At 45.9% G+C, this 72089-nt stretch overlaps 1 protein-coding gene and 1 long non-coding RNA gene across 2 annotated transcripts; one reads left to right on the top strand and one right to left on the bottom strand.

Annotated features, from left to right (window-relative positions):
- Positions 1-46434: 46434 nt before the first annotated feature.
- LOC123116127 (uncharacterized) lies at positions 46435-47829 on the bottom strand. The gene is made up of 5 exons (XR_006456950.1): positions 47596-47829; positions 47224-47479; positions 46870-46946; positions 46615-46778; positions 46435-46526 (listed from the first exon to the last, which is right to left on the bottom strand). It is a non-coding gene; the product is annotated as an uncharacterized lncRNA (long non-coding RNA).
- Positions 47830-52182: 4353 nt separating this feature from the next.
- Positions 52183-56897, top strand: LOC123111848 (potassium transporter 23). Its single transcript, XM_044532725.1, has 9 exons — positions 52183-52620; positions 52976-53204; positions 53312-53560; positions 53681-53731; positions 53973-54233; positions 54661-54713; positions 54835-54949; positions 55076-55330; positions 55587-56897. Exons 1-9 carry the CDS (start codon positions 52294-52296, stop codon positions 56639-56641), a joined length of 2595 nt encoding a protein of 864 aa, XP_044388660.1. The 5' UTR covers positions 52183-52293; the 3' UTR covers positions 56642-56897.
- The last annotated feature ends 15192 nt before the right edge of the window (positions 56898-72089 follow it).

The raw sequence follows: 72089 nt of genomic DNA, 5'->3' as shown, positions 1-72089 counted from the left end.
ATCTTTTTAGATCAATATAGTCGGGATTCACCAAGGAGCAAAACCAAGTGGTAGGCTGCTCCTGTCGTGTTGGCGTAGCAACTCAAGCAGGGTCAGTCCGCACACGAAATGGCGACACACTTAACAGGACCCCTTTGGCAGACATGTGGCTCATCCACCGTCTTGTTCCACGTGCGATGCACCAAATTACAGTTCGGAGCAGCGGTTGGAATTGGAGGCACCCCGGTCGTAGCGCCGCAGTAGTAGAAAATGAGCGATGAGGGGTCAAATCACAAAGCCCCACCTTTCCCGCATTAAGCTGGACGGACGAAGCAACCATCATTTCACTCTAGCGCGCAAGAGCATAAAGAAAAGAGAAAACAATGATGCGTGCGGCAGCTACCTAGGGCACCCTAGGGTAGGGGTCTCCACTACAGATCCTTTTTTTGAAAGCGCCTCCACTACAAATCGGCTTCTCCCTCGTCCTCTTGAAGAAAACCGATGATGAGTGCGGCGGTAGGGTTTGTAGGAGTACTACGGCGTGCGGGGCCACGTCGTAGTAAACGGGTTCGAGTCGACGCCTTAAATATGTGTGGGCCGCTTGGTTTTACGGGAACGAGGCAGCATTTTGGGTTCGGGGACCAGTGGAGATATAGCACGTACAAAAAATTGTGGACGTAGGTTCGACCGAAAGGCAATGATGCATGGGCCCTGCATTTTGATATACCCGGGGCCGCGTGAAATTTGCTACTCTACTCAAAACTAGTAAGGTACACATGTATTGAACGCATGAGATTTCGAAACCAAATTATGAATAAATACACACTATAGCATGTAAAGCTTTGAGTCATATATGCATGATGTAGATGTTCGTTTAGTTCTTATAGTTCATCTCATTCAAAATCAATTAGTTTTATAAAAATGTTAAGATTCATGGGGTTGTGCATTGTAAATCATAAAGTAAAAAACAAATAATGGCAATTCATTTAGAAAAAAATAATCAATTATGATACAGAAGATTCTAGAACAAAGGAGAAGTGCTTGTGTTTTGAGGTTTGTGCATTATGCTTAAGTTCAACCATGGAGTCTTCTAAATTGTACATGTGGCAGATCTGGTGGAATGTTGATGATATCCAACGGCCAGTAGTGCTCGGATTTGCCCATCTCTGCACTGTCGGGTTAGCTTCATCCAGCGACCATCTTTCAAAGTTATTGGCACACTATATAGTTCTTGTGCCATAGTTGCATGTTTTGGAAAAAAGCTACTAGTGGGTTGTACTATCTATTTAGGAATAGAAGATGCATACGTGGAAGTTGTAGGGAAAGAGATGACATGGAGCATCTCAATTCCTATGAGTAGGGATTGGAAAAGAGATGTCATTTGGTTCACATCATAGGAACTTTTCTATTGAATCTAGAGATGACATGTATCTCAATTCCTATGAGGAGGGATTAGTAAAGAGATGTAATTTGGTTCATATCATAGGAACTTTTCTATTGAATATACGCTAATGTTTATTTTCCTTTGAAATTAAGGGAGTATAGGAATCCATTCATATGAACCAAGTGGCTCTAAAGCTATAGAAATGATATCATGTTTATTTCCTTTGAAATGTAGAGTATATGAATCTATTCCTATGAACCAATTGGCTCTAAAGGAAAAAAATCCTATAAAAATCATATCATATAGAGTTCCTATGATATTCCTCGACACTAAAGGATGGTTGAAATTGCTGCGGGTGATACGATGGTCTTTCTTTGTAGACTCCTCACCCATCTTTATAGTTACCTATCGAAGATGAATGAAATGATATATACAGGGTATTCTACATGTGCAATTTGGTACACGAAAACTCGGTAAAAGTTTGCGAGGTTCTAATTTTCAATAAAGCTATATGCACTGCATTTCGGAACGGAGGGAGCATACGGCAGTTGCTAACACTCACGTGGAAGATTTGTGTGTAGGAGGAGTGGCTGTTCTGTTAAATGACATGGCAAAACTGACACTGTCGGATGCCGATCTAACGGTTCTTACGGCGTTCGTCAGGAAAAGGCTTGTGGCGAACGTTTGTCGGATAATGATTTACGGACACATGCATTGCATTGATACGTGCCCCCCTCTCTCTCACGCACACGCACCCTCACGAGTCACGACTCTCCCGAGTCCTCTCGCAGACTCGCACGTCGCACCCATCCTCTATCTGCAGGTAGACGTCACGCACATATGTGCTCTTCACACCCTACCCTCAGAACTTCTAAAAAACAAAAGACGGCGCGCACATTTTATTTTAGCTCACACGTCACACACTTATACTATTACTCTTGCGGCGAACGTTCTTTGGGCATAGTATATATTGTACTCTCACGAAGAGAAGCGGTGCACGCACGCACTAGTTCTCTCACACCCACTCGCGGGTACACGTAGGAGCGCATTTTTTTGAAGCCGGTACAACAAAATCACTCCACTATATATAAAAGCAGGAGCCTTAGCGCTTGCTTTACTAGGGTTCCTCTCGTTCACTCTCTCATGCTCTCCAGATCTAAGCAAGACATAGGTGGCCACACTCTCTCTCTCAGCTCACGGCTGGTCACAAATCCGGCCGGACAACCTCGACCGGGGCAGGGGGTGTAGGTGCATCGTTCACGCTGTCGTCGGCGGCGAGGGAGGAGACCAACGGCTGCCCGCGCGTCCCGATCGGCGGCCGTGCCGTTCTCTCCGAGAGAGCGCCGGCTCGGGAGGGCCTCCGACCCCTTCTTCCTCCCTGCGGTATTGTGGCCAAGATGCGGCCTCCCGACGCCGTCTTTGCCACATGCCGACGACCCTCAGGTATATATTCCTTCGAAACCTGCCTTGCTCTACTGCCCCAGCTCTTCCCCCTTCGTGTGGATCCTTTTCTACTTCCGTCCGCTGTTACAAAGCCACCTAGACTTCTACTATTATTAGAAGTAAAGCTAGTTCATACAGTGAACTCAAAGCGTTGGTTCAAACAGGGAAGAAAGTGGGAAAGCTGTAGCATGAATCTAGGACTTGGTTCTAAGAGGAAACGGGGGAAAGTAGTAATATGTGTCACTGTTTAAATAACCGTATTTCGTATTTGCGCAAACAGGGATGTCTGTCTCCATATCGTTTCGGGATGTCTGTCTCCGTATCGTTTCTATCCGCGCAATCAAAAGCACACACCTCAGTTTTAGTACAACTGCGCAAAATGAGATGGCTATCCCTCGTTGCCGTCGTCTAACCTCCCGTCTTCAAGGTATCCCTACATTGGTAGTAACTAAGGTAGAATGACCAACGCAATCTAAAAGAAGCTGATTCGTACGTTTTACTTCCTGATTGCAGTGCAGGGACGAGCGAAAACAACTGCATCCTAGTCCGGAATGCACTTTCTACCAGTTCATCCATGGACCGAGGACTAGCTGGCACGGCTGCACGGCGGTTTTTTGGACAGGTGCGCGGACAAGAGGCATTGTGGTCTGCTTATTTCTGCAAATAGCGGTGCTTAAATTTAGTGGAATGCACAAGCATTTCAGCTGGTCAGTACACTGCATGGTTCAGTTCAGCATTCCAGCTGAGACCACAATTATAATTGGTTATTCTGGAATGAGAGAACCTAACCCTGGATGGTGGCAACAAGAAAAAACCAGAGTGAACTCCAGGAAATTTAAGCCTGCCGGGAGGCCCTTTGCTCAGAGAAGCCTTGCTTGTTTTTTCCTGATTTGTAAACCTTCTCACAACTTTGTCTTTTGCTGTGAACTAGTATATGTTTGTTATGTTCTATGAATCATTGAGATGTATAAAATTGCTTAACTTATGCTTTTCAAGATTTTTATGAAGACGAGTTTAATTGTGAGTGTTCCACATGAGCGCTGGACTAGCGTGTGAACGTTTGGAATTTATTACATTGTGGCCTCAATTAACTGCATGAACCACTGTAACAAGATACATAGTAGTTGCTTATATGTCAGACAGCAGATTGTTGATTGTTAGCTGGTCGATAGCCTAGTGTTGAAGCGAGCTGAGCCAATGTGCCGTGTTTTGCACAACTGCTTACAAGTGGGGTAGCACCAACAGTGTTTACAAGTACTTATGTATACGTCGGCGCACGGTTCTCGAACGAGTGCTCTATTTCATCAAAACACACACTGCTCGTATGATAAACCGTGACAACTTATGTCTTACCATGCCATATTCATGAAAAAACTAGTGAGGACGCATCTGTTTCGGCAACAATTACGATGGTTCTCACATGATTCACGGGCACACAAAAGTAGCAGCAGTTCCCATAGACGGATTCAAACAGAGCACTAGCCCCAGAGGGGTCGATAACAGGCAAGGTTCGGATAATTAGACACAATCCAAACTACTATTAAACACTAGCTGGGGCAACTATTTCATGCCTCGATCTAATTTGGGCTGGACACAAGACGGACCTTGCCATGAACATCATCGAGGACGTCCCGCAGCAGCTCAATCCTGTGAACCTTCATGAAGACAACCTTGTGGCCTTGCCACTGATAAACTTGTTTGTGGAGGCATGCCACGTCATCTTCCTGCGTAAGCTTGACAAGAACAGTATGCCTCACAAACGAAGGAGTAGCTTTGAACTTCTTGTGCTTCAGTACACCCTGGACAACACGCCTGACAACAGTGAGGCTGGAATACAACTCTTCATTGGTATAACCGCAAATGGCTTCCAGGATCCAACAGCCTAAGAACTCTGTTTTCCCAGTGCGTATATTCAGGTCGTCCGCCTCATAGCGAGTGACATGCACAACCACACAATCCTTGTCTGCATCAGGGCTCTAATTGAAACAGAAACAAATTCTGAATTACTTTTCAGTATAAGAACCACAAGTTATTTAAACCACTATGTATAGCATGGCATCGAAGCTAATAAAATTTTGCATTATTAATCACCACATACTTCCTTTTCTAAAAAAATCACCACATACTTAGATGAAAAACCACAATCGAGATCGGCAAAGAAGGAAATCACCTTGGGCAGCTCAGCGGGGGGGGGGGGACACATCCTCGAAGGGGGAAAACTGCTCCTGCAGTGCCACGGGGGCTGTAACCTCAAACGGGGCGTTGACCATCTCAGTAGTGGCCGTGAGCGTATCTGGGGTCGGCTCGGTGGTTGCCTCCATCTTCTTGGAGCTCTCTGTCTCGTGGGGATCAGCCTCCCGCGTCTGCTCCAATATCGGCAGATCTTTGCCTGGTTCTCCTTGGTCCATCATGAAACTGACGAATACTAGGAGACCACTGAAAGGAAAACACAATCGCAATGACAATGAAACAAAAAAGAGAGTGAGGATCGGTTACTGCTTTGCAAAAGTTCTTTTTTTCTCTGAACGAAAATATACCAACATCACGGATCCGCTTACCTTCCCTTCGTTGGGAGAGAAGAACAGTGGCAGATGCGAGTGTTGCCTTTCTTGAAGACGGTGAGGGAGAAGGGGATTCAGCGAGGAGTGAAATGATGGTTGCTTCGTCCGTCAAACTTAGACTGCGGGGAGGTGGGGTTTTGTGATACGACGGCTCGTTACTGCCGCGCTACGACCGGGGTGACTCTCCGCCTGCATACTGCCTGCTAATTTGGTGGATGGCATTTGGGCCCGCGCGCTGCATGGCCCGCATGTCGGTGAACAAAAGTATAACGGCATTCAGTAGAGGGAGACGTTTCAATGACCTAGGAGGAGCCAGAAGCGGTAGAGTGTCTCCACTGTACTAGTAGTAATTGTTTTTCTGGGTAGCTGTAGAGTGTCTCCACTGTACTAGTAGTAATTGTTTCTCTGGGCCCAAGACAAAACAGCCAATCCACACTAGTAAATAGTAAAATCAATTCAAAAGGCGCTACCCACACCCAGCACACCGCCCCCCTCCCCCACAAAAAAAACCTGGGTGCTCTTCTTCCTCCTCGCTCCCACCCACCTCACGTCAGCTCGCTCCACTCGTACCCCAAATTCCTCACCTCACTCCTACAGAAAACCCCAGCTCCCCTTCTTCCTCACTCCTACAGAAAACCCCCAGCTCCCCTTCTTCTTCGCTCGCACTACAACTAGGCTCGTCATTCGTTACTCTGCTCAAATCCGTGAGCGCGACGCGACGCCCTCGAGGAAAATGGAGTCGGCTGACCCCAGCGCCAAGAAGATGAGGCTCCCGCCAGCGGCGACGCCTGTTGTAGATCCCGCACCCGGCAGCGCGGGGAGAAGCGGCGACCCCGCCCCCACCGGATCCCAGGAACCCGTAGAATCTCGGGTGGACCGCATCAGCGATCTCCCGGACGCCGTCCTTGGGGAGATCATCTCGCTTCTCCCCACCAAGGATTGCTGCCGCACCCAAGTCCTCTCAATTCGGTGGCGCCCTCTATGGCGCGCCGTGCCCCTTAATCTCGACTGTCGTCAGCTATCTCTCTTCAATGATTTTGAAATCCCCAGAGCCATCATCTCCTCCCACCAGGGCTCCGTTCAAAGCCTCTGCATCCCGTCATGCTACCTGAGCAAGCATACCATGCCCTGCACGGTGGACGCCTGGCTGAAATCCCCTGAATTCACAGAACTACAGCTGCTTGAGTTCTACTATTCCCCTGGAAATCACATACCACATACAGAACGCCATGAACTTGTGCCCTCAGCACCGATGTCCATCTCGCGGTTTTCCTCCTCTCTCCACACCGCCACCTTTGCGCTGTGCTACCTTCCAGACAATCTGGTACTAAACCTTCGACTCCCATTTCTCAAGAAACTTTCACTTGTGCGGGTTCGTATATCGGAGGCCTCATTGCACAGCATCATCCACTCCAGTTGCCCTGCGCTGGAGTGCTTGGTGCTTGTTTTCACAGTTAGAATCGGTTGTCTCCAAATAAAGTCGCCTAACCTTGTAAGAATTGGAATTTCTTTTGACGGAAGGCAGCTCATCATCCAAGATGCCCCTTCACTTCAAAGGTTGATCCTTGATTCTAGTTATTCACCGTTGCAAATAACCGTCCTCTCTGCGCCTAAACTGGAGACCTTGGGTGTAATACATGATCTCTGTGCTCATTTCAATATGGTGTTTGGCTCCACAGTTCTTCAGGTACTTTATATTATCATCTACACTTGTAACCATATGCTGCATTTTAAATTTCTGCGCATAATTTATATATCATCTTGGAGTACACATTTTGTACTAATATTATGTTCTATGCTCAATGAAGAGTTTCTCCATGGATGGCCTATCAATGGTGCTGGATTCTGTCAAGATCTTATATATCCAAATGAATAGTTTTGATCTGAACAAGATTATTGGCTTGCTGCAATGCTTTCCATGTCTGGAGAAGTTGTATATAAAGGTGATAATTTCACGCACATTGGAAGCCCGCATATAGTGTACTAGAATTAACCGTTCAGCTGTTGCTCTTTCGACACTCTTCTTTTAGACCTTAACTGTTTTCAATTTTCATGTCTATTTAGGCAACAGGACGGGGTAAGAAAGTTATAACCAATCGGTGGATTCGTAAGCATCGGGATTTTCTCACTTCTCATGAGATTCGATTGAAGACAATAACGCTAGAACGATATGTAGCCAACCGTGCAAACACAAGATTTGTCACATTCTTCCTGCTGAATGCGAGGTTACTATTGTCCATCAGGCTTAAGTTTATCAGCAGCATGGTTTTGACGGATGGGTATGTCGAAGAGCAAAAAAAGGAGTTTCAGGTGGGCAAAAGAGCTTCTGAACGTGTCGGGCTTCTATTTACAACATATTGTGGTCATAATCCAGTAAATTTTACGATCCAGGATGTTCATTCTATGGACCTGACCGATCCATTTGACTGTGACTGCCGAAAACAGTGCTGGAGTTAGATGTTGTTGCCCTTTTCAATCTGGGTTTTTTTGTAAACCTGATGAACAATCAACCCTCGTGCTTTTGTACAGTTTGTAAGCTGGAGTTAGATGTTCCTGCCCTTTTCAACTCGGCTGTGACTGTCATATTTTCTTTGAAACAAGGCAAATGGCTTGCCATTCGTTTAATTTAGAGTGAAATATTGTAACAAATCACAACCAAGGGAAATAACATCACTCACGCCGGCTGCTTGAGCTCACTGTGCATTACAGAAGCCAAGTGACTAGCCCCCACCACCCCCACCAGTCAACCCTCGTACTCCCCTCCGCCTGCGACTGGACCGGCGCATCTTCAATGGCTCCTGTTCGTTTCGTCCGAGGCCTCGCCGTCGTCCTCCGCCTTGCGGCCTTGGTTCGCTCGCCGTGCGCGGTGCGCCTCCCTCTTGCGTTGTCAACATCGTCAACAACCGAGAGGAACAAGGAGATGACTGTACGTGGAGAGGATGACAGTAGGGACCCACCAGCGTCATGGCAGTACGCAAGCAAGTGCCTCTATAGTACAAGCCCAAAAATATGGTTCCTCCTAATGGTTGGACATCTGGGGCTCACGCCATCGTCAACGTAGTCAATAAACGAGAGAATTACACTACGAGCGGCTGACACCAGGGACCCAGCAAGTCGCGCAGTTTTTTTGAGGAACAAGCAGTTTTTTTGAGACAATGAGGAACAAGCAGTTGTTATTTATACTAGTTTTAGCGACGGATCAGGGTAACAACGGGGTTGTGCGGGGGCTCTGGCCCGTCTAGCCAGGGTTTTATTTATGTTTACCACATCATGAGCCCAGTTGTGTTTTTTTCTTGCTGAAAATGGCTAGCCCAGTTCTATTTTTTTAAAGAAATACCCAAACAAGGCCTACTTGCTTTATCGGCCCTGCTGGGCTGCAAATGTTTCAAGACGAGGAGAGTTTCATTCGGTTTGCCCAGAAATGGCCTGTACATTTTTAAAATACATCAAACCGGGAATTAGTTTCATTTTTTTCATTACAAGATCTTAAATTCCATTGATTTTTATGCGTGGACAATTATTTTGATTTTATATTTATATAAATTATTTTTCAAAATAGTTTGAATGTGAATCGATATTTCTGGATTAAAAACAGTTGACCGCACCGAAATATGCAAAATTTCGTATACTTTTTAACCGTGGCCACAATATGGGGTGTAATGCTAACAAAAAGAAGATGGGCTCCAAAAAAATCTTAAGAATTAGCAAATGGGCTGTACATTATTAGAAATAATGGCAGATGGGTTGTATGCTGTTTTCCACAGATTTGAGGCTGACTTGTGCGCCTACTACAGGTTGACGCGTATGCTTTCATAAAAAAAAGGTTGACGCACACGCAACGCCCTGTCAACTTAGTCAACACACGAGAGCAGTGACTGTTGGATATCCATCCAACGGCTGTCGTGCTTCTTCAATCTCTGCTCTTCATGCTCCAGCCGCTCAAACAAGCGCCGGCGGGACTGCCTGCTCCCTCCTCCCGCGGCCGGCTATGCTGCCGCGCAGGCCTCACGGCCCCACCGTACTCCCATCGCTGGCCTAGCCATCCCTCTACTCACCCACACATGCTGTTATTCTCCGGCGACGGCAGACGAACCAGTAAACCCTCGTACTCCTCCGCGTGGAAAACAACTGCCGAGTATTCCCTGGCTCCGTGTCGTTCCCTTCCTAGGCCTCGCCGTCGTCCACCGCCCTGGTGCTCTCGGCGCGACCTGGTCAACATGGTCAATGAACGACATCCATCGGAAGTGGACTGTACGTGGAGAGGCTGACAGTTGGGTCCACGGCCGCACGCAAGGAAATGCCTCCTTATTACGCGCAAAATAATGATTCCTCCACCTGACAGCTAGGACCCACAGGAAGGGCCTCTGTATTTCGCGAAAAAAACGTTCCCCCCGCTGACAGGTCGGACCCACCAGCTATATCTTCGCACGCAAGGAAGTGCCTCCTTATTACGCCCAAAAAATGATTACCCCCTGCTAGCTGGGACCCACCATATTGTTGGGCTGACTTGTGGGCCTACTAAGTTGACGGGGACGGAGGGCTTTGTCAACTTAGTCAATACTCCAGTGACCGTATGATGTCCATCCAACGGCCATACGGCTTCTTCAACCTCTGGTCTTCTTGCTCCAGCCGCCCAAAGCAGCGCCGGTCGTGCCGCCTGCTCCTGCCTCCCGTGGCCGGCTGTGCTACCGCCTGCTCCTGCCTCCCGTGGCCCGGCTCCGCGTCGTCCCCTTCCTAGGCCTCGCCGTCGTCCACCGCCGTGGTGCTCTCGGCGCGGCGTGGTCAATGTGGTCAACGACCGACTTCCATCGGAAGAGTACTGTACGTGGAGAGGCTGACAGCTGGGTCCACGGCAGCCGCAAGGAAGTGCCTCCTTATTACGCGGAAAATAATTATTCCTCCACCTGACAGCGGGGACCCACCGGACGGGCCACCAGTATTTTGCGAAATAAATCGTTTCCCCCTGACTGCTGGGACCCACCGGACGGGCCACCGTATTTCGCGAAAAAAACGTTCCCCCCGCTGTCAGCTCGGACCCACCGGAAGTGCCTCCTTATTACGCACAAAAAAATGAATACTCCCCCGGCTAGCTGGGACCCACCTTGGTGGGAGGCTGTCTTGTGGGCCTACTAAGTTGACGGGGCCGAAGGGCTTTGTCAACTTAGTCAATATGAACGATTCTAGCTCCAGTGACCGTACGATGTCCATCCAACGGCCGTAGTGCTTCTTCAACCTCTGGTCTTCTTGCTCCAGCCGCCCAAAGCAGCGCCGGTCGTGCCGCATGCTCCTGCCTCCCGTGGCCGGCTGTGCTGCCGCGGAGGCCTCACCGCCCCCTACTATTCCCACCGCTGGCCAGGCCCTGCGGCGACGGCAGCCTCACACCGCAGCCGAACCAGTGAACCCTCGTACTCCTCTCCGCGCGGGCTTCCACTGCCGCGTCTTCCCCGGCTCCGCGTCGTCCCCTTCCTAGGCCTCGTCGTCGTCCACCGCCGTGGTGCTCTCCGCGCGGCGTGGTCAACGTGGTCAAGGAACGACTTCCATCGGAAGAGTACTGTACGTGGAGAGGCTGACAGCTGGGTCCACGGCCACAGCCCAGTTTTTTTGTGATTTGCCAATTAAGTCGCTTTGTCAGGCCTGTTGGGCTGCAAATCTTTCAAGACGAGGAGAGCTTTTCATTCGGCTGGCCGAGAAAATGGCCCATCAGTAATGAGAAATGGGTTGTACATTTTTAAAACACATCAAACCGGCAATTAGTTTCAAATATTTTTTTTCATTTCAAGATTTTAAATTACATTAATTTTTATGCGTGGAGAATTTGTTGGATTTTATATTGATATACATTTATTTTTAAAATCAGTTTGAATGTGAGTCGAAATTTCGGGATTAAAAACAGTTCGGACCGCACCGAAATATGCAAAATTTCGTATAATTTTTTAACCGTGGCCACAATATGGGCTGTAATGCTAACAAAAAGAATATGGGCTCCAAAAAAACCTTAAGAATTAGCAAATGGGCTGTAAATTATTAGAAATAATGGCAGATGGGTTGTATGCTGTTTTCCACAGATTTGAGGCTTTCCTAAAAAAAGGTTGACGCACAAGCAGTGACGGTTGGATGTCCATCCAACGGCCGTCGTGCTTCTTCAATCTCTGCTCTTCCTGCTCCAGCCGCTCAAACAAGCGCCGGCGGGACTGCCTGCTCCCTCCTCCCCGCGGCCGGCTGTGCTGCCGCGCAGGCCTCACCGCCCCACCGTACTCCCATCGCTGGCCTAGCCATCCCTCTACTCACCCACACCTGCTGTTATTCTCCGGCGACGGCAGACGAACCAGTAAACCCTCGTTCAGTCGTACTCCCCTCCGCGTGGGAAACAACTGCTGAGTCTTCCCTGCCTCCGTGTCGTTCCCTTCCTAGGCCTCGCCGTCGTCCACCGCCCTGGTGCTCTCGGCGCGGCCTGGTCAACGTGGTCAACGACCGACATGCATCTGAAGTGGACTGTACGTGGAGAGGCCGACAGCTGGGTCCACGGCCGCACGCAAGGAAATGCCTCCTTATTACGCGCAAAATAATGATTCGTCCACCTGACATCAGGGACCCACCGAAAGGGCCTCAGTATTTCGCGAAAAAAACGTTACCGCCGCTGACAGCTCGGACCCACCAGCTATATCTTCGCACGCAAGGAAGTGCCTCCTTATTACGCACAAAAAAATGAATACTCCCCCTGTTAGCTGGGACCCAGTATAGTGGCAGGCTGACTTGTGGGCCTACTAAGTTGACGGGGACGGAGGGCTTTGTCAACTTAGTCAATATGCACGATTCTAGCTCCAGTGACCGTACGATGTCCATCCAACGGCCGTAGTGCTTCTTCAACCTCTGGTCTTCTTGCTCCAGCCGCCCAAACCAGCGCCGGTCGTGCCTCGTGCTCCTGCCTCCCGTGGCCGGCTGCGATGCGGCGGAGGCCTCACCGCCCCCTACTACTCCCACCGCTGGCCAGGCCATCCCTCTACTCACCCACACCCCCTGTTATTCTGCGGCGACGGCAGCCTCACACCGCAGCGAACCAGTGAACCCTCGTACTCCTCTACGCGTGGGCATCCACTGCCGCGTCTTCCCCGGCTCCGCGTCGTCCCCTTCCTAGGCCTCGCCGTCGTCCACCGCCCTGGTGCTCTCGGCGCGGCGTGGTCAACGTGGTCAAGGAACGGCTTCCATCGGACGTGGACTGTACGTGGAGAGGCTGACAGCTGGGTCCACGGCCGCAGCAAGGAAGTGCCTCCTTATTACGCGCAAAATAATTATTCCTCCACCTGACAGCGGGGACCCACCGGACGGGCCACCATATTTCGCGAAAAAAACGTTTCCCCCCTGACTGCTGGGACCCACCAGCTACACCTTCGCACGCAAGGAAGTGCGTCCGGGCAAAAAAAACGATTCACCCCCCTGACTGCTGGGACCCACCAGCTACATCTTCGCACGCAAGGAAGTGCGTCCAGGCAAAAAAAACGATTCGCCCCCCTGACTGCTGGGACCCACCAGCTACATCTTCGCACGCAAAGGAAGTGCGTCCGGGCAAAAAAAATGATTCGCCCCTCTGACTGCTGGGACCCACCAGCTACATTTTCGCACGCAAGGAACTACCTGTCAGTCGAGACCCACCTGGTCGAAGCGTACGTAGCGTTGTCATTCTGGTCGTGAACTTGTACATACATATATACTGGTCGATGTAGAGGCGCACACGTGTCGTAGTAGAGGCGCGTACGTGTCGTAGTAGAGGCACGCACGTAGCATGTACACGTACGTACAGCGGCCAGGGTGCAAGAAAGAAAATACGGCCACGTATGTGTACATACGGGCGGGGTCTCGAACGCCTAGTCGCGCATACGTACGGCGAGGGCTCGTGTTCATGGGGAGGCAACGGAATGCATCGTGTTCATGGGGAGGCAACAGAATGCGTCGTGTTCATGGGGAGGCAACGGAATGCGTCGTGTTCATGGGGAGGCAACGGAACGCGTCGTGTTCATCGGGAGGCAACGGAACGCGTGGGAGACAACCGGATTGGACGGAACATGCGATGGAAATGAGGCCTGGTGTACCGCAGAACGGAGGAAACGGACCTTCTACGGTCTAAACGGGGGTCCTGTTGATCGGGAGGGGTGTGGCGTACCACAAAACGAACGAAACGGACCTCCTACGGTCGAAACAGGGGTCCTGTTGATCGGGAGGGGTGTGGCGTACCGCAAAACAGACGAAACAGACCTCCTACGGTCGAAATGGGGGTCATGTTGATTGGGAAGGGTGTGGTGTACCGCAAAACGGACGAAACGAACCTCCTATGGTCGAAACGAGGGTCCTGTTCATCGGGAGGGGTGTGGCGTACCGCAAAACGGGACTCCATGGGATAATGTTCATCTCCACCGTCGACCTCCTCCAGCCTCCACGGGCTACCGTCGACCTCCTCCAGCCTCCACGGGCTCCTGTTCATCCAGCCTCCACCGCGCGCTACTCCACCGGCTACTGTTCAACCACCCCTCCACGGGCACCCCTCCACCATTTACTGTTCATCCAGCCCTCCACACCACGGGGTCCTGTTCAACCACCCCTCCACGGCCACCCCTCCACCGTCTACTGTTCATCTAGCCCTCCACACCACGGGTTCCTATTCATCCAGAGGCAACGCCACCGCTCACTGTTCATCCACCCCCCCCCCCCAACGCTCACTGTTCATCCAATCGATCGGCTTTAGTTAGCAGCAGTAGCGAAGGAATCGCTCCATCGGGTTCAGTTAACAGCCATCGATAGATCGCTCGGGTTCAGTAACGCGTAGCCTGCAGTGCAATCACTCGGGTTTAGTTAGAGCCCAATGCCTCGCTCGGGTTCAGTTAGAGCCAACGCCTCGCACACACGCGCATACGTACGAGAGAAACGCGCATCGCTCCGCCCCCGACCTCCCACCGTAACCGGCAACTCCCCGAAATTTTCCTCCCCCTTGCTTCTACCACGGTTTTTTCCGTCATGGACGGCCAAAAGAATGTCATGCAGCTGCGTCTCCGGCCCACCCAGGACGAAAAGCCCATTTTCTGTCATAACTTTTTGTCATAGAAGTAGAAGCCCACCACATCTATGATGATATCGGGTTTTGTCACAATTATCGTCATAGAAGTGTCATATGTATGACAGAAAAAAAAATCGTTCGGCCCAAAATGTCACGGATGTGTCTTTTTTGTAGTGTTCCATCCCACAATCAAATCCCTTTAATAACTAAAGAATTTCTAGACTCAACTTTGACCAGTTTGGCTTAGTAATCCTATAGGCAGTCAGGCTCTAATACCAAAACTGTCAGGACCCCGATCCTAAATCACACCAATCTAACATGTAACACATCATATCACTTTTCGGCCTCACACACGGTATTCCCACGGGTGCCACCTTACATGGCCCGGGACCATTTGCGCCTTTTGGCTCATGTATATGATAGTGTCGCTAGCATCCATATGACAAAGAACCCGGGCCGACATGACTAGTCGTAAACCCAAGGTGGCGCTAACTTATAGGGACAGGCATACATGACCCAGCAACGAACGTGTCGATAAATAGTGTATGAACCCAAGTCATAGCAAGCTACAGGGACTTAAAGGAACAATGCGTGACATTTCCCCGAACGGATAGACACAGGAATGAAGGACACATGCCGGCCAACCTAAGTGTTCTGGAGTAGTAGCAAGCTACCATGGCTTAGTGGAAGCACTAGGAGACATTTCCCGGTAAGAGAGGCTACCAAGAATAAACAACTAGGTTGTCGGATCCCACACATACCAAGCATTTAGATAATCATACACACAATATGCTCGATATGTGCAAATACAACATGGCATCACAACACGACTCTACCACTCAAGTATTTATTCAATAGGCTCCGAGGAGCGAGATATTACAAACATGGGTCTCAAGACCGAACATTCAGAGCATACAAGTCAAAAGCACATGCGGAAGCTTAACATGTCTGAGTACAGACATCTACAAATGAAAAAGGCTCAGAAGCCTGACTATCTACCAGATCGTGCCGAGGGCACAAGATCGTAGCTAAGGTAACAAGCTAAACGTCGAAGTCCATGCGGTACTACTATCGATACTGAAGTCTCTCTGCAAAAACATAAATTAAGCAAACGTGAGTACAAATGTACCCAGCAAGACTAACATCAGAACTAACTACATATGCATCAGTATCAACAAAGGGATTGTGGGGTTTAACTATAGCAAGCCAGCTTTGACTCAGTGGCTAACCTGAACTACGACTGCAAGCAACTCTTTGAGGTGGCGCACACGAGTCCACATATTCACCAACCAATACACCACTATGGATCCGCTCCCATCTCCCTACAAGAACGCCATCCATAGCACTCACGCTTATCTTGCGCATTTTAGAGTATCCACTTTCACTTGTCTATGAACTGTATAGGCAACCCAGAGGTCCTTTACCGCGGATGCGGCTATTCGAATAGATGATGTTAACCCTATAGGGGTGTACTTCTTCACACACGCTCTCACCACTTATCGTTGTTTACACGACATGTACTCGGCAACCTTCAAGCAGAAGCCCAGCGAGGGTGTCGGCCACGACCTGACTAACTACACAAGTCCCTAGTCCAGGTTTATTGCCTATTCAAGTTCCATTCGCAGGGAGTCCGGCTGAGGTTTCCACATACGGCCCCGAACGATGTGTACAGGGTTCCGCAACACTAAACGGGTGCCCGGCATACCCGGCCACGTGCCTACCGCATCACAGCCCACCCCTCAGGTCAGCACTGTGCATGGCCTCTAGCATACTACAAACACCAAAAACTACTTGCAACTCCCGGACAGTGGACTGGGCAGTTAATAAGTCGAGAGGGTCCATTGGTTTCGGGCCCAACACGTGGTAGTAGCTGTTCATGGATCACAAACACAGAACTCAGTTCCTGAGGACAGTTTCAATGAGACAACCCACCATGTACTCCTACATGGCCTCTCACCGCTACCTTTACCAAATTGTGTTCACACACTTAGCTCACACACAGTCGGACATGTTCATCACATTCCAATTCATCCCCGATGAATCAGACTTGACTCAACTTTAAGCAGTAGCAGGCATGACAAACAAGCATGAATGAGTAGGCACATCAGGGATCAAACAACTCCTACTCATGCTAGTGGGTTCCATCTATTTACTGTGGCAATGACACGTCATGCAAAGGAAAGGGGTTCAACTACCGCAGCATGTAACAGATAAATCGTTGTTGTCCTAATGCAATAAAAGAGAGCAGGAGCGAGAGAGTGGGATTGTATCGGAATGAACAAGGGGGTATTGCTTGCGTGGCACTTCTGAAGATGATATAGCTCTTCATCGGTGTCATCAAACTCATCATCGGAACACGTCTATCGAGAGGGAACAACCATCGGCAATAGAGAAGGAACACAATCAATGCAATGCACAATATGATGCATGATCATGACATGGCAAAATGAGTGTGTTGGGCTAATGCAACTATAACCAGATGGGTTTGTGTCATTTGGAACCAAAGGTTCAACCCCAAACTCATCTTATGAATTTAAAAAGTGCCTTATCATGTTTTGCACTAAACAGCAAGGTTAAGTTGCTTAAACATATATGAAACTAGTACACATGGATAGATTGGATTTTTCTGATCATTTTTCATACATAACTTATTTCATTCTGAGTTATGGTTGAATTTCTATGAATTTTAGAAGTTTTGGACATTTTCTAGAATTTCTGAATTATTTTAAATATAGAAACTATTTACTGCATCAGCATGACATCATCATTGCATCAGCAGGTCAATGGGGCTAGTCCAGGTCAAACCTGACCAGTGGGGCCCAGTGGTCAGTGACTCAGTTAACTAACTGAGTTAATTAGTGTTAGGTTAAGCACTAACCTAGGTTAATTAGGGCATGGGCCCACATGTCAGTGGCTCATCTAACTTAACTAAGTTAATTAGCGCTAATTAAGCTAGCACTAATTTAACAGGGGCCTGGCCCACAAGTCAGTGACCCTGGGGAGGTCAAACAGAGTCAAACCCTGGGTCAGCGGGGTCAAACCCGCCGGCGACTCGACGCCGGTGAAGCCAGACGCGGTGGTGGTTGAGGGAGTCCTGGATTAGGGGGTGTCCAGATGACCGAACTATAACCTTTGGCCGAACTCCTGGACTATGAAGATACAAGATTGAAGACTTCGTCCCGTGTCCGGATGGGACTTTCCTTGGCGTGGAAGGCAAGCTTGGCGATACGGATATGTAGATCTCTTCCCATTGTAACCGACTATGTGTAACCCTAGCCCTCTCCGGTGTCTATATAAACCAGAGGGTTTTAGTCCGTAGGACGAACAAAAATCATACCATAGGCTAGCTTCTAGGGTTTAGCCTCTCTGATCTCGTGGTAGATCTACTCTTGTACTACCCATATCATCAATATTAATCAAGCAGGAGTAGGGTTTTACCTCCATCGAGAGGGCCCGAACCTGGGTAAAAACATCGTGTCCCTTGTCTCCTATTACCATCCGTCTAGACGCACAATTCGGGACCCCCTACCCGAGATCCGCCGGTTTTGACACCGACATTGGTGCTTTCATTGAGAGTTCCTCTGTGTCATCGCCTTTAGGCCCGATGGCTCCTTCGATCATCAGCAACGATGCAGTCCAGGGTGAGACTTTTCACCACGGACAGATCTTCGTATTCGGTGGCTTTGCACTACGGGCCAATTCGCTTGGCCATCTGGAGCAGATCGAAAGCTACGCCCCTGGCCATCAGGCCAGGTTTGGAAGTTTGAACTACACGGCTGACATCCGCGGAGACTTGATCTTCGACGGGTTCGAGCCACAGCCGAGCGCGCCGCACTGTCACGATGGGCATGATCTAGCTCTGCCGCCGAACAGTGCCTAGGAGGCCGCCCTAGTGTCCGCTCCGGCCCTTAGCTCGGAGCCGACTGTGCCAATCAAGGACGGGTGGCTGGACACCGCCTCGGGGGCTGCAATCTCTACGGCGATCGAGACGAGCACCAGCCTTATCCTTTACGAAGCTCGTGACTCCAAGGTGTCGGACTCCTTTCCGGACTCCGAACCTTCTGTGCCCCTACCGATCGAACCCGATTGGGCGCCGATCATGGAGTTTGCCGCCACAGACATCTTTCAGCACTCGCCCTTCGGCGACATTCTGAATTCACTAAAGTCTCTCTCTTTATCAGGAGAGCCTTGGCCGGACTATGGTCAGTGACGATGGGATGCGGACGACGAAGAAATTCAAAGCCCACCCACCACCCACTTCGTAGCCACTGTCAATAATTTAATCAACATGCTCGACTTCGACTCCGAAGACATCGACGGTATGGACGATGATGCAGGAGACGAACAGGAATCAGCGCCTATAGGGCACTGGACAACCACCTCATCTCATGATGTATACATGGTGGACACACCTAAAAGAAACGACGACGAGGAACAAAGGGAGGCGACGAGGGATCGTTCCCTCGAAAAGCAATCAAAGCAGCAACGTAAGCGCCGCGCCAAACCCCACCTCGACAGAGACCCAGCCATAGAGCAGGGCGAACCGGCAGACGACGAACATGCCATCGAGCAACCATGCGAACAGGGAAACTTGGGTAACCAAACCGAACAACCCGTCCCCGACGAAGATAATAGTTCGGACGACCTCACGCCGAACAAGTTGCTGGAGCAGAAGAACCTCCACAAAAGGCTCGTCGCCACTGCGCGTAGCCTGAAAAAGCAGAAGCAGAAGCTGAAAACAGCGGAAGATGCACTCAGAATTAGATGGGGGCAAAGTACTCAACACCGCAGACAAGTACGGCAACAGTCGCCATACAAAGAGCTATCCAAAGCGAAAATTACTGCCGGAATTTGATGAGAAGGCCTTAGAGCCCCCGCAATCAAAAAATAAAGAAGACACCCGGTCAGATAAACAACCCCATGGCCAACATAGAGCGGCAAAGGGCGTCGCACACAAGCCGGCACGCGATCCGCACAAGGATTCGCATCAAAAAGACGGCCCAGCCAGATCTATCTACGGGCCAAGAAAGCAAGATCTAGTAAGCAATGCAACACAACAAGTATCCGAACATCACGGCACACCCAAATATAGGGGTGCCGCACACCCCCTATGTTTCACCGACGAGGTGCTGGACCATGAATTTCCAGCGGGATTCAAGCCCGTAAACATAGAGGCATACGACGGAACAACAGACCCTGGAGTCTGGATTGAGGATTATATCCTCCACATACACATGGCTAGAGGATATGACCTCCACGCCATAAAATATTTACCCCTCAAGCTCAAAGGGCGAGCCCGGCATTGGCTTAAAAGCCTTCCTGAAGACACTATAGGAAGTTGGGAAGAGCTCGAGGATGCTTTCCGGGCAAATTTTCAAGGGACCTATGTCCGACCTCCGGATGCAGATGATCTAAGTCATATAACTCAACAACCCGGAGAGTCAGCCTGGAAACTCTGGAACAGATTTCTTACTAAAAAGAACCAGATAGCCGACTGTCCGGACGCCGAAGCCTTAGCAGCTTTTAAACACAGCGTTCGAGACGAATGGCTCGCCAGACACCTCGGCCAAGAAAAGCCAAGAACAATGGCCGCATTAACAAGCCTCATGACCCACTTTTGCACAGGAGAGCATAGCTGGTTGGCAAGAAGCAGTACCAGCGACCCAAGTAATCCGAGTTTAGGAATGGAAACGAGAAACCGCGACGTAGCAAGGACCAGAGCCGGACCAAGGGAAACAGCCCAAAGAACACGGCAGTCAACACCGGATTCAAAAGCTCTCAGCAGAATCAGAAAAAGTTGCCCCTCAAGGATAACAGGGACAAGATATCTAACCTCAACAAAATCTTGGACAAAATATGCCAAATCCACAGTACTCTCGGGAAGCCTGCAAACCATACCCACAGAGATTGCTGGGTCTTCAAGCAATCCGGCAAACTCAACGCCGAACACAAGGGGCTCGACATACCAAGCGAGGACGACGACGAACCCCACAAGTAGAGCACCGGAGAACAAAAGAAGTTCCCACAAGAAGTCAAAACAGTAAACTCACTTCACGTGACAAAAGGGAAAAACGGAGTGGTGCCTATAGAGATACGCGCCATACGGCCTCTCCTAGAGGAGTCCCGCCACTGGTTGTTACAACCAATCACCTTCGACCATCAAGATTACTCTAGAAGTATCCGGAACGCAGGCTGGACTGCCTTGGTATTAGATCCGATAATTGACGGACTCCACTTACACAAGTCCTAATGGACGGCGGCAGTGATCTAAACCAGCTATACTAGGACACAATCCGCAAAATGGGGATAAACCCAACAAAAATTCGCCATGGCAACACTTCCTTTCAAGGGGTAACGCCAGGCCCAGATACCCATTGTACGGGTTCTCTCCTGCTAAAAGTTATGTTCGGCTTCCCCGACAACTTCCGCCGTGAAAAGCTAACCTTTCACATCGCCCTATTTACAAGTAGCTATCAAGCACTACTGGGACGCGAAGCTTTCACCCGCTTTAACGCAAATACCGCATTATGCATCCCTTACGCTTAAAATGCCTGGTCCGCGAGGCATCATCTCATTAAAGGGAAATATCGAGTGTTCCTCGAGTGCGGAAGACTATGCGGCTGCCTTGACAGCCACACACTAAACCAGCTTTACCAGTCAAAGCACCTAAACAGGTCGTTTAGACCCCGGACATGGCTAGACGAGTCCGGCGTAAACATACAAAGGCTTACTAGCCGCATACCCCCATACAAGGGGCTCCGTGCGTATACAACAAGAGACAATAAAGCTCAATTCTACCCATTTTCTGAATTATACTTTGTTTATTTAATATAACATAGATTTTGGCACGATTGTTTTCAACTAAGTTCCTCTCTTTTATAGATGAACACCGTGCTACACCCGTCCAGGATACGGCACAACGGAGACACAGGCGCAGACGTGCAGTAGGGACCCATTCCAAGGATACTTTTCAGATTAAGACCCTGCGTAAACCTTTTTTACTGTCTCTTGTTGATAACATCCCTCGGTTTCTTGTTATAACCGAGGAGGAGGCTCGCGTCTTCGCATGTGGCCACGTCAGAATTTTGCGTGTACCTGGACACCAGGGGCTTCTTACCAAGGGCGTTGTTCAGCCCGTTTTCATAAAGACCGAATACCTTAGGGAGTGTTCGGCGTCACGAGTTTGGCCTTATATGCATCAGCTCCAAATCATGTCTTTGGTCAAATGTTGGGTTTGCCCGGCTCCTGTGTTTTGCTGCCTTACGTTCCGCTCTATCGGCTAAGGCGGCACCAGGAGAACTACTGCGATTGTGCCCCGGTTCGGTCAGGCGAGCACCTCAGTAGAGAAAGCCAAAAACTGACTATCATGATATAGCGTGAGACTGGTCAACCACTCGATGACCCACCGGAATCTTTAGGATTCCTCCGCATTAACGAAGGGCCGTTTCCCGGCCAGGCACACATGCGCCCCGAATTCGGGTGAGCGCGGTGCCCCTAGGGGCTATATAGTAGCCCCACTGTCAAACTCCTATGGCTAAGTGAAAGTGATAATGCATTATAGTTAGGTTGCCTAGTTTGCCGCACTATCGCCTCCTTAATAGGACCAAGACGTTGGATCAAGTGTGAAATTGCGCCTTTTGCGAACACCCCCGCATTATATGCATGGGGGCTGAAGCCGAGGACTGCCATCTTTCAGGTTATATACACATATACATTAACGGCCGCACAGGAGGTATTCTAATTCTTGAAGGCACAAGTATAAAAAGCTCTTATATTCCATCAAAACATTGGTTTACAATAATACATGTTATTCGAACATAACATCCTTCGAGCACTGCGTCTCTATTAAACGAGTGCCCTGCAGAACTTCCTGAAAATAGTGCTCGGCAGGTACTCGGCTCTCATCCGAATCTTGGGATGCAACATCAATGGCCTTCATCTCCGCCCAGTATGTCTTGACACGGGCAAGAGCCATCTGTGCACCCTCTATGCACGCTGACCTCTTCATTGCATTAATATGCGGCACCGCACCAAGGAACTACTGCACCAAGCTAAAATAACTCTTCGGCTCGGGCCTTTTCGGCCACAGATGACTCACGACATACTTCATGGCGAGTCCGGATAACCTATTTAGCTCTGCCCAAGCGGCCAGACGATCGGTTAATGGAAGTGGGCGCTCTGGATTGTGGAACTGCGACCAAAAAAGCTTGTCCACTTCGTGGTCCTTTTGATCGCGGAAGTGTTCGGTCGCGTCTGCAGCACTCGCCGCCAAGTCCAGATAAGTGTTCGCCGCACTCCACTGCCGGTCCAATGGAGCATATTTAGGATCCCCGAACTTCATCCGCAGCATAAAGGGCTTTCCAGCCGTGATATCTCCGGCCTAACGTAGCTCCTCCTTCATAGCTCTCATCGCAGAACGAGCATCCTTGGCCTCGGTAGTGACCTTCTCTAGGTCCTTCTGTGCCACCTGATCTTCTTTTTCAAGAAGCTTGCAGCGGTCGGCAGCATTCTTCAACTTTACAGCCATCTCGGCCATTTCCTTCTTGCTTTGGCAGTGAGCAGCCTGTTCGGCTTTCAGCTCTTCAACCGCCTTTAAGGCAGCCGCGTCGCTTTTCCTGGCCTGCTCCTTGGCTCAGGCAAGTTCTGCCCGAAGGTTCTCCATGGCAGCGGCACCATCTGCATCAAGCACACATGTTGTAAGGTACGGGCATCAAGCTCCTCTTACCAGGTGTCTTCGGAGAAATTACATACCTTGTGTCTTGTCCAGCCGATTGTTGACAAGCGCGATGTGGGCATCTGCCACGTCAAGTTGCCGCTTTAGCTCGGAAAATTCATCAGTCCGGCTAGCCACCGGACACTTCGCCACCTACATAGGAAAGGCGACATATTATACCTGGGATTATGATACTCGGTGCGCCGTCATTTTTGACAACGCATAGAGTCTCAGGGGCTACTATCTATACAGGGCGCATCTTATATATGCGGATCTGTCAAACGGTACATCATTTCGCATACCTCAAAATTTGTCAGTAAACTCCTGGCGGCCTCGTACAACCCGCTCTCCGCTGATGAAATCCTTCCAATCACCATATCCATCAACGCATGGTGTTCTTCTGAGATAGGCGCTCGCCCGAGCAGATCCTTCAGCCCCTCCGACCATGCACCGGACGGTGTCGGACTCGTCTGATGGCCTTTTTCGAAGGCCGGACACGGAGGGCCTTGGGAGCCATACGGCTGCCTTCCGGCCCTGCCAGATTCGGAGAAACCCTCCGTGAAGACACCTCAGGGTCGCCCGCCTCGCGATGCGGTACGGCAGGGGGAGGAGTTCCGCTCTCCATCATCTCCAGACGAATATCTCCTGAAGATGAGCTCTGCTGAGAAGGGCTCAGATCCGAACTACAAGGTAAAATTTCGGTTATCTTCCTCAAAAATAGAACAGGGATGTCTCTCATTTTGAAACCCCCCTCTTTACTTACGGCTTAGTGGAGAGCTGATCCCCTCGGGGGCGCAACGTGACAGAGGCACCCCCCGGCGCCGGACCCTCTGACGAAGATTTCTTCCCCCGCTTTGAGGCCATGGCCTCCGGGTCTTCACAGGCGGTCCTTTTCTTCCCCTGGTTAGAGGAATTCTCAATTCCTCCTTTCCTGACAGCCTCCGTCGGGGAGGCGGTAGCTTCCTTGTTCCCCTCTTCGCCTTCTTCCAAAGGCGCAACCTCCAGCATCCTGGTTAACACGGGATCTGGCGTAGTCTCAGGGAGGGGGGCCGGACACCTGATTAGCTTTGCTTTCGCTATCCACTCCTGTTTAAGGGACAACTCTTTTAAAGGGCAATTTATGATAAATATACGGATGGCGTGTCCGGGTATAGGGCTACTTACTTGAGTATCCGGGCGATTGCAGCTCAGACCTGCGTCCTCGGACGAGTCCGGACACATTGCTTGTGATCCGAAGAACAATTTGTACATCTCCATGGGCGTCGCGCCGATAAAATGTTGGAGGGATCGCGGTCCTTCCGGATTAAACTCCCACAGGCAGAGGGGGCGACGTTTGCAGGGCAGGATGCGGCGAATCAACATAACCTGCGTCACTACGGCCAGATTGATATCTCTTTCTAGGAGATCTCGAACGCGGCCCTGCAGCAAGGGCACGTCCTTGGACGGCCCCCAGTTAAGCCCTTTATTGACCCATGACGCTAGCTGTGGTGGGGGACCCGAGCGAAAGGCAGGTGGCGCCACCCATTTGGTGCCCCTGGGAGCTGTGATATAAAACCACTCTCGTTGCCATAAGCTAAACTCCTCTTGAAAAAGGCCCTCGGGCCATGGAGCGTTGGCATTCTTGCTTATAATAGCACCTCCGCACTCTGCGTGCTGCCCCTCGATCATCTTCGGCTCTACTTTGAAGGTCTTAAGCCACAATCCGAAGTGAGGAGTAATACGGAGGAAGGCCTCGCACACGACAATGAACGATGAGATATGGAGGATGGACTCCGGAGCTAAGTCATGAAATTCCAGCCCGTAATAAAACATGAGCCCCCTCACGAAGGGGTCCATCGGGAAGCCTAGCCCCCGAAGGAAGTGAGACGTGAACACCACGCTCTCACCAGGCTTGGCAGTGGGAATAACCTGCCCTTGGGCAGGCAGCCTATGCGAGATTTTGTCGGTTAGATACCTGGTATCTCTTAGCTTTAGCACGTCTTCTTCCGTAACGGAGGAAGGCATCCACCGGCCTTGAAGGACGGAGCCGGACATCATTGGATGTCCGAAACGCCTGAATCTGGAGCTTTGGGTGTTGGAACTCAAGGTGAGGGGCGGGTTTGATTGAGATTGAAAGAAAGGAGTCGAGCCTTGGTCTCTTTATAAAGAGGTTGAATACCAAGAGCCCTCCCCGTGACCGTTTGGGACTCGCCTTCTATTAGGGAGACATACCAACAGGCACGATTGGGTTACCCACGCCTGTATTGGTGAGAATCCCGGAATAAGGGGACATGATCTCTACTTTGACAAGACGTGCCAAGGAAACCGCCTCGCTAAACGTGCTGAGGTGGTACAGTAAAACGAATAAAGGCTTGGTCGTGGCGTGATGTCACGCTGCGGAATACGTCAGCAGATTAGATTTGTACAAATATTATTCTCTCTACGGTGGTATGTGGAACTTGTTTTGCAGAGCCGGACACTATCCTTGTGTTCAAAATCTTTTATGAAGTATTCGGAGGAGGAACCCGCCTTGCAATGCTGAAGACAATCTGCACGCCGGACTCGTCGTCATTGAAGCCTGGTTCAGGGGCTACTGAGGGAGTCCTGGATTAGGGGGTGTCCGGATGACCGGACTATAACCTTTGGCCAAACTCCTGGACTATGAAGATACAAGATTGAAGACTTCGTCCCGTGTCCGGATGGGACTTTCCTTGGCGTGGAAGGCAAGCTTGGCGATACGGATATGTAGATCTCCTCCCATTGTAACCGACTCTGTGTAACCCTAGCCCTCTCCGATGTCTATATAAACCGGAGGGTTTTAGTCCGTAGGACGAACAACAATCATACCATAGGCTAGCTTCTAGGGTTTAGCCTCTCTGATCTCGTGGTAGATCTACTCTTGTACTACCCATATCATCAATATTAATCAAGCAGGAGTAGGGTTTTACCTCCATCGAGAGGGCCCGAACCTGGGTAAAAACATCGTGTCCCTTGTCTCCTGTTACCATCCACCTAGACGCACAGTTTGGGACCCCCTACCCGAGATCCGCCGGTTTTGACACCGACAGTGGTGCTCGGGATTGCTCCTCCATCGACCAAAACGACTGCGGTTTGGTCCTACGTGCTCCTGGGAGTGAGCCGCATCGGCTGGTGGTGGTAGTCGAGCTCGGGTTGGTCGGGAACTGCGCCGACGACGACCGTGACGGCTGCCGGAGCTCGGGTGAGCTCAGGGTCGAGACTACAGCGGCCTTGGTGATGCGAGGTTAGCACTTACGGCGTCTACACGGTGCGGCGAGGCCAACGGGCACAGGCATGGGACCAAAAGGTCACCGGAGCCTCGTCGGTGACGAGCTCGTACGGCGGTGTGGTACGGTCAGCAAGGGGGCAACGTCTACAGCGAGCAAATGAAGCAGAGGAGAGGGGGGTTCGGCGCAGGGGCTCACATGGAGTCGGTAGGGCGGCTCAGCAAGCTCGGGGAGGCACCGTGGACGATGAACAGGCACCGGCGATCTCGTCGGCCGAAGCTTGAAGAAGAGGTCGGGGAGGCCGCTGCAGGGCTTCCGATGGGACGTAGCTCGATGAGGAGGAAGAGGTGGTCGAGACGGAGCTTCTGAGCGCACCGGCAGGCGTCCGCAATGGGCCGGCCCAGTCGGTGCGTATCCTGTGTAACGTTCGGCGTTTAGACATAGGTCTCATCCTGTGCGTGTTTCTTTTCCATTTTCCTTTTTTTTCTTTTTTACTTTTGTCCATATTTCGAAATTTGTAAATATATGTTCCAAAAATCACTTTACATAAATTTTCAAAACGTGCAATGCATGTCGACATGATCTATCAAATACAAAATTTTGTCGCCCAATTTTTAAAACTGGTTATGTCATTTTTTTCAGAAAAAATCGTTTCATTTAAAATATGTTCATGTGTTTTTTAAATGTTCACGAAAATGTATACTTTTGTTCCCATAATTTCCCAAATAAAATTGTACCGTTCAGAAAGTTGCTCATGACACTGAAACGAAAAATGTTCACATGTTTAAAAATATGTTCGTAACATTAAAAAATGTTCATGAGTAAAATGTGCATAGCATAAAAAAATGTTCAGAAACATGTTTTGCACCTTTTATAAAAATATTCATGACACTTAAAGAAAAGTTCAACGTGTGTTCAAAAGTGTTCACTATGTATAAAAAAAATTCAATGTGCAATTTGAAAATATTCAACATGTATTTGTATAAATGTTCGAAGTGTATTTGAAAGATATTCAACATGTATCTGAAAAATGTATGAATGAACACAACACATAAATGTGGCACTTTCACATAGCTAAAGTCAAACAATGTGCCAATCTTGTCTCCGGAGAAGACCTTGAGAAAAAGCCCCTCATCAATGGCTCGTAAACCAATTTTTTTTGCTCTTACTCTAAGATGTTTCCCTCTACAAAGTCCATCCTTTTTCACATAAACTCTCACTACCTCACCTAGTCAGTTCCCCCAAGCCTTTCCAACATTTTTGACCTTTTATCCAATAGAGGATCCATATAAATCTAACCTATGCTTCCATAGTGTCAAAACCATTTTTGGACAACCTTGCATCTCCATCACAATCTTTCACAACAATGATGTTAATGTCATACTGCCACATACCATTGTTGAGAGCATGTTTTCAACCCCCTTCACTACCGAAGTGAACCACAGAAATATTTTTGCCTATGTCTTTGAACCACGCATCGTGGTGCAATCTCCATGCTCTTTGCATCACCATATCTAGCTTGTGAATGTTCGGAAGCCTTGGTGAGCAGACTTTACCCACCGCATACCTCCATGGGGTTTTGGGTCGATCCAATACTAGCTCCTCGAAGAACAAGCATGTCGATTCCTTTTCCGTAAGAACTAACCCTCTGAGCCGCATCGAGAGGTTCACAACTTCCTCTAAAGATTTGCCTTCAGCTAGATGCCAAGATGACCCCTTACTCATTTGATCTTGCCACCGACTTCTACGGCGTCTCCATCTTCTTCCAAGTTGCACTCTTGGACGGAGTTGTCACACCTCTTCCCACTCACGAGTCCATGAGGATCATGTGCGGAGAGGACGTTCCTTGTCGGGTTGTGCCAAGACCGCGTCGTCACAACCTCAACACAGTCGGAAGCAGGGGCGTAGATACGCCCCGGGCTGCCAGGGCCATGGCCCGGGGCGTAGCAACTCATTCCTTTGTTAAATTTAGCAAAAGTGATGTACTATAGCAACACTGATCATTGTACATACAAGGCTGCCATGGGTCTTGACAAATCCTGGCTATGGCAATGGCTGGAAGACACTCATGTAGGAGAAACCCAAACCCTAGCGCTGCCCACCGATGGCCTATCACTCGCTGCAGGGCTTCTCCCATGGTGGACCCTCCGATGCTTAAAAAGAAACATATTACTGCATTTACATATATGTAAGTGTGAAGATTTATTTTACATAAAAAATCCAGTCACCATAATCTCTGCTCCTAATGGAGCAGTTGGTAGTCTCTGTTCCACGGTTTTTTTTCGTCTCACCTCCCATCCTTTGTCTGGTTTATTTTCGTCTCTCCTCCCACCTCCCAGTCCCCCGTCGACAAAAAAAAACCAACCTAATCCACGTTAGGAGGGAGCTATGCCTCTGGATAGTCCCCTCGCTCGGATGAATAAAAACCTATGAAAAAATCCACGACTCGCACACACGAGCGAGCGAGCGAGGCCTCCAGAGATCCCTTCGCCGCCGCCCTCACACTCGCATACATCCCTTCGCCGCCGCCATCGCGCTCGCATAAGGATCGAGGCCTCCAGAGTGCCCTCGATCCCTGTGCTACCTCTATTCATGGCTGCCGATCTATTCACTACATCGACGGAAACCAGGTGCTGGCCGCCGGATCCCTTTGCCGGCATTGAGGGGTCATCGAGGAGCCGGCACCAAGGTCCTAAAGGAGGTGTCACCGCCATCGTTGTGTTGGGGAACGTAGCATGCAATTTCAAAAAATTCCTACGATCACGCAAGATCTATCTAGGAAATGCATAGCAACGAGAGGGAGAGAGTGTGTCCACGTACCCTCGTAGACCAAAAGCGTAAGTGTTATGTTCACGCAGTTGATGTAGTCGAACATCTTCACGATCCAAACGATCTAGCACCGAACGTACGGCACCTCCGAGTTCAGCACACATTCAGCTCGATGGCATCCCTCGTGCTCTTGATCCAGTTGAGGACGAGGGTGAGTTCTATCAGGACAACGGCGTGGCGACGGTGATGATGACGTTACTTGTGCAGGGCTTCGCCAAAGCACTACGGCGATATGATCGATGTGTGTAACTGTGGAAGGGGGCATCGCACACGGCTAAGGGAAAACTTGGTGTGTATTTGGGGTGCCCCCCTCCCACATATATAAAGGATGGAGAGGAGGAGGCCGGCCCTAGAGGGGGCGCGCCAAGGGGGGAGTTCTACTTGGACACCCGGTCCAAGTAGGATTTGCCCCCCTTCCAATTCCAACTAGGAGAAGGAGGGACGGGGGAAGAGGGGAGAAGGAAGGAGGGGGGTGCCGCCCCCTCCGAGTCCAATTCGGACTAGCCCATGGGGGGGCGGCCACCACTTGAGGCCCTTATCTCCTTTTCCCTAAAGCCCATTAAGGCCCATTACTCTCCCGGGGGGTTCCGGTAACCTCCCGGTACTCCGAAAAATACCCGAACTTCTTCGGAACCATTCCGATGTCCAAATATAGCCTTCCAATATATCAATATTTATGTCTGGACCATTTCGAGACTCCTCGTCACGTCCGTGATATCATCCGGGACTCCGAACAAACTTCGGTTATCAAAACACATAACTGATAATACAAATTGTCATCAAACGTTAAGCGTGTGGACCCTACGGGTTCGAGAACTATGTAGACATGACCGAAACACATCTCCGATCAATAATCGATAGCAGAACCTGGATGCTCATATTGGATCCTACATATTCTACGAAGATCTTTATCGGTCAAGCCACATAACAACATACGTTGTTCCCTTTGTCATCGGTATGTTACTTGCCCAAGATTCGATCGTCGGTATCATCATACCTAGTTCAATCTCGTTACCGGCAAGTCTCTTTACTCGTTCCGTAATACTTCATCCCGCAACTAACTCATTAACCACATTACTTGCAAGGCTTATAGTGGTGAGCATTACCGAGAGGGCCCAGAGATACCTCTCCGAAACACGGAGTGACAAACCCTAATCTTGATCTATGCCAACCCAACAAACACCTTCGTAGACACCTATAGAGCATCTTTATAATAACCCAGTTACGTTGTGACGTTTGATAGCACATAAGGTGTTCCTCCGATATTCGGAAGTTGCACAATCTCATAGTCTGAGGAACATGTATAAGTCATGTAGAAAGCAGTAGCAATGGAACTGTAATGATCATAATGCTAAGCTAATGGATGGGTCTTGTCCATCACATCGTTCTCCTAATGATGTGATCCCGTTCATCAAATGAGAACACATGTCTATGGTTAGGAAACATAACCATCTTTGATTAACGAGCTAGTCAAGTAGAGGCATACTAGGGACTCTATGTTTTGTCTATGTATTCACACATGTACTAAGTTTCCGGTTAATACAATTCTAGCATGAATAATAAACATTTATCATGATATAAGGAAATAAATAATAACTTTATTATTGCCTCTAGGGCATATTTCCTTCAGTCTCACACTTGCACTAGGGTCAATAATCTAGTTCACATCGCCATGTGATTTAATACCAATAGTTCACATTTGTATGTGATTAACACCCATAGTTCACATCGCCATGTGACCAACACCCAAAGGGTTTACTAGAATCAATAATCTAGTTCACATTGCTATGTGATTAATAGCCAAAGAGTACTAAGGTGTGATCATGTTTTTCTCATGAGAGAAGTTTAGTCAACGGATCTGTCACATTTAGAGTCGTATGTATTTTGCAAATATTCTATGTTTGCAATGCTCTACATGGAGCTACTCTAGCTAATAGCTCCCACTTTCAATATGTATCCAGATTGAGACTCAGAGTCATCTGGATCAGTGTAAAAGCTTGCATCGACGTAACTCTTTACGATGAACTCTTTATCACTTCCATAACTAAGAAATATTTCCTTAGTCCTCTTAGCTAACTAAGGATAACTTTGACCGCTATACAGTGATCCACTCCTGGATCACTATCGTGCCCCCTTGCCAAACTTATAGCAAGGCACACAACTGGCCTGGTACATAGCATGGCATACTTTATAGAACATATGACTGAGGCATAGGGAATGACTTTCATTCTCTTTCTATCTTCTGTCGTGGTCGGGCTTTGAGTCTTACTCAATTTTACACCTTGTAATATAGACAAGAACTCCTTCTTTGGCTGATCTATTTTGAACTCTTTCAAAAACTTGTCAAGGTATGTATTCATTGAAAAATCTTATCAAGCATCTTGATCTATCTATATAGATCTTGATGCCCAATATATAAGCAGCTTCACCGAGGTCTTTATTTGAAAATCTCCTTTCAAACTCTCCTTTATGCTTTCTAGAAAATTCTACATTATTTCCGATCAACAATATATCAATCACATATACTTATCAGAAAGGCTCTAATGCTCCCACTCATTTTCTTGTAAATACAGGCTTGTCCAAAAGTCTGTATAAAACCATATGATTTTATCAACTCATCAAAGCGTATATTCCAACTCCGAGATGCTTGCACCAGTCCATAGATGGATCACTGGAGCTTGCACACCTTGTTAGTATCTTTAGGATCGACAAAACCTTCTGGTTGCATCATATACAACTCTTCTTTAAGAAATATCCATTTAAGGAATGCAGTTTCGACATCCATTTGCTAGATTTCATAAAATATGGCAATTGCTAACATGATTCGGGCGGATTTAAGCATCGCTACAGTTGAGAAAATCTCATTGTAGTCAACACCTTGAACTTGTCGAAAACCTTTTGCAACAAGTCGAGCTTTGTATATAGTAACACTACTATCAGCATCCGTCTTCCTTTTGAAGATCCATTTATTTTCTATGGCTTGCCGATCATCGGGTAAGTCCACCAAAGTCCACATGTTGTTCTCATACATGGATCCCATCTCAGATTTTGTGGCCTCAAGCCATTTCGCGGAATTCGGTCTCATCATTGCTTCCTCATGGTTCGTAGGTTCATCATGGTCTAGTAACATGACTTCCAGAATAGGATTACCGTACCACTCTGGTGTGGACCATACTCTGGTTGACCTACGAGGTTCAGTAGTATCTTGATCTGAAGTTTCATGATCATCATCATTAGCTTCTTCACTAATTGGTGTAGGAATCACTGGAACTGATTTCTTTGATGAACTACTTTCCAATTCGGGAGAAGGTAAAATCACCTCATCAAGTTCTACTTTCCTCCCACTCACTTCTTTCGAGAGAAACTCCTTTTCTAGAAAGGATCCATTCTTAGCAACGAATATCTTGCCTTCGGATCTATGATAGAAGGTGTACCCAACAGTTTATTTTGGGTATCCTATGAAGACACATTTCTCCGATTTGGGTTTCAACTTATCAGGTTGAAGCTTTTTCACATAAGCATCACAACCCCAAACTTTGAGAAACAACAACTTTGGTTTCTTGCCAAACCACAGTTCATACGGTGTCATCTCAACGGACATTGATGGTGCCCTGTTTAAAGTGAATGCAGCTGTCTCTAATGCATAACCCCAAAACGATAGCGGTAAATCAGCAAGAGGCATCATAGATCACACCATATCCAATAAAGTACGGTTACGATGTTCGGACACACCATTACGCTGTGGTGTTCCAGGTGGCGTGAGCGGTGAAACTATTCCACATTGTTCTAAATGAAGGCCAAACTTGTAACTCAAATAATCTCCTCCACGATCAGGACGTAGAAACTTTATTTTCTTATTCCGATGATTCTCCACTTCACTCTGAAATTCTTTGAACTTTTGAAATGTTCCAGACTTGTGTTTCATTAAGTAGATATTCCCATATCTGCTCAAATCATCTGTGAAGGTGAGAAAATAGCGATACCTGCCATGAGCCTCAATACTCATTGGACCGCATACATCGGTATGTATTATTACCAATAAGTCAGTAGCTCGTTCCATTGTTCCAGAGAATGGAGTTTTAGTCATCTTTCCCATGAGGCATGGTTCGCAAGCACCAAGTGATTCGTAATCAAGTGATTCCAAAAGCCCATCAACATGGAGTTTCTTCATGCGCTTTACACCAATCTGACCTAAACGGCGGTGCCACAAGTATGTTGCACTATCATTATCAACTCTACATCTTTTGGCATCAATATTATGAATATGTGTATCACTACGATTGAGATTCAATAAACCATCCACATTGGGTGTATGACCATTGAAGGTTTTATTCATGTAAACAGAATAACATTTTTTCTCTGTCTTACAAGAATAACCGTATTGAAATAAACACAATCCAATCTTGTACATGCTCAACGCAAACACCAAATAACATTTATTTAGGTTCAACACTAATCCCGAAAGTATAGAGACTGTGCGACGATGATCATATCAATCTTAGAACCACTTCCAACATACATCGTCACTTCACCCTCAACTAGTCTCCATTTATTCTGCAACTCCTGTTTCGAGTTACTAATCTTAGCAACCGAACATGTATCAAATACCCAGGGGTTACTATAAACACTAGTAAAGTACACATCGATAATATGTATATCAAATATACCTTTGTTCACTTTGCCATCCTTCTTATCCGCCAAATATTTGGGGTAGTTCTATTTCCAGTGACCATTTACTTTGTAGTAGAAGCACTCAGTTTTAGGCTTAGGTACAGATTCGGGCTTCTTTACGGGAGTAACAACTTGCTTCTCATTCTTCTTGAAGTTCCCTTTCTTTCCCTTTGCCCTTTTCTTGAAACTAGTGGTCTTGTTTAATCATCAACACTTGATGCTTTTTCTTGATTTCTACCTTCATCGATTTCAGCATCACGAAGAGCTCGGGAATCACTTTCGTCATACCTTGCATACTACAGTTCATCACGAAGTTCCAGTAACTTGGTGATGGTGACTAGAGAACTTTGTCAATCACTATCTTATCTTGAAGATTAACTCCCACTTGATTCAAGCGATTGTAGTACCCAGACATTCTGAGCACGTGCTCACTAGTTGAGCAATTCTCTTCCATCTTTTAGGCGAAGTACTTGTTAGAGGTCTCATACCTCTCGACACGGGCATGAGTGTGAAATACCAATTTCAGCTCTTGGAACATCTCATATGCTCTGTGGCATTCAAAACGTTTTTGAAGTCCCGGTTCTAAGCCATAAAGCATGGTGCACTTAAACTATCAAGTAGTCATCATATTGAGCTAGCCAAACGTTCATAATGTCTGTATTTGCTCCTGCAATAGGTCTATCACCTAGCGGTGCATCAATGACATAATTCTTTTGTGCAGCAATGAGGATAAACCTCAGATCACGGACCCAGTCCGTATCATTGCTACTATCATCTTCCAACTTAGTTTTCTCTAGGAACATATAAAAACATAGGGAATCTACAACACGAGATATTGATCTACAACATAATTTGCAAAATACTATCAGGACTAAGTTCATGATAAATTAAAGTTCAATTAATCATATTACTTGAGAACTCCCACTTAGATAGACATCCCTCTAGTCATCTAAATGATCACATTATCCATATCAACTAAACCATCCGATCATCATGTGAGATGGAGTAGTTTTTAATTGTGAACATCTCTATGTTGATCATATCTACTATATGATTCATGCTCGACCTTTCGATCTCCAGTGTTCCGATGCCATATCTGCTTATGTTAGGCTCGTCAAGTTTAACTCGAGTATTCTACACATGCAAAACTGGCTTGCACCCATTGTATGTGAACGTAGAGCTTATCACACCCGATCATCACATGGTGTCTCGGCACGACGAACTGTAGCAACGGTGCATACTCAGGGAGAACACTTATACCTTGAAATTTAGTAAGGGATCATCTTATAATGCTACTGCCGTACTAAGCAAAATAAGATGCATAAAAGATAAACATCACATGCAATCAAAATATGTGACATGATATGGCCATCATCATCTTGTGCTCATGATCTCCATCACTGAAGCATCGTCATGATCTCCATCGTCACCGGCGCGACACCTTGATCTCCATCGTAGTATCATTGTCGTCTCGCCAACTATTGCTTCTACAACTATCGCTACCGCTTAGTGATAAAGTAAAACTATTACATGGCGATTGCATTGCATACAATAAAGCGACAACCATATGGCTCCTACAACATAAACATGATCATCTCATACAACAATTTATATCACATCATGCCTAGACCATATCACATCACAATAAGCCCTGCAAAAACAAGTTAGACGTCCTCTACTTTGTTGTTGCAAGTTTTACGTGGCTGCTATAGGCTTCTAGCAAGAACCGTTCTTACCTACGCATAAAAACCACAACGATTTTTAATCAAGTGTGCTGTTTTAACCTTCAACAAGGACCAGCCGTAGTCAAACTCGATCAACTAAAGTTGGAGAAACAGACACCCGCCAACCACCTATGTGCAAAAGCATGTCGGTAGAACCAGTCTCATGAACGCGGTCATGTAATGTTGGTCCGGGCCGCTTCATCCAACAATACTGCTGAATCAAAGTAAGACGTTGGTGGCAAGCAGTATGACTATAATCGCCCACAACTCTTTGTGTTCTACTCGTGCATAAAACATCTACGCATAGACATGGCTTGGATGCCACTATTGGGGAACGTAGCATGCAATTTCCAAAAATTTCCTACGATCACGCAAGATCTATCTAGGAGATGCATAGCAACGAGAGGGTTGAGTGTGTCCATGTACCCTCGTAGACCAAAAGCGGAAGCGTTATGTTAACGTGGTTGATGTCGTCAAACGTCTTCACGATCCAACCGATCTAGCATCGAACGTACGGCACCTCCGAGTTCAGCACACGTTTAGCTCGATGACGTCCCTCACACACTTGATCCAGTTGAGGACGAGGGTGAGTTCCGTCATCTCAACGGCATGGCGATGGTGATGATGATGTTACCAGCGCAGGGCTTTGCCTAAGCACTATGGCTATATGATCGAGGTGTCTAACTATGGAAGGGGGCACCGCACACGGCTAAGGCAAAACTTGGTGTGTCTTTGGGGTGCCCCCTCCCATGTATATAAAGGAGGGGGAAGGAGGACACCAGCCCTAGAGGGGGCGCGCCAAGGGGGGAGTCCTACTTGGACTCCCGGTCCAAGTAGGATTCGCCCCCCCCCCCTTTCCTATTCCAACTAAGAGAAGGAGGGAAGGGGGAAGAGGGGAGAAGGAAGGAGGGGGTGCCGCCCCCTCCTAGTCCAATTCGGACCAGCCCATGGGGAAGCGTGCAGCCACCCCTTGAGGCCATTCTCTCCTTTTCCCTAAAGCCCATTAAGGCCCATTACTCTCCCGGGGGGGTCCGGTAACCTCCTGGTACTCCAGAAAATACCCGAACTTCTCCGGAAGCATTCTGATGTCCGAACATAGCCTTTCGATATATCAATATTTATGTCTAGACCATTTCGAGACTCCTCGTCACGTCCGTGATCTCATCCGCGACTCTGAACAAACTTCGGTCATCAAAACACATAACTCATAATACAAACCGTCATCGAACGCTAAGCGTGCAGACCCTACGGGCTCGAGAACTATGTAGACATGACCAAGACACATATCTGATCAATAACCAATAAAGGAACCTGGATGCTCATATTGGCTCCTACATATTCTATGAAGATCTTTATCGGTCAAACCGCATAACAACATACATTGTTCCCTTTGTCATCGGTATATTACTTGCCCGAGATTCGATCGTCGGTATCATCATACCTAGTTCAATCTCATTACCGATAAGTCTCTTTACTCGTTCCGTAATACTTCATACTGCAACTAACTCATTAATCACATTGCTTGCAAGGCTTATAGTGATGAGCATTACCGAGAGGGCCCAGAGATACCTCTCTGAAACAGGAGTGACAAATCCTAATCTCGATCTATGCCAACCCAACAAACACCTTCGGAGACACCTTTAGAGCATCTTTATAATCACCTAGTTATGTTGTGACGTTTCATATCACACAAGGTGTTCCTTTGATATTCGGGAGTTTCATAATCTCATAGTTTGAGGAACATGTATAAGTCATGAAGAAAGCAGTAGCAATGAAACTGTAACGACCATAATGCTAAGCTAACGGATGGGTCTTGTCCATCACATCATTCTCCTAATGATGTGATCCCATTCATCAAATGACAACACATGTCTATGGTTTGGAAACATAACCATCTTTGATTAACGAGCTAGTCAAGTAGAGGCATACTAGGGACACTATGTTTTGTCTATGTATTCACACATGTACTAAGTTTCTGGTTAATACAATTCTAGCATGAATAATAAACATTTATCATGATATAAGGAAATAAATAATAACTTTATTATTGCCTCTAGGGCATATTTCCTTCATGTTGCGGGTCCATTGAACGTACAACGCAGCTTCACTTGATCTAGGTCGATCGCTGAACCATTTGCCCGTCACCGAGGTACGAGATTGTTGCCGCCAACGACATCTAAGAGGAGTTGCCGCCGGACCTCATCGCGGTGCCATTTGCCGCTGCAGAGGTACAAGATCGCGGCTGCGGAGGTACAAGAGGAGTTGTTGCCGCCTACATTGCGGACCTCATAGCGGAGCCATTCGCCGCCATCGAGGTACGATATCGCCGCAACACGAGAGATCATCAACTAGCCCATCCTCCTTCTGATCCGCCCCTCGATCCCGCGTCGCTCGCCTTCTGTTCAGCGTAGGTTGCGGCCTCCCCTGATGGATCCGACTCCTCTGTTTGCCCCCTCGTGTCTCCTCACGTGAGTGCGTCTGTTAGTGTTGGTTGCGGGCAGTCGAGCTGTGGTGGGCTGGTGCTGATCATGGTAACCCACTATCCTGTGCCTCTCACCTTGTGCATCACAAGCCGAGGAGGGGTGGTGCTGGTCGTGGCCTAGTTGGGAGCATAATCTCCCCCTTGTTCCTTTGTGTTTGAATCAGATTTGGTGGTATCCGTCAATTTTACATCTTTATTGATTTTGGTCTTGTTTTGTATGCAGGGTACACTTGATGTTTCACAATCTGTTCTGCAGATTTTCAGAATAATGAATGCATGTTTTGGCTTGCAATGCTGCTAATTTGACAAACGTCATGAAACCCGGCAGGTGAGTGCTCCTCTCCCCTTTCCTTTTATACTAAATTTAGTTCCAAGTTCGCCCATATGGATTTCTTGATTGAAATTTGCAGCCCATTTCCGTCGGACTCGGTGACCGCATATGGACGAACTTGTCCTTCAGAAATAGCGGGTGATACTTATTATGATTCAAGTTGTCACCACATAGATGATACAGACTATAATCATGAATATTCCCATTAGCTTCAATGATTTGGAAGAATATTTTTGACATGATCTGGCGGTTGATTCTTTGGTTCTAGAACTGGCTTCACACTGGACTTGCGGCTAGAGCAACCTCGAAGGCAAGCATGCGCCCGACACTTTTGCTCTTGTAAAAGGCATGTCGTTTGATTCATGCCAAGAAGTGTACGGACAGTACAAGTTATTCGCTTGGGAGAATGGTTTCAGAATTCGTCATCGAAAACCAAGATGGGGGTGGGGGTGGGTGCACATTACCAGTTGATGCACATAATTGTGTGTTGGTGCCAGGTCAGTTACATAGTGTCCTGCTTGAAATTGTAGTACAAGTGTATGCTTCTTCTTGGTCCAGCCACTCCATGATGGTCTTGCGCTTGAATTCTTTTCACGCTTGGAAATTGCTTGGCATTTATATTCTAGACAGTAGGGTTATCATTGTCTTGCTTGGCTTTCGGTGTGCACTGCATGGTAAGAGGGAGCAAGAGAAGTTTTCTTCGTGCAAAACAGAGTGCAAGGCAAGGATGTGTCTCCTCCGCATGGCAGATCATGTTTGATAGGTGAGCATATTCTGCAACGAGCATAATCACCCTTTGTCTGTGAGTCGTGAAGAGACGAGGCAGCGGAACTCACACACTGAGATCAATCCAGTTCTTATGAATTTCATCAAGAATCTCAAAGTAAATAATTTCAGGATCAACAAGGTGTACAATTCTCAACACAACACATGGCAATTAGACGGATGCACCTTTCCGTAGGCAGAACTAAAGGTACCTTTGCTCAATGCTTGCTTAGGATTAAATAACAGATGACATGGTCAAGACTTTCAAACTTTTAGAACAAATGAAATCCGTTAATCCAAACACGTCAGTATGTGTTGACATGGATCAGGAAGGTTCCCCCATGTTTGTTTTATGGTGCACAGGGAAGAACAAACATGATTATGTATACTTGGAGACGTGGTGATCTTTGGCATGACATATGTGACCAACCTTTATAACATGGCATTTGGAATTTTTGTTTGTGTTAATAACCACTATGGGTCGACAATTTTTGAAGGCGAACTTATCCATGAAGAGATTTGAGTAGGCTTTCAGCAAATTTGTGTAAGTGGTGAATGGAAAGAGTATCATCACCATTCTTACAGGTTAATACATTGCCAAAGTCACTATTAGTTAATCCATCATATTACCTTTGTTGTTGATTACTATTTCACTAGGCAAGCCATATTGTGCAGATCAGTGTCGGATAATGGAAAGCGCTCTCAAGAGCACACTGCCATATATGAGGCACCATTGGTGCAAATGGTATGTTTTAAAGTGTGCCAATGAGAACTTAGGCAGAATTTATATTAAGAAGAGCTCCTTCAAACAAGAGTTCCACTCCATAATAAATGATATAATTTGTTTGTCTGAGTTTGAGGTGAGTTGGTCAAAACTCCTAAAGAATTAGAAGCTTACTCAGAACAAGTACCTGGATACTCAGAAGTGGACGGAACCTTATTTCTCCAAGATATTTTGTTATGGCATGATGAGTACACATAGGAGAAGAAGTGAAATCACCTTCTCAAGACGTACATCCCCAGGTATTTTCCCATGTATCTATTTGTTTAGTACACAAAGAAGTGAAGTGCAAATCACCCCCTAAGATCAAGGATCACCGATGAAGGGAAGGAACAACACATCACAAACATGGTGAGTTACAGAGGAACCAATTTATATTTTGTTACACGAACCCTAGATAGATATTCACCATCTCTTAAAAAACTCATACTTTTTTATTATGCATTTCTTGCACCTTAACCATTGCTCATTTGTGCCGACAAAAACAAAGAAAAAACAATGGGGGCATCCTCACAAGATTGAACCCTGCGAGATTTATATAAGCGCAATATAATTTATTTTTTTTAAGATGAGTTCTACAAATCAATGTCCCTGCTTGTGTCTAGATGCATAAGTGAAACTGAATATGAAGTTAAGTGTGCGTGCCAAAAATATTTGACCGGACTCGAAGCTAGGCCCTACATAACAAGTTTAAAGGATCGTGCAATTGTGGACATTTGATCATATGGGAATGTTGTGCCGGCATTTTATAAAGGTGATTGGCATTCTACTACAAGTCAACTAATGATGCTCTGCTAGTTGCTGCACATCAACAAGATGATTGCATCCCCGCTACTTTGTATGTACAAGATTCGCTACTTCTGGGTCAACATTGATAAGATGAACATCTAACTAAGTGCGTTGCCACGGGCCGTTCTAGGCCAAAGGCTGCAATGCCATATGTTTCTTTATGCTTGTATCATGTGCATCCACGAGTCGTAACACTGGTTGTTTCAGGCCCTAAATAAGCAAGAGCACTTCAGAAATTGTCATGGACTCATGGCCGTGGACTTAAAAGTGTTTTTGCCATGTGGGTTTCGGTACAGGTAGGAAAAGGCTGAATAGGTTAGTAGATTTGTGTATGAAAATATGAGTAGCATTGTGTAGTGCTTAGACTTCTGAATTTCTTCAGAAAGGTTTGTCTCTACTCCGTATAATGTGCTATGTTAATGTAGCTACAACATCACAGAAACATTCTAGCTGCCGAAAGGCATAAGTGAGGTGTACCGAAGGATTTACAAATCATGTATAACGAGCAGGACTGTTACTTACTTTGTCAAGACTAAATTTATTATTCTTTGTTTAACTTTCATAGGTGTAAGTAAGAGCTGACAATTTAATAGTAGATACGTGACCAGCCCAGAGAAGAATGTGGACTGCTAACAACTGTGCATTAAACAATCATGAAGAATGAATGGCATTTTCATGCAACATAACTGAGTATCAGTTTTAGCTTGAAAGTATATGTCAACTCCCGCAGGTTCAAATGACCTGAAGAAAGAATGTGAGAAGTGAGTATAGGAGGACCTTGAACATTAGAGCAGTAGGGGAGGAGCAAATGATTACAGGGTCTATCAACATGGGTAAAATAAAACTGAGGACAACTCCACGACGTGAGAAACCTATATTTAATTGACATCACAGTAGCAAGGTGAATAATTATGTAATATCTTTCCATTAGTTGATCCATTTGATCTGTTTGAAACTATTGGCAGTGACCTATATTTGGATAGGAAAGTTATTTGTTAACTTTGTATCATTTTTATGTGTAAGAATATGATCCTAGTAATGTCTACATAGACAGTGTTGTTGGATGTCTAAATGTCTACATCAATGATGCATGTTAGAGAGTAGTATTTTATGGTGGTTTTTTGAAACTAAATATTTTTACCGCCTAATAAATTACCCTAGCCTTTTGGTCTTTGGGTTGTTGTAACCATGGCTTAATGAAACATTGTGTCATAGGCATTCTATTTGGATCAAAATTGGCATTGTGTGAGCCTTGACACTTAGCCTGAATGAAATAACATACTGCTTCCTCCTTGATGTAGGATACTAGCCAAAGGGTCTAGCTTATTGTTAGGGCTTGATCCATCTAGAAATAGTGAAGTTTAAATATAACCGCAAGCAAGGTTGTCATTAAATCTGTATCCCTACCATGTACACATAACTAAAATGTTCAAGAGGAAGGGGCGGGGACAAAGGATGGGCAGGGTGAATTTAAGAACCAAGCATGACATTGCTCCGGTGGCGTCCTCGGAGTACTGGTGCCATAGTTTCTCCACTATGTTTGCAGGAATCTATGCATGATGGTGTTGTAGAGGAGCTTGGGACCCAGTTATGCCTACATAGTCGGAGAAGGTGCAGCGCTGCACCGAGCAGCAGGTTATGTCTCTGTGGCGGCCACCCTTGGCAACGATGGTGCGCACTCCATGGCACGGGGAATCAACCTTAGACGTCCCCGGCCTTGGACGTCGCGAAGGGGAGATGAGGGGCGGTGATGCTGTGGCGGGGAGATCAGACCGGGGAATGAGATGTGAGTGTGAGCGCCATGTCCTGCACTGAGAAAGTAAATTATTTTATTAATATACGAAGGAATGGAGCGGTTGTTTGCTTTTTTTAGGGAAAAGTGATTGTTTGAGAAATGCATATACCTTTTATATAGTAAAAAATATCGAATATTGGTTTCCGAGCCCGAGCTCAGATGCTCCCAAAATCTATACCACAGGCTATCATGTGGATCTGCACCCACTGCTGTATTTCACCATTGTATATTTCCATATTTAGCACTGCTCAGCAGCGCAATGAATGCGATCGCATGTCACACTGTGCAAGCAGAACAGGTAGTTGAGGCACAGTTCAGCCATATTTCTAAGCCGGCCTGGGCTGTTCACCATGCAGGACTCACAGACGGCTACCAGACGAGCCCTATCTTAAATACATCTCTGGAACTGACCCATTATTCTCTTTTCCGTATCATCTGATCACGGTCAGCCACTTCATGTATGTTAAGCAGTGAGTCAAATAACTACAAGTAGTTGTAGCATATTTAAATTCGAGACAGATCGTCATCTGTTCACATAATCTCTAACACGTACGTAGTTCAAATTACTCTAATTAGATCTCCATTAGGAATACATCCCATGCCCATAGCTTTCCAGATGCACAATGCTCGTAGGTTTTTCTGATGCAAAATAACACTAGAACTTAGATGTGCCCATCTAACAATAAGTAGACGCACAACTAAAACTGCATGCAGACTGGAATACCTAATGTCTTTCTCGTCACTCAATGATCTCCTCGTACAGGAACTCCAGGGTATCTCCCTTGTTCCCCTTCATGGTCACTATCTCGTATGCAATCTTCTTGTGTAGGTGCTCGATCTGACCTTGTGATGAAGCAAAAATAGGAGAAAACTATTAATTACTTCCATCAAATATGCCTATCAGTTTCACCTAGTCAAGAAATAGGTTAGGTGGTTCCATACCTGGGTTATAGACTTATAGTTGATCGGAGGTATAGACTGGTGAACTCCAGGACGTAGTGAGCGACATATACGCCACTGTCTTCCCTGTGAGGAAACAACATTGAACTTAGGAATTTTGCAGGCAATTTTCTTTTATCAACCTGAAATGCCTAGGTATGTTCTAGGGTACTCACACACGCCTAATGCATGGCTCGTGCGGCGCCACCAAAGGGTACACAAATGACCATCCAGTGGTCTCAACCAAACCCGGCTCCGAACATGTCACTGAATAGGTGAAAGTGCTAGTATTCGACTAGAGGGGGGTGAATCGGCGATTTTTATGAAAGTCTTCAAAACATGGGTGTTTCGAAGACAAACGATAGAAATGAACCTATTGATATGCAGCGGAAGGTAGACTACAGTAGACAAGCCATAGTCATGTAAGCAATGAAGTGAAAGCACAAAGACTATAAGCAGCTAGGTAGATTGGATCAGGATGGAAGATAGTATGAAGCCAAACAGACAACAGTCTTCACACAGTGAAGTCAAACAGATAAGGCAAGTAGCAAAGACTTCACGAAGACAAACTGTAAGTAAGGCAAGAGAGGTAGGATAGAACCAGTTGCTCGGAGAGGACAAGGGATTTGTTTGACCAGTTCCAGTTGCTGTGACAACTGTATGTCTGGTTAGGGAGGCTGAGATTCAACTAAGTAGACCACGTCTTCACCTTATTCCCCTTGAGCTAAGAACACTTAGTCCTCGCCCAATTACTCTGGTAAGTCTTCAAGGGAGACTTTCAAACCTTCACAGACTTCATTCACCGGCAATCCATAATGACTCTTGGATGCTCAGAACGCGACGCCTAACCGGCTGGAGGATTCACAGTCTTCAAGTGTAATAAGTCTTCAGATCACGCGGACAGAAAGACTTCAGTGATGCCTAACACTCTTTGGCTCTGGGTGTTTTGGCTTTGTCCTCGCAAGGATTCTCTCTCAAAAGGTTTGGAGGTGGGTTGCTCTCAAACGACAAAAGCCGTGCACTAATTCTGAGCAGCCCATAATTTATGGTGAGGGGGTGGGTTATTTATAGCCAGGAGGCAACCCGACCTGATTTGTCCAAAATGACCCTGGGTCACTAAGGAACTGACACGTGTCTAACGGTCAGATTTCGAACACACGCGGCAGCTTCACTTGGGCTACAAGTAAAGCTGACTCATCCAGCTTTGGATAATATTTTCTCTCATTGTCTTCGCACTACTAGGAAAAGGCATGCTAGTGGCGCACCAGTTTTGCCTTCTAATGGCGCACTACTGGTGCGCCACTAGCATCACGCCACTAGAATTAAATTCTAATGGATTCTAATGGCCCACTACGTGGTGCGCCATTAGAATTCCTCCCAGGGTAATGGCGCAGCACATAGAAGTGCGTCATTAGTAACAAATTTTTTTCAAAAAAAAAATTTAGAATTTTTTTTCATTTTTTTTTCCTTAATCTCATGTCACTATGGCTTAATCTCGGGTCAATATGCTTAATCTCAGGTCAAATCGCACTCCGTGGTCAAACTTCCCAAAAGGTCACCCATCCTCACACTACTCCAGCCCAAGCACACTTAACTTCAAAGTTTTATCCAACCCCAGCAACAGCTCACTTCACAGGCACTTGTTCATATATCTAGCATATCAATCCTATTATACTTTGTTGATATCTAGGACTTTGTTCATGTTCATGACTATGATGAAATTTTGAAAAATATTGCAAACTTCCCGGTCATATTACGTATCATTTTTTGAAAAAAAAATAAAAAAAAATCGAAACCAATTTTTTTTTCTGTTACTAGTGGCGCACCACATCCACGGTGCGCCACTAGTAAGTTTGAAATTTTTTGAATTTGTTTGCCTCTAGATCTTGAAAGCCCCTTAACTTTTTTTGTTAGGTTTTTGGATATTTTGAAAATGTTTAATGGGGTTCCCCCGTTAAATTCGGATGTAACTTTTCGAGTAGATGATTTTTCATATAAAAAACTTTTTAATCCGAGTTCGTATGCAAAAGTTATGCCCATTTTACAAATTTCCAGAGAGATTTTGCAAATAAAGTCGAAATTCATATTTGTAAATTTTCCCAACAACTAGACTACATATCACATGGGAAACTTATTTTCTTTTATTTTTTTGACATTTCCATCATTTTCTTTTATTTTTTAAAAACTGAAAAGGCGGTCCACCGGTGGGGGGTGCATTCGGTGTTGGGCCAAGTTAGTAATGGCGCACCGTGGGGTGGTGCGCCATTACTAGTTAAACTAGTAATGGCGCACCACACCCACGGTGCGCCATTACTAGTTTTGAAAAAAAAATTCTTTTTTGAATTTTTTTTGAAAAAAACTTAGTAATGGCACACCAGTGGACAGTGCGTCATTACTAATTAAAACTAGTAATGGCGCACTGTCCACAGGTGCGCCATTACTAATTAAAACTAGTAATGGCGCACTGTCCACAGGTGCGCCATTACTAACTTTTTTTTTACTTTTTTTTCAAAACTACTAATGGCGCACGGCGGGTGTGGTGCGCCATTACTATGTCAACTAGTAATGGCGCACTATACAACGGTGCGCCATTAGTAACAATTTTTTTTATGTTTTTTTTCAAAATTACTAATGGCGCACCACACACCAGGTGCGCCATTAGTAATATATTACTAATAGCGCACCGAGACATGGTGCGCCATTAGAATATAGTAATAGCGCACCACATGTCTGGTGCGTCATTAGTGGCCATATCATCTATAGCCCTTTTCCTAGTAGTGTCGCTCGAAGACATAAGATTTGGTTGAGCATCACATCAGTCACTCTGACTTTGTTCACCTGGACCCCACTTAACAGTACGGTGGTTCCTATGACTCAACAAAGAAGAAAAGGAAATAACGAAACAATTGTGTCTTCGTGCTCCATAGTCTTCACGCGACGTCTTCTCTTGTCATAGTCTTCAATGTGAATGTCTTCACAGACCACCATTGTCTTCAATGTCTTCACACATTTTTAGGGATCATCTCTGGTAGGTAAACCGAATCAATATGGGACTACTACCTGTGTTATCCTGCAATTCTCACAAACACATTAGTCCCTCAACTAATTTTGTCGTCAATACTCCAAAACCAACTAGGGGTGGCACTAGATGCACTTACAATAGGGTGCATAACTTCTGCTGAAACTTCCTTGCTAGCGGCCCATGTTTGATTTTCATCTCATCCGATGGATCTGTCTCCGTTGGGTCAAGCACCATCATAATCTTCTCGATATCCAGGATATATAATGACCGACAATCCATGAAATGCACCAGGAACATGAACTAAAAATTGATTTTCAAGAACACAGAGAAAATCAGAAAATTAGGAGCATATGGATAACTGATGCTCAACTTTTCCAATTATTCCGTTTACCTTCTTTAGCCAATCAACTCTATAGCCCATGAATTTAGAGTCCATCGTCATCTGGTGGCTCACTGCCCAACCATAACCTATAATTTGGCAACGTACACATTCAGTCTACGAGTTGTTCCACCAAAACAATAGTCAGTCTAACAGTTCTACTACAAGAATACTAACAGTACGATGAATTTGGTTCTGACTATTAAACAAGGCACCACTAAGGATGGGATGCAGTGGCCAAGCTTACTTTCTGGTGTATATGGACTTTTTTTCTAACGATTACAGAAGTAAACAAATTCCGACAACCTGTGCAGTTGTGACGAACATATAGTGACAGACCAACAACGGGAGGATTTGGGTTCACACCTTTTTTGTCCTCTGAGGTGCCTCTGGATTGACTCTGTCATTAGACTGGTCCGACCTCGTCGGTGATGCATCCGCGAGACGGCGGACTCGAACTCCTGCCATATCATTCCCATCACCGCCGAGCTGTTGAGCGCAACCAGATCCAGTATTTGAGTCTGCAGAAATGGCAAGGCCAGCTCCGCTGTTTGGCAACAAGACCGGGGGAACCGGATCTGGGTGCTCGGGGTTGTCCGCGAATTCCTCTCGTAATGGGAACCTGCAAGAAGATATCAATGGCCGCCACCAGGGCCGTTCGTTAGGTTTCTTCTTCAAGGAAAAACAGCTTGAAGAGCAAATCGTCAAAAAACTAATTGCAGATCTGAGACCACTTACATGTCAATGGCATCAAGCAGGAACTCAACCCCACCGTCTTCCATTTCCCCGTGCTCGCCGTTGCAGAACGAGCGCCGCCGCAAGGACCTACTCAGAACGGAGACAGAGGTGGGGGGAGTGATCCCTGGCTCGGTTGGACTAGTAGCGATCTGGTCCACGGACCAGAGTTCCCGTGCGCGAGCGCCGTCCCACCCATATGCTTTGGGCCCACGAAATAGCCACTGTTTCGTACCGTATTTCATCGCACATCCCTTTTTCCACCCTCGACGTCAGACGCGTCAGAACGAATTATTCGGGTCCCGAGCCTAGAGCTGACGCCGGCGATTTCGGGATCATCTGCGCTCGGGCATCAAATCGCCGTGTCCAAAAAATATCACATACACTATTGAAGAATAATTACAAATAAGTAATTTGTACATGAGCCTACAATTTATTAAATCTGGCATGTGCCTCACTCTACTAAAAAGTATGATGCCACCTACTATGACTAAAAATGTAAAATGCACGTGGGTGTGTGCATTCATTAGGGTGAGTGTATGTGTGTATATGTGAGCGTCTATATTTATGTTGTGTTATAAAAAATATATTATATATTAGCATAATTCATTTTTATTTTAATATAGGTTTATATGTTCACTTTTGTAGACCGGGTATAAAAACGGGTGGCTTTGGATGATGTTTGAAATTGTTCATTGACAAAGTTGCTGATGTAACTATATTGGACCGGACTAAAACCTCATCAAGTTTTACATAATGAGAAGACGCATACAAATAATTGTTCTTCTTTGTATATATGTTGCACATGATAATACAAAACGTGTATTTTTTTTACAAAGTATGAGAGAGATGAAGATAGATTATGTCGATGTTCAAAAAGAATCTATCAACAAAGGTCCCCAGGCAATGTTGTTAGAAGGGGCTAAAAATTCACCGAGTTTTATACAACAACAAAAAAGATGTAGAATAGTTATTCTCCACCCCTCGCTTATTACATCACTACACCATATACTTACGTCCTGTAAAAAAATTCCTACATCCGAAGTGAAAAGACAATCTAAGAAAAAAATGTATGTCAGTCAAAAAAATATAATTTACATGACATAAATTACGACCGTAAAAACATAGTACAAAATATACATATAAATGCAAATTTTGTGATCTTATTGCTCGTATCTTAAATTTTCTGATGCCAGTCTGTAGTAAATCAACACGAATGTACTTTTTCTGTATCAAACATATTTTTTATGAAACGATCGTACAATTACCCGAGTGCAAAATAACTTATTCGGCACCGTGGTTGATCAATATCATCATTATATATATCCAATAAAAACTAAAAGCCCGTAGGGCGACGTTGGGCGCTCGCCCTACCTTGATTTCTGCAGATTTTTTACTAGGTACAAATACGTATACGATAAAGCTCCAGTCGGTCGCTAGAAATTCCGGTGAAACGTTTTAGTGGGCCGTGAATCATGTACTTCTTGTTCGGCCTTATCAACTAGTAGGTCACGTTATTCTAAAGAAAACTAGCAGGCCATGCCACGGACTGGGTCACGCACAATCTCATGCCTCGCAGCCCCTCGCCCGACCGAATCGTTCGTCCAGGCCACTACACCATGCTCGAGACTCTCGCTCGACACTAAAAATCTTCCCTTAAACTGCTAAAAAAAATTTCCCTTAAAAATGGTTATTTTGCCTTCCTGTAAAAGTTAGGGGAAGTTTTTTGAAAAATAAATTTTTTCAGTCCCTCTAATCTTCTTCCCCTAAAAGCATGTTTGTTTTACTTTTAATTAAACAAAAAATAGATAATTGCTATGACCCACTGATCAGTGGCCCCGGCGAGGCAGTGGCGGTGGCGGCGGCGCGGACAGCACGAGGCAGTGGCAAACGGCGGCGGGCGGCAATGCACGAGGTGGTGGTGGCGGCAGGGTCACGGCGGAGTGCGCTGGCGCCGTCATGAGCGTGGCGGTTGATGAAATTTCAACCCGCCACTTGCCACGAGAGATTTTTTTGCCCCAACTTCCCGTAAACTGTGGTTATTTTAGAGTTAGGGGAACTGTTGGAGTTGCTCTAACCCTAGCGGCGGCGCTCGGGGATGGCGGCCAGCAAAAGCATTGCCTTTTAGGTGCGGGGGCGGGGGCGGTGACCAGCACGAGTGCTGAGCGCGCGTCCAGGCGGGGCGAGGGCGCTTTCCCGAGGGCTAGAGCATGCACTATTCCCGGTGGCAGGAGCGCATGCCATTAAAACTTCCTTATCGTTAATGTTTTAAGTTGCTATTCTATTTAAAATATGTTGTATTTGTTTATTCTGTCTAGGATCATAAGAAAATATTGGTTTGCATAAGAACATTGCCTTAAGAGTTCGCCCTACCTCGAAATAGTTTCGTCCTCCGCCACTGAACGCACGGGCATTTTACTATCAGTGATAGATATGTAGCCAATGACGACCGACGACGACAACCCATTCATCTATATCTATACCAATATAAAAAGACCCAACGGGGCAGATTCAATTAATCTCCCATCAAATCATGTCAATCCAACGACCTAGACTGCTTTAATGTCGAGCGCTCAACACGTTTAGCGTGCAGTTAATTTTATACCAAAAATAGTGTTAATCATATAATAACATGCAAATAATATCCTACTTAATATCCGCATGCACTTAATATCTTCCAGATTAACGTGCATTGCACGTACACATTGACTAGTTGATTTAAGGAGCTGATGGTGACACTATTAACTTTAGTGTATACCTATTCTCAAAAAGATAAAAAATAAATTAGTGTATACCTTATCCCTGTTCCATGAGCCATCTCAATGTTAAAAATAAGAGGAGCAATCTGAAACGAGGATATGATATACATGTCGTTGTACGGATCATACATCAGTATCTCTTCGTAGTCCTTGGCCAAAATCTCAAGCTAAATAAAAAAGATAAAAGAAAACGAGTCGTCGAACTGCTGCTTTCGTCGGGCACAACCGCCGTGTGTACGCAGTTACGGCGCCGTTCCCGGATATTTGTCAAGTGGAAGCCGCCTGCGACGGCGCCCCATCGGACCTGAGATCTCACGCTTCAATTCTCATCAGAAAAACCCGTCCCCGGTTGCGAACGCACCAATGTATCGACGCCACGCTGATAATAACCTGTGCCGGCCCCGCCCCATGCACTGGACTGGCAGAGCAGCATTGTGATGTTACGTGTCTCTATTATTATTGTCGCCTACCGTACTAGTTTTCCACGTGACGTAGCGCAGAGGGCAGAGGGCGAGAGGACGAATCACTCAACAACTGAAAGATGGCACTGTAGCGTGTAAGTGTAACCCATGTTGTCTTTACCGACCACTTTGGTGAGTCTAAACAAGAACAAAAAGAAAAACTGATCTCCTTGCTTGGCATGAAAGAAACAAAGTTACTACAGTAAAAAAAAGAGTTCACTGGAAAAACATATGTGGGAGGGCCGGAGGGGACACGTACCACTGAAAATTACTATAGCAAGTACACAAAGGGTTCAGTTAGACTGGTCACAATGGGGAGGAACTTAGGCTGGTCATAGTGGAAAGTAACTTAGAGTAGTAACATGCATACGTTACTACTTTATGTTACTACCCTTAGGGCCTGTTTGGTTTCAATAAGTCACCTGACTTATAAGTCAGGTGACTTAAAACCAATGACTTATAAGTCATGCATGTTTGGTTGTCACTTGACTTATAAGTCACCTGAGCACACCTTCCCACTTTATTTTTTTCGGTAAAGGTGGTGGGACCCATGCAAAAGGGGATAACTTATAAGTTTTAAGTTGGGGTGGAGCAACTTATGACTTATAAGTTGGGGTGACTTATAAGTTAGGTCTGTTTGGCAAAATAAGTCAATTTTTGCACTTTTCGACTTATAAGTTGGTGACTTATTTGGAACCAAACAGGGCCTTATAATGGGAAGTGTCATATGTGGAGTAACATACACATGATCATTTATTGTCTTGTAGACTCATTTTGCATTGGAAAGCGTTATGTGATGGTAACATATTAGGTTACTCTATTTGCCTCTCTCCTCATTAACTACTTGTCACATCAACATTTTTGATTATGTGGCATCTATGTTACTACCCATGTTACTCCCACTATGACCAGCCTTAGGAGTAACATCACACACTCCAATACAACTTTGCTTATGTGGCACATATTTAATGAAGAGAGAGGTGCTTGTGGTAACTAGCTAAGTTACCGAAACATCACACACTTCAAGAAACAATGAGTCTATAACCTAATAAATACATCGTTGCATGACACTACATAGATGTTCCTACCCACTATGAAGGTAGAAACATAGTCTAGAGAAGTGTGTAAGTTACTAGTTTATGTTCTTGTCCATTGTGACCAGACTTACGAATATGTGGGAGGCTGGACGTGTAGAGACAAATTGCATGCAATTTCACCAACAGACAGCTCAACTGGCCGCCAAAAGCCAAACGTGATCATCTCATCGGATCACTTAAACAAATCGCAATAATTCCACACGAAATCCTAGCCGTACGCTGCCCCCGCATCATTGCTACGGTCCCGAATCCCGATTAAGAAAACCCGAAACCCGAAGAAAGCCCAACACGAAGCGCCACGCCACACCACACCTCGCCGCAGCCTCGCTCAGGACCAGCCCGCGCTCTCCTCGGATCCGAGCCGCCGCGCCAGAGGGGACGGAAATGGACGACGGCGGGATCCAGGAGGAGGAGCAGCCGCCGTCGGCGCGGCCGCTCAGGCCGAAGCGATCGGGGGGCAGCTCGCGGTGGGTGGACGCCAGCGAGGTCGACTCGTCCGAGTCCGCGCACTGGTCGCTCGAGGACGAGCGGGAGCCCTGGGCCCTCTCGGCCGCCGACGAGGCCGAGGTCCTGTGCGCCACAGGAGGGGCCCTGCTCTCGCGGAGGAGCTCCTCCGCGTTTCGCCGGAGGCTGGGGAAGCGGCCCAAGAGGGTGGACTCCCTCGACGTCGAGTCCATGAACGTGCGCGGCGCGCATGGCCACAGCGCCCAGGTTCGTCACCCTGATGATCCGCTGATTTTGGGACGGTTTGATTGGCGTTGGCGGCTTAGCGTAGCGAGTTGGAATTGTTTCAGTATAAAACAACGCGACCTTTGACCATTTCTCAATAGGCGAAAGCATCATTGGATACACGGATCGATCGCCCGAGGTTTACCGAGGTTGTAGTCCTGACGAGCCTGTGCTTTTGCTGCCATTTTGGTTGGGCATTTCATATATCAACTAGTATCTGCGTGCCTGACTCTGAAAACACGCGTGCCCTTTTTTTTCTTTGATGAGTCGGATATTTTTCTACCACATGTAGCAATGGAAGCGATGCTTAACCCCTCTTGGCTGCACCTTGCACCAGGATATATCGTTGATGGGCACCGTCGCGATGGCATTTCAAACCCTCGGAGTTGTTTATGGTGACATGGGTACGAGCCCTCTATATGTCTTCAGCGATGTGTTCAGCAAGGTCCCCATCAAGTCAGAGGTGGAGATCCTTGGAGCGCTTTCGCTGGTCATGTACACGATAGCGTTGATTCCTTTTGCGAAATACGTATTTATAGTCCTGAAAGCCAATGACAATGGCGAAGGTAAGATGCAAAACTGGTCCTGTAAATAATGCTTGTAGACCATCAGTTGTGTACGCTCCTGTCCAGATTGGTTTGGCTTACCGACTGAATCATCTCATGGTTTGCAGGGGGCACGTTTGCATTATATTCGTTGATTTGCAGGTATGCAAAAGTCAGCCTGTTGCCGAATCAGCAGCGTGTGGATGAAAATATTTCTAGTTTTAGGCTCAAGTTACCTACTCCTGAGCTTGAACGTGCTCTGCTTGTCAAAGACTACCTAGAAAAGAAGCCACTCTACAAAAATATTCTCCTGTTCTTGGTTCTGATGGGGACTTCCATGGTGATTGGAGATGGCATCCTCACTCCGTCAATGTCAGGTGCTTCATGTCCACACTCTTTTGTCCTTATTTCTTCTACCAACACAGATTCTGAAATGGCTATTCACCTCGAAAATGCATCGTCCCTGACCCTCGTCTCTTGTTTTCTGTTATGTTCAGTTATGTCTGCTGTCAGTGGTCTCCAGGGTCAAGTTGCTGGATTTGATGCAGGTTTGGTACTCCCTCCGTAAACTAATATAAGAGCGTTTAGATCACTATTTTAGTGATCTAAACGCTCTTATATTAGTTTACGGAGGGAGTATTTGTTATGCCCTTCATGAATATTGCAACTGTCTGCTTATGTCCTGTCATTATATCACCGCCGACATATTAAACCATCTTTTCATACAATCCTACTTTCCAAAGCCACAAGAACATAAGTATCTCCTTGCTTCATCTTTTTTTTTTGCAGATGCTGTTGTAATTGTTTCAATCCTAGTTCTTCTGCTATTATTCAGTGTCCAGAGCTTTGGAACTGGCAAAGTTGGAATCATGTTCGCTCCCGTTTTGGCTTTGTGGTTTCTTAATTTGGGCTCCATTGGAATATACAACATAATTAAGTATGACACGTCAGTCGTGAGAGCACTCAATCCAATGTACATCTATTATTTTTTCAAGATGAACGGCATAAAGGCATGGTCAGCTCTCGGTGGTTGTGTCTTGTGCATCACAGGTACCTCTTACTCCAGCATTGTCTGGTTTCTTAATTTAGTTTTTTTTCCTCGTATCCTTTAAAATAGCCAGCGCCAATATTACAGAATTTACAGTCACACTGTGTCTTGTGATGTTTTTGGCATTCCTATATTCAGCAGTACCAAGACAGTTACATAGAAACTATAAGAATATTAAAAGGGATGAAAATTATCCTCTTCTGCCTGTCCCCATACTGTAGCATTCTGGATGTCATGATATTATCTGACATAATTTGGATGGCAGTGCTTCACTTGTTTCACTACTAACAAATGTAACTCGAAATTTATGCTGAGTGAATCATAAGGGCTGATTGGTCATCGATTTTACCAGTCATAAATCCTACAACTGAAAGTTATTCTGCTGCATACGGCCAAGAGCCCAAGACTCATTTCTTGTTGCAATTGTAGGAGCTGAAGCAATGTTTGCTGATCTGGGCCATTTCACTGTCAAATCAATACAAGTTAAGACATTGACTAGTTAACTGAGATACACCTTTTCCTGATTTTACTGTGTGATTGATTTGAAATTTGTGAATCACTTTTTATCAGAGCTAAGTTGACATTTCCTTTTGTTTGTTCCAGCTAGCATTTACTGCTGTGGTATTCCCTTGCCTGCTTATTGCGTACATGGGCCAAGCTGCATATTTGATGAAGCATCCACTTGATGTAGAAAGGGTATTTTATGATTCTGTACCAGGTAAGCTGCTCGGGTTCGGATGGCATAGATATATCAGACTGTCTAGGACTCTAGGTTATTATCACTGTAAATAATTATCCATGTGATGTTCCCTCATTAAGTATTTTTGTTTTATTTGCAAAGCAGAAGTTCTGTTCTGGCCAGTATTTGTGATTGCTACACTTGCTGCTATGATTGCCAGCCAAGCTATGATATCTGCAACCTTCTCTTGCATAAAGCAGGCTATGGCTCTTGGTTGCTTTCCTAGGATCAAAATAATCCATACCTCCAAGAAAGTCATGGGTCAGATTTACATACCTGTGATGAATTGGTTTCTCATGATCATGTGCATCATCATCGTGGCCACTTTCAGGAGTACGAACGATATTGCCAATGCATATGGTCAGTGTTTTTGTTTTTAAGGAATTTACAACAATATCCTTCTTGTTTTAGCATCTAGAATACGTATCTTTGATAAACTATTGTGGCAATAATGTTCAGCTTTTTGGCATGGCTATAAGATATTATGTTGCATAACAATCAACTGATGGCCAGTTACTGCTCCATTTCATGATGAACACTGCATATGATATTATTTATCTTCAGCAAAGCAACTATCTGATTTGTTTCTCACACGATTCTCTAAAAAAAATTCCAGGCATTGCTGAAGTTGGAGTCATGATGGTCAGCACTGCACTGGTAACCTTGGTGATGCTTCTTATATGGCAAACCAATCTGTACCTTGTTCTGTGCTTCCCTATATTTTTTGGTGCAATGGAGTTCATTTACTTAACTGCTGTCATGTCAAAGCTGCTAGAAGGAGGATGGTTACCACTTGCTTTCTCATCATTGTTTCTTTGCATAATGTATACATGGAACTATGGAAGCGTGTTGAAATACCAGAGTGAGATGCGTGGGAAGATATCCCTGGACTTTATTCTCGACCTGGGATCGACACTTGGCACAGTAAGAGTTCCAGGTATTGGACTTGTGTACAATGAGCTGGTCCAGGGAATCCCATCGATCTTTGGTCATCTGTTGATCACACTGCCAGCAATGCACTCCACGATCGTTTTTGTTTGCATCAAATATGTTCCTGTCCCATATGTGCCGCTTGAAGAAAGGTTCTTGTTCAGAAGGGTTGGCCAGAAGGACTACCACATGTTCCGTTGTGTCGCACGTTATGGCTACAAGGATGTCAGGAAAGAGGACCATGGCTCATTTGAGCATCTCTTGGTTGAAAGCCTAGAGAAATTTCTGAGGAGGGAGGCCCAGGAACTCGCGCTCGAGGTGAGCACAATGGAGGCAGAGCGTGATGATGTGTCTGAAGTGTCCGAGATAGTTCCATCATCTCCTGCTACTGCTGCTGAGGATCTGCACACTCCACTGCTTTCTGATCAGAGACCGGGTGATGACAGCCGAATGTTGGGCATGGAAGGCAGCGTTCCTTTGCCCCCCTCTAGCTCCATGTCCGCGGAAGAAGACCCCAGCTTAGAGTACGAGCTCGCGGCACTGAGGGACGCCATGGCATCTGGGTTCACATATCTCTTAGCACATGGTGATGTGAGGGCGAGGAAGCAATCATTCTTCACAAAGAAGTTCATCATCAACTATTTCTACGCTTTCCTGAGGAGGAACTGCAGGGGTGGCACTGCAACCTTGAAGATGCCTCACTCGAACATCATGCGTGTGGGGATGACGTACATGGTCTGATCGGTGCTCTGCTGCGCCTGTGCTGCAAAACTGAACCTTGTTCTTGCCCCTCGTCTTGGGTAGTTTAGGGATTTGTACCGCCGCAGTGAACAAAGTCACTGCAGCTTCTGGCCAACTGCCCAAAATTTTAGTTGCAGCATTGGCCTTGTGTGTGTACCCTGTTGTGTTCTGGCCAACCTTTTCGGTTAACTTTATGCTAAGTTATCTGTGCGATTTGCATTGGTAAGAATATATCGGTTTAATCTTCTGCGGTCAACCTTGTTTGTGGCCACCTGCCAGAACTGCAATGACTTCTTTTGCTAATGCACATGAAGCCTTTAAAGCTACCAGAGCTGCAACTTTGTTGAAGAACTGCATGCCAACCTTAAAACAACAGCGTCCTCTATTGCTGTAGTATCTGACTTGCCTCCTTGAGCGCACGATCGCGTGGCTGTGCTCCTGTGTGCTCTGGCTCAAGGAGGGCGACGCTAAGAGCAACTCCAACAGGCGATCCAAACGGACGCGCTTTTCGTCCGTTTGGGTCCGCCAAGCGGATATGCGCGTCCGCATTTAAATGGGTCGGTTTGACCGTCCAACAAAAGGCGGACCCCAATGTGTCGGCATGAAAAAAAAACAGCTAGTAGAAATAAACATAATTAAACATTAATTAAATATAAGTAGCCAGTCAACTGCCGGACAAAGTTCACTTAAATCTAATTAAACATTAATTAAAACATAAAAAAAGTCTGCGCCCGCACGCTGCCGCCCCGCACGTTGCCCTAGACATCGTCGGCCTTGCCCTTGCCCTTGATGTCGACGTCGCCATCACCATCGCTGTCGGTGAGGTCGATGAAGACGAGAGCAGGGCCATCCCACCCGAACGTCGCCTAGTACGCTGCCAGGGCGGCCTCCTCCAGCGTCTGCTGGGGCGGCGACATTGCGGCTTGCCGCGCGCGCTCCTCCTCCTCCTCCTCAAGCCGCAACGCCTCCGCGTCGCGTTGCGGCATCTGCTCGTAGCGCATCTGCCCCTCGCCGTCGGCCCCCACCGTGGGCGAGCCAGTGCGCCTTCCAGCGCTCAAGGTGGACCACCTCCCGCGTCGGCGTCGCGGTGTAGTGGACAGGAGGCGCGCTCACCCACTCGCGGTACTGGCCGGTCCACGTGTAGGCCTCCTCCGGCCAAGTGGGTTGAGGAAGGGAGCACTTCCTCATCGGCTCCGGCTCTGGCTTCGGCTTGGGCCCGCCGGGCGGCGGTGGCGGAGGCGGGACGAAGAGCGGGGTGTGGACGGAGTCCCCCGCCGCCGACAAGGCAAGGGCTTGCTCTAGCCCATCCCAGTGCGCGTCCTCCTCGAGTCGGCTAGCCTCCAGCGCGTGATGCAGGGCCTCCTCAAGGACGGCTTGGTACTCCGCCTCCGCCTCAATTTCCTCCAGCTCTACCCATGAGGGCGGCGGTGGAAACGGCGGCGGGATGGCGTCAACGCCTACACCTCGTTGCTCCTCGTGTTCGAGGGCAAACCAAGCCTCTCAGTTGGGAGAGTCCGCGACGTACTCGGCCATCGCCACTACTCCATCGTGAGCTGCACTCGGTGCCTGCGCACCTCCTCGTCGTGCTCCTGTTGGGTTCGCGGAACCGCCGGCACCGGGATCCGGTGCGGATCCAGGCGCCAATGGTGCGGCAGCGTGATGTCGGGGTAGGGCAGCGGCTACCTGTACTGCCAGTGCCACCGGGATGTGCAGACGCCGGCGACCTGGGCGGAAACGCGCCGACGTCAGAGAAGGAGAGGGAGGAGGAGCACGGGAGGATGGGGCGTCGAGGGTTCCCTTCCCCTTGCCCTTGCCGCTGGTGCTGTCGAAGAGGCCCATTGCTTGCTAGGGTTTGGTGTCGCCAGCGAGGAAGCACAAGGGGGGGGGGGGGCAGATGTGAACAGAAGTGGATGAGGCCGGCCCCCGCCGCACGCGTGGTTAAAAAGGACGCTTCTACTGGCTGACTAGTGGGCCCGCTGTCGGTTGTCATCATAGATAAGACGACGGGCGGTAGTTGGGTGGCCTACAGATGGGGCCGCGATGGACGCCGAGGAGACGCATTTCAGACGCAATTTTGGGCCGAAAATGGATCGACGCAGACGTCAGGTGGACACTATTTAGGTTTGGGTCAGCATGTTGGGCCTCCACTTTTATCCGCAACAACTCAAATGGACGCAGACGGACAAAATAGGTCGTCCCATTAAAGTTGCTCTAACACGCAATACTTGTGCTCCCAGGGCCGCCGTATCTTCAACTTGTACAACGACCTGATCGGCTCCCGCCCGACAAAGCGCCTGGCCGGACGGGTTCTCTAATCGGTTCTACCAATCTGCTCGGCCGATTAGCAAGGAGGACATCAAGCAGGCCGTCCATCACTTATACAGCCGTCTCATGGCCTTTCTCCTAAAGGTGGATATCTGTAAGAGCATTTCTAGCAGATCTTTTATAATTGTCTGGCTTTTATATACGGGTTTAGACTCTTTTTTAGGCCAGGATAGACCCTGTATAGTCGTCGTGGCCTGTAAACGGTTTATAGTGGCCCGCAAAATCGCCCCTCGGACAGTATATCAACCGTACCGCATGCGCTATGTAGTTCGCAACCCTTTTCCCCGCCACTGCAATCCACCCCTATCCACTCGCATTTCTCGCTGCCGGCCACCCCTGTCCGCGATTCCGGTGACAGATCCACCACATGTGGCGCGGGATGTGGAGCACCAGCCACTCCGCCGGCGATGACGATGAGGAGGAGCGCAAGCGCTGCGTTGCCGCCGATGCGGCGCGGAAGCGCTCCGCCCGTCGGTACACCAACCGTGGCCTTGAGTCGCCGGTGTCCCTCCTCCGCCGTGAGACTGAGGAGTACGACCGACGGCAGGCTCGGCTCTCCGGTGCGTGCAACTTGCACACGCCGCTACTACCGGTCAAGAGGGAGGCGGAGGAGCTCTCGCCGCTCCGCATGGTGAAGATGGAGCCAGAGGCAGAGCGGCCGCGCGCAAGCGTCATCGGGTAGGAGGACTACCTCTCCCACTCCAAGGTGGATGCCATTGAGGCAGCGATTCTCGAGCGCAGTGCGCGAGAGGAGGAGGAGGTGGCGCAGCGCCGCCGCCGGGACGAGGAGATCAATGAGGTCATGTACGAGCATGGCCTCGCCAGGGCGCATGAGCTTGACGAGAAGATGGAGGTGTTGCGCCGCGAAGCCGACACGCAAGACTCCATGTTCATCGACCTCACCTCCGACGACGACGACGAGTGATTGACGCCACGCTGCAGCATCACCACCGCACCAGGAGGGCTCCGGTGAGCCCCATTTGGGGCAGTTGTTGGGGAACGTAGTAATTTTAAAAAAATTCCTACGCACACGCAAGATCATGGTGATGCATAGCAACGAGAGGGGAGAGTGATGTCCACGCACCCTCGTAGACCGTAAGTGGAAGCGTTATGACAACACGGTTGATGTAGTCGTACGTCTTCACAATCGACCGATCCTAGTACTGAACGTACGGCACCTCCACGATCTGCACACGTTCAACTCGGTGACATCCCACGAACTCACGATCCAGTAGAGCTTCGAGGGAAAGTTCTGTCAGCACGACGGTGTGATGACGGTGTTGATGAAGCTACCGACGCAGGGCGTCGCCTAAGCACCGCTACAATATGACCGAGGTGGATTATGGTGGAGGGGGGCACCGCACACGGCTAAAGATCAATGATCAACTTATGTGTCTTGGGGTGCCCCCTGCCCCCATATATAAAGGAGGTAGGGGGGAGGCGGCCAGCCAAGGAGGAGGGCGCGCCAAGGGGGGAGTCTTACTCCCACCGGGAGTAGGACTCCTCTTTCCTAGTAGGAGTAGGAGAAGGGGGAAGGGAAGGAGAGAGGGGGAAGGAAAGGGGGGCGCCGTCCCCCCCACCCTCCTTATCCAATTTGGACTAGAGGGGGAGGGGGCGCACGGCCTGCCCTGGCCACACCTCCTCTTCTCCACTAAGGCCCAATAGGCCTATTACACTCCTCGGGGGGTTCCGGTAACCCCCCGGTACTCCGGTATTTGTCCGAACTTGCCCGGAACCCTTCCGAAGTTCAAACATAGTCATCCAATATATCAATCTTTATGTCTCGACCATTTCGAGACTCCTCGTCATGTCCGTGATCATATCCGGGACTACGAACTACCTTCCGTACATCAAAACACATAAACTCATAATACCGATCGTCACCGAACATTAAGCGTGCGGACCCTACGGGTTCGAGAACTATGTAGACATGACCGAAACACGTCTTTGGTCAATAACCAATAGCGGAACCTGGATGCTCATATTGGCTCCTACATATTCTACGAAGATCTTTATCGGTCAAACCGCATAACAGCATACATTGTTCCCTTTGTCATCGGTATGTTACTTGCCCGAGATTCGATCGTCGGTATCTCAATACCTAGCTCAATCCCGTTACCGGCAAGTCTCTTTACTCGTTCCGTAATGTACCACCCCGCAACTAACTCATTAATCACATTGCTTGCAAGGCTTATAGTGATGTGCATTACCGAGAGGGCCCACAGATACATCTCCGACAATCGGAGTGACAAATCCTAATCTTGATCTATGCCAACTCAACAAGTACCATCGGAGACACCTGTAGAGAACCTTTATAATCACCCAGTTACGTTGTGACATTTGGTAGCACACAAAGTGTTCCTCCGGTAATTGGGAGTTGCATAATCTCATAGTCATAGGAACATGTATAAGTCATGAAGAAAGCAATAGCAGTAAACTGAAACGATCAAGTGCTAAGCTAATGGAATGGGTCAAGTCAATCACATCATTCTCCCAATGATGTGATCCCGTTTATCAAATGACAACTCATGTCTATGGTTAGGAAACTTTAACCATCTTTGATTAACGAGCTAGTCAAGTAGAGGCATACTAGTGACACTATGTTTGTCTATGTATTCACACATGTATTATGTTTCCGGTTAATACAATTCTTGCATGAATAATAAACATTCATCATGAAATAAGGAAATAAATAATAACTTTATTATTGCCTCTAGGGCATATTTCCGTCAGTCTCCCACTTGCACTAGAGTCAATAATCTAGATTACATAGTAATGATTCTAACACTCATGGAGTCTTGGTGCTGATCATGTTTTGCTCGTGAGAGAGGCTTAGTCAACGGGTCTACAACATTCAGATCCATATGTATCTTGCAAATCTCCATGTCTCCCACCTAGATTTGATCACAGGTGGAATTGAAGTGTCTCTTGATGTGCTTGGTTCTCTTGTGAAATCTGGATTCCTTTGCCAAGGCAATTGCACCAGTATTGTCACAAAAGATTTTTATTGGACCCGATGCACTAGGTATGACACCTAGATCGGATATGAACTCCTTCATCCAGACTCCTTCATTTACTGCTTCCAAAGCAGCTATGTACCCCGCTTCACACGTAGATCCTGCCACGACGCTTTGTTTAGAACTGCACCAACTGACAGCTCCACTGATACATCTCCAACATATCTATATTTTTTGATTGTTCCATGCTATTATATTACCCCTTTTGGATGTCTATGGGCTTTATTTTACACATTATTATCATTTTTGGGACTAACCTACTAACCGGAGGCCCAGCCCGTATTGCTGTTTTTTGCCTATTTTAGTATTTCGAAGAAAGGGAATATCAAACGGAGTCCAAATGGAATGAAACCTTCGGAAGCGTGATTTTGGAACGAACGTGATCCAGGGGACTTGGAGTGCAAGTCAAGAAGCAGCCAAGGCGGCCACGAGAGGGTAGCCCCCCCTATAGGGCGCGCCCCCTGTCTCGTGGGCCCCTCGGGCAGCCACCGACGTACTTCTTCCTCCTATATAAGCCTACATACCCCAAAAACATCTAGGGAGCACCCAAAACACAATTTCCAGTGCCGTAACCTTCTGTATCCGCGAGATCCCATCTTGGAGCCTTCTCCCGCGCTCTGCCGGAGGGGGAATCGACCACGGAGGGCTTCTACATCAACACCATAGCCCTTCCGATGAGTTGTGAGTAGTTTACCACAGACCTTCGGGTCCATAGTTATTAGCTAGCTGGCTTCTTCTCTCTTTTTGGATCTTAATACAATGTTCTCCCCCTCTCTTGTGGAGATCTATTCGATGTAATCTCTTTTGGCGGTGTGTTTGTCGAGATCCGATGAATTGTTGGTTTATGATCAAGTTTATCTATGAATAATATTTGAATCTTCTCTGAATTCTTTTATGTATGATTGAGTTATCTTTGCAAGTCTCTTCGAATTATCAGTTTGGTTTGGCCTACTAGATTGATCTTTCTTGCCATGGGAGAAGTGCTTAGCTTTGGGTTCAATCTTGCAGTGTCCTTACCCAGTGACAGAAAGGGTTGCAAGGCACGTATTGTATTGTTGCCATCGAGGATAAAAAGATGGGGTTTATATCATATTGCATGAGTTTATCCCTCTACATCATGTCATCTTGCTTAATGCGTTACTCTGTTCTTTGTGAACTTAATACTCTAGATGCAGGCAGGAGTCGGTCGATGTGTGGAGTAATAGTAGTAGATGCAGGCAGGAGTCGGTCTACTTGTTGCGGACGTGATGCCTATATACATGATCATGCCTAGATAATCTCATAATTATTCGCTTTTCTATCAATTGCTCGACAGTAATTTGTTCACCCACCGTAATACTTATGCTATCTTGAGAGAAGCCTCTAGTGAAACCTATGGCCCACGGGTCTATCTCTTATCATATTTGCTTCCAATCTACTTTTATTTGCATCTTTACTTTTTTGCATCTATATTATAAAATACCAAAAATATATTTATCTTATCATACTATCTCTATCAGATCTCACTTTTGCAAGTGGCCGTGAAGGGATTGACAACCCCTTTATTGCGCTGGTTGCGAGTTCTTGGTTTGTTTATGTAGGTGCGTGGGACTTTTGAGGAGCCTCCTACTGGATTGATACCTTGGTTCTCAAAAACTGAGGGAAATACTTACGCTACTATTGCTGCATCACCCTTTCCTCTTCAAGGAAAACCAACACAAGCTCAAGACGTAGCAAGAAGGGTTCCTGGCGCCGTTGCCGGGGAGGTCTTCGCTCAAGTCAAGACATACCAAGTACCCATCACAAATCTATCTCCCTCGCATTTACATTATTTGCCATTTGCCTCTCGTTTTCCTCTCCCCCACTTCACCCTTGCCATTTTATTTGCCCTCTCTTTCCCAATCTCTCTCTCTCTTTTTCGCTTGCCTTTTTCTGTTTGCTTGTGTGTTGGATTACTTGTTGCCATGGTGCAAGATAATACCAACTTGTGTGATTTCTAGAATACCAATAATAATGATTTCCTTAGTACTCCAATTGCTCCTCTTAATGATATTGAGTCTTGTGAAATCAATACTACTTTGTTGAATCTTGTTATGAAAGATCAATTCGTCAGCCTTCCTAGTGAAGATGCCGCTACTCATCTAAACAACTTTGTTGATTTGTTCGATATGCAAAAGAAGAAAGATACGGATAATGATATTGTTAAATTGAAGTTATTTACGTTTTCACTTAGAGATCGTGCTAAAGTTTGGTTTTCGTCTTTGCCTAAAAATAGTATTGATTCTTGGAACAAGTGCAAAGATGCTTTTATCTCTAAGTGTTTTCCTCCCGCTAAGATTATCACTCTTAGGAACGATATTATGAATTTTAAACAACTTGATCATGAGCATCTTGCCCAATCTTGTGAAAGAATGAAATTGATGATTCGCAATTGCCCTACTCATGGTTTGAATTTATGGATGATCATACAAAAGTTTTATGCCGGTTTGAACTTTGCTTCTAGAAATCTCTTAGATTCAGTCGCGGGAGGCACCTTTATGGAAATCACGTTAGGAGATGCTACAAAACATCTTGATAATATTATGGCAAATTATTCTCAATGGCACACCGAAGGAACTTCTAGTAAAAAAGTGCATGCTATAGAAGAAATTAATGTTTTGAGTGGAAAGATGGATGAACTTATGAAATTGTTTGCTACTAAAAATACTCCTCTTGATCCCAATGATATGCCTTTGTCTACTTTGATTGAGAATAATAATGAATCTATGGATGTGAATTTTGTTGGTAGGAATAGTTTTGGAAATAATGCTTATAGAGGAAACTTTAATTCTAGACCGTTCCCTAGTAATTCTTCTAATAATTATGGAAATTCCTACAATAATTCTTATGGTAATTTTAATAAGATGCCCTCTGATTTTGAGAATAGTGTGAAAGAATTTATGATCTCTCAAAATAATTTTAATGCTTTGCTTGAAGAAAAATTGCTCAAAGTTGATGATTTGGCTAGGAATGTTGATAGACTTTCGCTTGATGTTGATTCTCTTAAACTTAGACCTTCTTCCCCTAAGCATGATATCAATGAGTCTCTCAATGTAATGAGAATTTCCATTGATGAGTGCAAGGAAAGAACTGCTAGATTGCGTGCTAAGAAAGATAGCTTTATAAAGGCGTGTTCTTCTAGTCTCCATGAAAGTAATGATGAAGATCTCAAAGTTATTGATGTGTCTCCTATTAGATCTTTGTTTTGCAATATGAATCTTGATAATAATGGGACTGAAGATGAGTCAACTTTACCTAGAAGGCGTCCCAAAAATTCGGAGTTTTTAGATCTTGATGCTAAATTTGGTAAAAGTGGGATCAGAGAGGTCATGACTTTAAATAGTATTGAACCCACTATCTCGGATTTCAAGGAATTTGATTATGATAATTGTTCTTTAGAAGGTTGTATTTCCTTTTTGCAATCCGTTGTTAATTCTCCACATGCTTATAGTCAAAATAAAGCTTTTACCAAACATATTGTTGATGCCTTGTTGCAATCTTATGATGAAAAACTTAATTTGGAAGTTTTTATACCTAGAAAACTTAATGATGAGTGGGAACCTACTATAAAAATTAGAATTAAAGATCATGAGTGTTTTTCTTTGTGTGATTTGGGTGCTAGTGTTTCCACGATTCCGAAAGCTTTATGTGATATTCTAGGTTTCCATGATCTTGATGATTGCTCTTTAAATTTGCACCTTGCGGATTCCACCATTAAAAAGCCAACGGGAAGGATCAATGATGTTCTCATTGTTGCAAATAGAAATTTGGTGCCCGTAGATTTTATCGTTCTTGATATAGATTGCAATCTTTCTTGCCCCTATTATTCTTGGTAGACCTTTCCTTAGAACAATTGGTGCGATTATTGATATGAAGGAAGGGAATATTAGATTCCAATTTCCATTAAAGAAAGGCATGGAGCACTTTCCAAGAAACAAAGTCAAATTACCTTATGAATCTATCATGTGAGCTACGTATGAATCAAGTGCCAAAGATGGCACCACTTAGATCTATCTTCGCTTTTATGCCTACCTAGGGGCGTTAAACGGTAGCGCTAGTTGGGAGGCAACCCAATTTTCTTTGTGTTTTTGTTTTTTGTTCCTGTTTAGTAATAAATTTTGCATCTACTTTCTGTTTAGATGTGTTTTTATCTTTTAATTAGTGTTTGTGCCAAGTAGAACCTATAGGATAAACTATGATGATAGTTGATTTGATTCTGCTGAAAAACAGAAACTTTGCGCTCACGAGAAACAATTCAATAAATCAGATAAATGTGCTTTTGCATTGATTCTTTTTGCTTCTTATCAATATACAAATTTTCCAGTTCGTACTATTTTGGTAGGAGTTTTAGAGCTCCAGAAGTTTGCGTTAGTTACATATTGCTATAGATTGTTCTGTTTTTGACAAATTCTGTTTTTCGTGTGTTGTTTGCTTATTTTGATGCATCTATGGTTAGTATGTAAGGGTATGAACCATAGAGAACTTGGAATACAGTAGGTTTAACACCAAAATAAATAAAGAATGAGTTCATTATAGTACCTTATGTGGTGGTTTTGTTTTCTTTCACTAACGGAACTTATAAGATTTCCTGTTGAGTTTTGTGTTGTGAAGTTTTCAAGTTTTGGGTAAAGCTTTTATGGACTATGGAATAAGGAGTGGCAAGAGCCTAAGCTTGGGGATGCCCATGGCACCCCAAGATATTGAAGAATAGCCAAAATCCTAAGCTTGGGGATGCCCCGGGAAGGCATCCCCTCTTTCCTCTTTGTTCATTGGTAACTTTACTTGAAGCTATATTTTAATTCGCCACATGATATGTGTTTTGCTTGGAGCATCGTGTATTATATTAGTCTTTGCTTTTTAGTTTACCACAATCATCCTTGCTGTACACACCTTTTTTATAAGCCTATTTGATTAGAATTTTGTTAGAATACTCTATGTGCTTCACTTATATCTTTTGAGCTTGATAGTTTTTGCTCTAGTGCTTCACTTATATCTTTTAGAGCACGGCGCTGGATTAATTTTATAGAAATTGCTAGTCTCTCATGCTTCACTTATATTATTTTGAGAGTCTTTTATAACAGCATGGTATTTTCTTTGGTTACAAATTTGGTCCTAGAATGATGAGCATCCAAGTTGGGTGTAATAAAAACTATCATAGGAAGTGAATTGGATGCTATGATCAATTTGATACTTGATAATTGCTTTGAGATTTGGAGGTAGTGATATTAAAGTCATGATAGTTGGGTGATTATGAATTTAAAGAATGCTTGTGTTAAAGTTAGCAAATCCCGTAGCATGCACGTATGGTTAAAGTTGTGTAACAAATTTGAAACATGAAGTGTACCTGGCTTGTGCATCCTTATGAGTGGCGGTCGGGGACGAGCGATGGTCTTTTCCTACCAATCTATCCCCCTAGGATCATGCGCCTAGTGCTTGATTTTTGATGACTTCTAAATTTTTGCAATAAGCATATGAGTTCTTTTGACTAATGTTGAGTCCATGGATTATACGCACTTTTACCTTTCCACCATTGCTAGCCTCTTCGGTACCGTGCATTGCCCTTTCTCACCTTGAGAGTTGGTGCAAACTTCGCTGGTGCATCCAAACCCCGTGATACGATACGCTCTATCAGACATAAACCTCCTTATATCTTCCTCAAAACAACCACCATACCTACCTATTATGGCATTTCCATAGCCGTTCCGAGATATATTGCCATGCAACTTTCCACCGTTTCGTTTATCATCATCATGACATACTTTACTTTTGTCATATTTCCATTGCATGATCATGTAGTTGACATCGTATTTGTGGCAAAGCCACCATGCATTATTTTCCATACATGTCACTCTTGATTCATTGCACCATCCCGGTACACCGCCGGAGGCATTCATATAGAGTCATATCTTGTTCTAGTTTCGAGTTGTAATTCATATGTTGTAATCAATGAAAGTGTGATGATCATCATTATTAGAGCATTGCCCAAAAAGCAAAAAAAAGGCCAAAAGAAAAAGAAAAAGAAAGGCCCAAAAAAAGAAAAAGAAAAAAAAGAAAAAAAGAAAAAGAAAAGAAAAGAAGGAAAATAAATAAAAAGGGCAATGTTACTATCTCTTTTTCCACACTTGTGCTTCAAAGTAGCACCTTGCTTTTCATGTAGTGACTCTCATATATTGTGCTTCAAAGTAGCACTATGCTTTTCATATAGTGAGTCTCATAGGTTGTCTTTTTCATATTAGTGGGAATTTTTCATTATAGAACTTGGCTTGTATATTCCTACGATGGGCTTCCTCAAATGCCCTAGGTCTTCGTGAGCAAGCAAGTTGGATGCACACCCACTAGTTTTCTTTTGTTGAGCATTCATTTATAGCTCTAATGCATCCGTTGCATGGCAATCCCTACTCCTCATGTTGACATCAATTGATGGGCATCTCCATAGCCCGTTGATTATCCTCGTCAATGTGAGACCTTCTCTTTTTTTGTCTTCTCCACACAATCCCCATCAACATATTCTATTCCACCCATAGTGCTATATCCATGGCTCACGCTCATGTATTGCGTGAAGGTTGAAAAAGTTTGAGATTATTTAAGTATGAAACAATTTCTTGGCTTGTCATCGGGGGTATAGAAGTTGGGAACATCTTTGTGTGACGAAAATGAAGCATAGCCTAACTATATGATTTTGTAGGGATGAACTTTCTTTTGCCATGTTATTTTGAGAAGACATGATTGCTTTGATTAGTATGCTTGAAGTATTACTATTTCTTTTATCAGTATGAACTTTTATTTTGAATCATTTGGATCTAAACATTCATGCCACAATAAAAGAAAATTACATTGAGAATTATGCTAGGTAGCATTTCACATCAAAAATTCTATTTTTATCATTTACCTACTCGAGGACGAGCAGGAATTAAGCTTGGGGATGCTTGATACATCTCCAACGTATCTATAATTTTTTATTGTTCCATGCTATTATATCACCGCTTTTGGATGTTTATGGGCTTTATTTTACACATTATTACCATTTTTGGGACTAACCTACTAACCGGAGGCCCAACCCGTATTGCTATTTTTTTTGCCTATTTCAGTATTTCGAAGAAAAGGAATATCAAACGGAGTCCAAATGGAATGAAACCTTCGGAAGCATGATTTTTGGAATGAACATGATCCAGGGGACTTGGAGTGCAAGTCAAGAAGCAGCAGAGGCGGCCACGAGAGGGTAGCCCCCCCCTATAGGGCGCCCCTGTCTCGTGGGCCCCTCGGGCGGCCACCGACGTACTTCTTCCTCCTATATAAGCCTACATACCCCGAAAACATCTAGGGAGCACCCGAAACACAATTTCCACCGCCGTAACCTTCTGTATCTGCGAGATCTCATCTTGGAGCCTTCACCGGCGCTCTGCCGGAGGGGGAATAGACCATGGAGGGCTTCTACATCAACACCATAGCCCTTCCGATGAGTTGTGAGTAGTTTACCACAGACCTTCGGGTCCATAGTTATTAGCTAGATGGCTTCTTCTCTCTTTTTGGATCTCAATACAATGTTCTCCCCCTCTCTTGTGGAGATCTATTCGATGTAATCTCTTTTTGTGGTGTGTTTGTCGAGATCCGATGAATTGTGGGTTTATGATCAAGTTTATCTATGAATAATATTTGAATCTTCTCTGAATTCTTTTATGTATGATTAAGATATCTTTGCAAGTCTCTTCGAATTATCAGTTTGGTTTGGCCTACTAGATTGATCTTTCTTGCCATGGGAGAAGTGCTTAGATTTGGGTTCAATCTTGAAGTGTCCTTACCCAGTGACAGAAAGGGTTGCAAGGCACGTATTGTATTGTTGCCATCAAGGATAAAAAGATGGGGTTTATATCATATTGCACGAGTTTATCCCTCTACATCATGTCATCTTGCCTAATGCGTTACTCTGTTCTTTGTGAACTTAACACTCTAGATGCAGGCAGGATTCGGTCGATGTGTGGAGTAATAGTAGTAGATGTAGGCAGGAGTCGGTCTACTTGTTGCGGACGTGATGCCTATATACATGATCATGCCTAGATAATCTCATAATTATTCGCTTTTCTATCAATTGCTCGACAGTAATTTGTTCACCCACCATAATACTTATGCTATGTTGAGAGAAGCCTCTAGTGAAACCTATGGCCCACGGGTCTATCTCTTATCATATTTGCTTCCAATCTACTTTTATTTGCATCTTTACTATTTTGCATCTATATTATAAAATACCAAAAATATATTTATCTTATCATACTATCTCTATCAGATCTCACTTTTGCAAGTGGCCGTGAAGGGATTGACAACCCCTTTATTGCGCTGGTTGCGAGTTCTTGGTTTGTTTGTGTAGGTGCATGGAACTTTTGAGGAGCCTCCTACTGGATTGATACATTGGTTCTCAAAAACTAAGGGAAATACTTACGCTACTATTGCTGCATCACCCTTTCCTCTTCAAGGAAAATCAACGCAAGCTCAAGACGTAGCATCCACCATTCAATATAAACACATATCTGGTTTGCGGTTTAGAATCGTCCGGATCAGTGTCAAAGCTTGCATCGACGTAACCATTTACGACGAGCTCTTTGTCACCTTCATAAATGAGAAACATATCCTTAGTCCTTTTCAGGTATTTCAGGATGTTTTTGACCGCTGTCCAGTGATCCACTCCTGGATTACTTTGGTACCTCCCTGCTAAACTAATAGCAAGGCACACATCAGGTCTGGTAGACAGCATTGCATACATGATAGAGCCTATGGCTGAAGCACCAGGAACATTTTTCAGTTTCTCTCTATGTTTTGCAGTGGTCAGGCATTGAGTCTGACTCAACTTCACACCTTGTAACACGGGCAATAACCCTTTCTTTGCTTGATCCATTTTGAACTTTTTCAAAACTTTATCAAGGTATGTGCTTTGTGAAAGTCCAATTAAGCATCTTGATCTATCTCTATAGATCTTGATGCCCAATATATAAGCAGCTTCACCGAGGTCTTTCATTGAAAAACTCTTATTCAAGTATCCTTTTATGCTATCCAGAAATTTGATGTCATTTCCAATCAACAATATGTCATCCACATATAGTATTAGAAATGCTACATAGCTCCCACTCACTTTCTTGTAAATACAGACTTCTCCAAAAGTCTGTATAAAACCATATGCTTTGATCACACTATCAAAATGTTTATTCCAACTCCGAGAGGCTTTTACCAATCCATAAATGGATCGCTGGAGCTTGCACACTTTGTTACCACCTTTTGGATCGACAAAACCTTCCGGTTGCATCATATACAACTCTTCTTCTAGAAATCCATTCAGGAATGCAGTTTTGACATCCATTTGCCAAAATTCATAATCATAAAATGCGGCAATTGCTAACATGATTCGGACAAACTTAAGCATCGCTACGGGTGAGAAAGTCTCATCGTAGTCAACCCCTTGAACTTGCCGAAAACCTTTCGCAACAAGTCGAGCTTTGTAGACAGTAACATTACCGTCAGCGTCAGTCTTCTTCTTAAAGATCCATTTATTCTCGATGGCTTGCCGATCATCGGGCAAGTCAACCAAAGTCCATACTTTGTTCTCATACATGGATCCCATCTCAGTTTTCATGGCCTCAAGCCATTTTGCGGAATCTGGGCTCATCATCGCTTCCTCATAGTTCGTAGCTTCGCCATGGTCAAGTAAAATGACCTCCAGAATAGGATTACCGTACCACCCTGGTGCGGATCTTACTCTGCTTGACCTACGAGGTTCGGTAGTAACTTGATCTGAAGTTTCTTGATCGATATCATTAGCTTCCTCACTAATTGGTATAGGTGTCACAGGAAGCGGTTTCTGTGATGAACTACTTTCCAATAAGGGAGCAGGTACAGTTACCTCATCAAGTTCTACTTTCCTCCCACTCACTTCTTTTGAGAGAAACTCATTCTCTAGAAAGGATCCATTCTTAGCAACAAATGTCTTGCCTTCGGATCTGTGATAGAAGGTGTACCAACAGTCTCTTTTGGGTATCCTATGAAGACACATTTTTCCGATTTGGGTTCGAGCTTATCAGGTTGAAGCTTTTTCACATAAGCAT

This window comes from Triticum aestivum, chromosome 5B (genome assembly GCF_018294505.1).
Source record: "Triticum aestivum cultivar Chinese Spring chromosome 5B, IWGSC CS RefSeq v2.1, whole genome shotgun sequence".
In the NCBI taxonomy this organism is placed as follows: Eukaryota; Viridiplantae; Streptophyta; class Magnoliopsida; order Poales; family Poaceae; genus Triticum; species Triticum aestivum.
Note: the sequence above shows the minus strand (reverse complement) of the source record. Positions and strands in the feature narration are given on the sequence as shown.

Excerpts from the sequence above, each read along its gene's own strand:
- LOC123111848 (XM_044532725.1), top strand. The coding sequence starts at position 52,294 with ATGGACGACGGCGGGATCCAGGAGGAGGAGCAGCCGCCGTCGGCGCGG. Across the intron at positions 52,621-52,975 it reads CGCATGGCCACAGCGCCCAG|GATATATCGTTGATGGGCAC; the intron begins GTTCGTCACCCT and ends ACCTTGCACCAG. Across the intron at positions 54,234-54,660 it reads TTGTGTCTTGTGCATCACAG|GAGCTGAAGCAATGTTTGCT; the intron begins GTACCTCTTACT and ends TTGCAATTGTAG.